This window comes from Urocitellus parryii, chromosome 7, assembly GCF_045843805.1.
Source record: "Urocitellus parryii isolate mUroPar1 chromosome 7, mUroPar1.hap1, whole genome shotgun sequence".
NCBI classification, from domain to species: Eukaryota; Metazoa; Chordata; class Mammalia; order Rodentia; family Sciuridae; genus Urocitellus; species Urocitellus parryii.
In genome coordinates, this window is record NC_135537.1 from 60,476,060 (window position 1) to 60,548,148 (window position 72,089).

At 38.0% G+C, this 72,089-nt stretch overlaps 1 protein-coding gene and 1 pseudogene across 1 annotated transcript; one reads left to right on the top strand and one right to left on the bottom strand.

The window, feature by feature from the left end:
- The first annotated feature begins 15,656 nt into the window (after window positions 1–15,656).
- Window positions 15,657–48,735, top strand: Tram1 (translocation associated membrane protein 1). The gene is made up of 11 exons (XM_026397274.2): window positions 15,657–15,960; window positions 25,157–25,220; window positions 26,490–26,611; window positions 26,734–26,850; window positions 28,390–28,448; window positions 30,061–30,145; window positions 37,593–37,663; window positions 37,764–37,868; window positions 38,628–38,771; window positions 39,329–39,489; window positions 47,156–48,735. The coding sequence occupies exons 1-11, from the start codon at window positions 15,838–15,840 to the stop codon at window positions 47,227–47,229; spliced, it is 1,125 nt and encodes a 374-aa protein (XP_026253059.1). The 5' UTR covers window positions 15,657–15,837; the 3' UTR covers window positions 47,230–48,735.
- LOC113178693 (small nucleolar RNA U3) lies at window positions 43,103–43,206 on the bottom strand (annotated as a pseudogene).
- Window positions 48,736–72,089: the final 23,354 nt, after the last annotated feature.

Here is a 72,089-nt window from a genome sequence, read left to right on the forward strand (position 1 = left end):
TTTCTAGTCTGAAGGACATAAGAAATTAGGAGAACGGAAGTCAAAGACCTTCAGTGACCTTTCAAGTTTCACTGCAGTCTGAAAACCAACTGAAGAGCACTAGATCCAAGGTTATCTGAATCTAGCAGAGTGCTATTTATAGCTCTGTAGTAGATCCCAACTTTGTTTTTCAATGTAATAGATATTAAAGATTTATAATAATTCAAATTTCTCTTATAGAGAGCTGAACTGAATTTATGATTCAATAACTAGCAAACGTAAAGAGAAAAGAACTCTGCCTCTCTCAAACGCACACCACTTTTTCTCCATGGTTGGTTAGGTTACCCACTACAAATTCTGCAGGAATGCTAACATTTATATGGCAGATTCCCTTACTTATTTTTACTAGTACTTTAAAAACATTTGGAACGACTAACAACCACAAGCAGTCCTCTGAAGAAAAAAAAATTTTTTTCCTTGTGTATTTTAAGAAGACCAATGTATAAAAACCTGTTTTGCTACAAATCAGATATTTCCAAATGTGTCAGCAATTCAGGACACATGTATAATGACCATATATTATGCAATTTGATTGAAGGAAAGTGTATTTCTACAAAACACCAATATGTTAGCTTTACATTACTATAACAAATTCCTAAGATAATCATTTAATGAGTGTTTTAGTCAGCTTTTTTTATTACCAAAAGACCTGACAAGAACAGTTTTAGAGGAGGAAAAGTTTATTTGTTGCTCACATCTCAGAGTTCTCAGTCCACAGACAGCCAACTCATTGCTCTGGACCCAAGATTATGCAGAACATCATCAAAGAACCATGTGGAGGAGGAAAACAGCTCAGAACATGATAATCAGAAAGCAGAGATTCACCAGGGACAAAATATATACCCCAAAGGCATGCCCCCCAATGACCTACCTCCTCCAGTCAATCCCTGTCTGCCTACAGTTACCACCCAATTAATTCCTGTCAGCAATTAATGCATTAAGTATGTTAAAGCTCCCATAATCTAATCATTTCACCTCTAAATTTTCTTAAATTGTCTCATAGATGAGCTTTTGGGGGACACTTCATATCTAAACCATAACAGAAATAAAGGTCTATTTTGGCTCACAGTGAGGGGTGGTTTCTGGTGATTTAACCCAGAAGCACTTTACCACATAGCTACACCCCCAATCCTCCCCACTTTTTTTAATTATTATTTGAGACAGAATCTCACTAAATTGCTTAGGCCTTCACTAAGTTGCCTAGGGCCTCACTAGGTTGCTGAAGCTGGCCTCAAACTTGCAATCCTCCTGCCTCAGCCTCAGGAGTCACTGGGATCACAGGCATGCACCATTGCAACCGGCTAGGCCCCACCTCTTAAACCTTCAATAGTACAAGGTGGAAACCAAGCCTTTAACACATGGGCCTTATGGAGGACATTTCACATCCAAACTACAGCAACTCATTAATTCATTTTCCCATGATTCTAAAAGGTTTCAATCCGTTGAGGATAGATTTCTTCCTTTTAGAGTAGGACTAGTATCTGTGCTAGTGGCAAATGACGCACCTTATGCTTTTAATGTTTCCCCAAGGGCTAAAGAAAAGTTTGCACTAGAAGAAACTGTGTATATCAGAAGTCTTCCCATGTAAAGGGGAAACATTTTGTGGAAGAAGACTCTTGTTGCTTTCTTCCCTTGATTCAGTTTTCAAAATGTTAAAAATATCTGTTGCAAACGGCACATCTCAAGATTTTGCATCCAAACCTGAAATGCTAAAGAATATTGTTAGCCATCCCTGCTTTCACTGCAAAACTATAAATGTGCTCTTGGACCACTTGCATCATTATCAACCAGGGGGTTAAAAATGCAAGATTCAGGAGCTTACCTAGATTTCTTTTTATGAGGACAAAGGAATATTATTTTTGTCAATTTGCCCAATGATTCTCTACCTACCTCAACAGAATTACAATTTAATAGAGCATTGATTTTTATTTTTTATCAAAGTTCAATATAAGACACATGTATAAATGTCATCTGTTTTTTATTTGTTAATACTATTGGGGACATTCTTTATTTTATTGTTTCATGAAATTTAATGTCAAAGAACACAATCAGATTTCAAAGCTGAAAAGAAGTAGATTTCTCATGTGATGTGCTGTTTCATGTATTAGACAACAGCTTATCAAATCAGACTAATTATCAGAATCACCTGGGGAACTTTAAAACATATACAGTGTCCTAAATGCAAGACCATTGATCAGGGTCTCCACATGAGGGTGTTCCATGTGATACTAATAACTAAGCATGTTTTTAAAACCCTCCATAAGAAAATGTCTACTTATTCACCATGTTTACTTTTTGCCTTGACTTCCTGGAAGCAAGACTTACAGGATTCATTCTTGGAATTCAGTCCTTTAATATAATTATTCTCTCTTTCTTCTCCCATTTTATTGCTTGTCTCATTTAATGTAATTTTAATAAATTTCAACTTCAGAGGAAATAACTTGTAATAGCAATGTCCTTTGGACAAGCACATTCCTTGCAATAGCATTTGAGCCCAAAATAAATCAGTTATTAGGATTATAGGGTGAAAGAATATTGTGGGCCATAAAAGTTTCACCATTCAGGCTGATGGAGACTTTGTAGGAAAGTATTGTCTGAAAGGCACTCTGAAAATAATTGCAATAAAAATGCCACATACATAATTAAGCTTGCAAGCCCCCTTCAGCCTCTTTGATATGGAAACCCCCGAGACTAAATTCACTGCTCTTCTTGCCTTTTATTCACCACCTCAAAGAGCTAATCCATGTTAGTGGTGTTGACCATTACCACCAGCCTGAGCCATTCCCAAATGTGTGCTTGGGCCTGAATCACTCAGCAAAATCCAAGCCTCAAGCATTGGCTGTCTGCAGGGGCCCTGTATTTGGCCATCTCCCAGAGACAAGCATCCATGTGAAGAAACCCCATCCATCTTAAACTGAGCTCTTCAGCTTTCTCCACCAAGTCATCTTCTTGATGACCTCCCTTCCCCAACTCACCATTTGAGTAAATGGCACCACCATTCTCACAACCATGTCCCAAGCTGAATTAGTCCTTTGTCACTCCTGTTGCTTGCAAGTCCCCTCCACTTGCCTGGGCCTTACTGATGCTATCATTTGAGGATGTAGTTAGAAGGCAGTTTGAGGACCCAAGAAAATACTGGTGTGTATGAGCAATGCTTACAGAAGTGATATATTGCTGAAGAAATGAAAGTGTCTGGCTTCACAGCCACAAAACCTATTATTTGTCTTAACCTTGAAGATTTCTTTCTGCCATTTTTCCCTAGCCTAGTGTTCATTACCTAATTAAAATAAACTACTACTACAGTAGTCCTCAACTGAATTACAGTTTTGCTTTTAATGGTTTTGGTTATCTGAGGTCAACCACAGTTTAAAATATTAAAGGTAAATTCCAGGAATAAACAACATGTAAATTTTAATTGGCATGCCATGCCATTCTGAGTAATGTGATGTAATCTTGCACTTTCCTTACCATCCTGCCCAAGGTGTGAATCATTCCTTTGAACAGTGTTTCCATACTATACATGCTACCCACCCATAGTCATGCAGCCATCTCTATTATCAGACAGACAATACTTGTGTTCAAATAACCCTTATTTTATTCTCTAATGTCCCCAGTATGCATGAGTAGTGCTGCTGGCAACTCAGATATGCCAAATAACAGCTATAAAGTGATTGTACCTGTGAAATTATCAAGAAATAAAAATCAATTTATGCCAGTTTTACAGTCCCCACCTCAAACTGCAAAACTAATGGCTACCACATGTGATAAGCCCTTAGTTAAGATGGAAAAAGAATTAAATTATAGTGTTTGGTACGCTCCATAGTTTCAGCCATGCACTGGGTGTCTCATGACATTCTTCAAGGATGAGGAGGACTACTACTGTAGTTGATTTCCCCATATACAACCTGTTGTTTCAATTCATCATCATGGTGATGGTGGTGACAGTTTATTAATAATATCTGTCCAATCATTTCCTTCTCTGTAGGAAAGAAACAACCAGACGTCTCTCAATGAGTTGTGGTCACTATTAAATGAGTAGTTCATAATGTTAACCATATGTTTGGCACACAGCAAATATTAGTGCCTTTCATTCTTCTTGTTAAAAGTACATTCACATATTCATATTCCCTTACAATTTTTTCAGTCTGACTTATACCCACTAAGTTCCACAAGATGCCATATTTACTCTTAAGTAAAATCTTACCATAATTTTATAAGATAAAATTCACATTATTTATCCTGAGAGGTAAAAAGTAGTTGTCAAACCTTAATGAAATGAATTCAAGCTGGGTGTGGTGGCGCAAGCCTGTAATGCCAGCTTCTCGGGAGGCTGAGGCAGGAAGATTTCTAGTTCAAAGCCAGTCTCAGCAAAATCGAGTTGCTAAGCAACTCAGTGAGACCCCCTTGTCTCTAAATAAAATACAAAATAAGGCTGGGTAGGCTCAGTGGTCGAGTGCCCCTGAGTTCAATCTCTAGTATCCCCCCGACTAAAAAAAAAAAAAAAAAGAATTCAAGGAACTGTTTTCTCATTTGAAATAGTTTTAACATTATGTGAGTGAGTCAATTATTGTGGCTTGTTCTAGTCATATGCTTTTCCCTGTCAGTAAGATGAGTGTATTAACAGAAAGTGTGGAGGAAGGGGTGTTGCGCAAATAAGAATATAAAAATATAAAACCACCGTAGGTAAAAAGTTCTGGAGATGGAGGGACAGGGGGAGATGGTTGCATCAGGGGAGGAAAAAGTCAATCTAATGTAATATGAATAAGAGAAGAATGAATGGAATGGCTTAGATTTGAGGCAATAGCCAGTGTTATTGAGATATGTCGTGGGGAGGATTTGTAAAATAATCTCAGCTCTCACAGATACGGGAAAGACTTAGTTTGAATTTGTTGTGCTTTCAAGAGAACCCTAGTTCTTATGAACAGACAGGAAAATAATGGTAGCTAATAGTTTCCTGGGAGGGTTGGCACATGCTGGAGAGAGCAGGAGCGCCTGGGGATGCTTCATAAGATAATTCAGCACTTACATCTGCCTGGAGGTCACACAGTAGATCACTTTCACCTGAGATCGAAACATGGAAAGCATCATTCTGAGAAAAATGCTTTCCTAAACTGCTTCTAAAATTAAGACTTATGCCTCTGGGAATTTGTGACTGTGGAACTAAGTAGATATCTTGTAACCATGAAAAAATGATATTTGGCCCAGTGCCTGGTTAGAACCAAGGTCTTGGGATGAGGGCCAAGATTCTTTGAAACTTTTTCCTTGTTTGCATCAGCCCATGTGCTCTAAACAAATTTTACTGCACAAATAAAAAAAATAAAATGTATACATTTATTTGCAATTCCCTAAGCAGTTTTGATATACACTATTAATTTTAATCTCATATCACTATAGAGCATGATGATATCCCTATTTCAAATGAGAAAACAGGGTCAGGAAAATAACTTGTTTAAAGTTTGACAACTACTATTTTAAATTTTAGCTTCCAAGATGAAGGATATGAATTTTATCTTAGAAAATTACGATAAAAATCTTACTAAAGAGTAAATAAGGCACTTTGTAGCACTTAATTGGCATAAATCCAAGTGAAATAATCATGAGGAAATATGTGAATTTTATAACAACAATAACAAAAATATAAGCAACTAATATTTTTGGTTGCCAACCCTTGCATTAAACACTAAAAACTATTTAATACTGACAACTCATAAAGTAAGGTGTTACCATTTTGTACAGATCAGGAATTGATTGGAGAAATACTATTACTATCACTACCATAATGAATAGAAACAGGAATAGGCTACATACAGGGAAATCAATTAGTACTAGTTTATTTTAGTTGGGAAATAAGAAATAGGCTAGGAAAAAAGAGAGAAAGAAATTATATAAGTCTGTTTTCTGTTGCCAATCAAACAGTTCCACAGCCTGGGAGAGTTATATAAAGAAAAGAGGCTGGGGAGGCTGAGGAAGGAGGATCACACGTTTAAAGTCAGCCTCAGCAATTTAGCAGGGCCCTAAGCAACTTAGTGAGCTCCTGTCTCAAAATTTAAAAATGGGGCCGTGGATATGGCTTGGTGGTTAAGTGGCCCTAGGTTCATTCTCTGGTACCTCCCTGGTAAAAAAAATTTCTAATTCAAAACCAGTCTTAGCAAAAGCAAGGCACTAAGCAACTTAGTGAGACCCTGTCTCTAAATAAAATACAAAATAGGGCTGGGGATGTGACTCAGTGGTCAAGTGCCCCTGGTGATTCTAGTTTATTTTGGTTCACAGTTCTGTAGGTACAAATTCTGGGGGCAGCATCCAGTGATGGCCTTCTTGTTGGCAAAGTTCTGATGCTGCTGGGAGCAAATGAGGCAAGAGGCAGGGAGCATATGTACATGCCTGACTCCTCTGATGTCTCTCTCACTTCCTATAAAGAGTCCAGGATTCAGTAATGGGGGCTCCACCCTGATGACATTATCTAATCCCAATCATCTCTCAAAGTCCCTATCCGTAAACACAACAGTCAAATCAGGTTTCCAACCTCTTACCATCTTACAATGGAAATTAAACTTCAATCTGTAAAAAACTGGTGAATACTGAAACCATATCCAGAACCTAGCAGGAATAATCTTCAAGGTTAAGACAAATAATAGGTTTTGTGGCTGTGAAGCCAGACACTTTCATTTCTTCAGCAATATATCACTTCTGTAAGCATTGCTCATACACACCAGTATTTTCTTGGGTCCTCAAACTGCCTTCTAACTACATCCTCAAATGATAGCATCAGTAAGGCCCAGGCAAGTGGAGGGGACTTGCAAGCAACAGGAGTGACAAAGGACTAATTCAGCTTGGGACATGGTTGTGAGAATGGTGGTGCCATTTACTCAAATGGTGAGTTGGGGAAGGGAGGTCATCAAGAAGATGACTTGGTGGAGAAAGCTGAAGAGCTCAGTTTAAGATGGATGGGGTTTCTTCACATGGATGCTTGTCTCTGGGAGATGGCCAAATACAGGGCCCCTGCAGACAGCCAATGCTTGAGGCTTGGATTTTGCTGAGTGATTCAGGCCCAAGCACACATTTGGGAATGGCTCAGGCTGGTGGTAATGGTCAACACCACTAACATGGATTAGCTCTTTGAGGTGGTGAATAAAAGGCAAGAAGAGCAGTGAATTTAGTCTCGGGGGTTTCCATATCAAAGAGGCTGAAGGGGGCTTGCAAGCTTAATTATGTATGTGGCATTTTTATTGCAATTATTTTCAGAGTGCCTTTCAGACAATACTTTCCTACAAAGTCTCCATCAGCCTGAATGGTGAAACTTTTATGGCCCACAATATTCTTTCACCCTATAATCCTAATAACTGATTTATTTTAGGCTCAAATGCTATTGCAAGGAATGTGCTTGTCCAAAGGACATTGCTATTACAAGTTATTTCCTCTGAAGTTGAAATTTATTAAAATTACATTAAATGAGACAAGCAATAAAATGGGAGAAGAAAAAGAGATTAATTGTATTAAAGGACTGGATTTCAAGAAAGAATGCTATAAGACTAGCTTCCAGGAAGTCAAGGCAAAAAGTCAAAATGGTGAATAAGTAGAGATTGTTCTGACTGATCACGCCACACAAACCAATCTAATCTAGGTCCCTCCTTGAAAGTGTTCTGAAAAAAACTTGCAAATACCCATTGTTTTCCATGTAAATAAATTCTGTTTACAATAAGAAAATGAAGCCAAGTTGAAACAAAAGATGGTGAGGAAAGAGAGACAACTCAATGAGTTCAAATGCATAAGTCTAGTTTCTAAGATCCAGAATACATTCTGGTTCCTAAAGCTCTTTTGAGGCTGGGGATATAGCTCAGTTTATAGAGTGTTTGCGTTGCATGCAGTAAGGCCCTGGTTTCTAATCCTCAGCACCCCACCACCCCCGCAAAAAAAAAAAAAAAAAAAAAAAAAAAAAGACAAAACCTGAAGCTCTTTTTGATTCTCTTAACTTTTGGTCCAATATATTCCATTTAGTCATTTGCAACTAACAGAGTTATGACTAATCTAATCTATTCCACTTTAAATAAACTCTCCTATATCCTCTATCAGTGCATTAAACATTCCCTCTGATTAGTTGCTTTAACTATATCTCTGAACACTGATTTCCTTGAGTCCCCTTAAGTGAAGCTTTTCCTCTCTCAAACTTGTATTTCTTAAGGTCAGATATGGGGCTGACCATCTCTTTCCTCTCCAATTCATAACAGAACCTCCCTATTTTAAAATCCCTGCTCTTTCAGCCATTTTCCCTCTGCCTTTATTACTATGCAGTAAGGCCCTGGTTTCTAATCCTCAGCACCCCCTCACCCCTGGCAAAAAAAAAAAAAAAAAAAAGAGGATTGAGCTCTCAATCCTCCTGCCTCAACCTCCTGAGCTGCTGGGATTATAACTCCACTCTAGTTCATTCCACTAAAGTAACAAGCTTAGATGGCTCCATGTCTTGGGTTCCTGTGTAAGCCAACGAAAACTCACTAAAGTTGTAAACAGTACAATGCAACTTAAGCTTAACCAATCAAAAACTGTCAACTAACCTCAAACTAGGGACTTTCCACTGGATGCTACCCAAATAAGACATATACCTAATTATGTCCCATCAAGTAATTACTTTGCTTTCTCATGTAACCATTAAAAGCCAGCTTCTTGTGCTGCAGAAGTGGATCTCCATTCTTAACTCTTTTAATGATCAAATACCTTTTAAATTTGTTCTATGTCTTTTTCTTCCCTCCCTTAGTGTTTAAAGGTACCCCTTCCTACAAAAAGTTACCTGAGCTCCATTATTCATCTTATTTATGCTCTCACTCTCTCTCTCCTCTTCAAAGCAAAACTTCTTGAAAACATTGTCTGTGCCTCCTGTTTCCATTTCTTTACTTTGCCATCATCACTTTCTGAGACTTATCAGAAACAGTAACCAGACCATGATGTACTTCATTTAAGAAAGGCAAAAAACTCCCCTTTGAGCTCCTTAAGCTTTCATAGGTCAGAGGATCACAGCCCTGCCTGCACCAGGAATGATCTGGGTGGGTCACAGACTTTTTGTGGGGGAGGGGGAGCTGGGGATTGAACTCAGGGGCACTTGACCACTGAGCCACATCCCCAGCCCTATTTTGTATTTTTATTTAAAGACAGGGTCTCACTGAGTTGCTTAGCACCTCGCTTTTGCTGAAGCTGGCTTTGAACTCGCAATCCTCCTGCCTCAACCTCTGGAGCTGCTGGGATTACAGGCATGCGCCACCATGCACAGCTGAGTCACAGACTTTTCATTGCCATAACCAGACAGTTCTCTTTCAATTGTGAAATCCACCTTCAAGTATAATGTGCCATCTCCCGGCAGTCTTATCTACTACAACAACACCGCATTATAAATATTTTATTATTTCCATAGCAGCACAATTTATACTCAAGGAAATTATGCAATTTCAAAATATTAATGGAGTGGTTTTACCTCCTTGAAGAAATAGAATTTCCCCCTCTCAAGATGAGTTCAAATTTTATTCTTTTTTTTTTTTTTAAGTACTGGGGACTGAACCCAGGCGGGTGGGGCAAGGGGGCCTACGACTGAGCTAAATCCTCATCCCGTTTTTGTTTTTTATTTTTATTATTTTTAAAATTTCCTTTGTAGTTGTAGATGGACAGCATGCCTTTATTTTTATGTGATGCTGAGGATTAAACTCAGTGCCTCACACATGCCAGGCAAGTGCTCTGCCAATGAGCTACAGCCCAGCCCTTATTTTTTTTTTTTTTTAATTTTGAGACAGGGTCTCATTATTGGCCTTGAACTTGGAATCCTCCCACCTCAGCCTCCTGAGCTGAGGCATGTGTCACCATGCCCAGCCAGTACTGTGTGTGTGTGTGTGTGTGTGTGTGTGTGTGCGTGCGTGTGTGTGCTGGGCATGGAATCAAGGGCCTTGGGCATGGAAGGTAGGTGCTTTGCCACTGAGGTATATCCCCAGCCCCCTTCAACCCCTTTCTAAATATTTTCTTCACATTCTTACTCAAAAATCTGGCTACAGCTCAATTGAAAACTAAAATCTGCTTTCCCTAGAGTCTTCTCAAGAGGTAAAGAGGTAGCAGTGTTTTCCTTCCCATGCTCCATATATCACAGAGTTGGGGGTAGAGTAGATGTCTTTCATGACCTTCATTGCTGCTGACAGACCATTCTCCCTTTCCACACCCTCAAACTATGCCACCCACCCTCTCCCCCATGGTAATCATCTGCCAGCCTCTTAAGCTCTTCATTCACAGCAAATATGAGTGCCCAGCTGGCTCATTGGCTCCCTTTCCATTTTACTCTTTCAGTCATTCTTGGTGATTTAATATCCATGTCAAGTGTGCGTCAGCACCTTAGCCTCTCATTGAGGCTTTCCATGGATGTCTCTTAGACTCCTCACTTCCAAGGCTCTTCTCCTCTATCCCCCTCAACCACCAGTTCCCACCATCCTACCTGGCCCATCTCTTTGCCAAAGATTGCATTTCCTCTGAAATCATTTCCAGCATCCCAATCTCTTACCACTCTTCTTCAACTAACTACACCCCTGCAACAATTCTCCCACTCCACTGATGCCTTTGCACTATGCCCCCCCCCCGTTTTTTAACTGGAATATTTTACTTGAAGAGAGTTTCAGGAAAGGACTGTTCCTCTCCTGAGGAGTGGGCAGGATGAGGTAATCAATAAGAGAGAAGAACACAGAGACTAGGAACATGGGAAGCCATTACCACCAACAACCTGAAAGTATAGGAGAGAGAATGAGATCATTGGATCTCAGAAAGAGCTGGAAAGGTGAGAAAAGGAATACCTGACAAGGACTCTGGCCACAGGAGAACAAAGCCACTAACGGAAAGGTGGTAAGGCAAGGAGGAATCGAGGGAGAATGTATCACAAAACACTCTGAATTTTTGGCATTGACTTCCAGCTCTATTCCAACTGGATATAGGGGTGCACCACCATGCCTGACCCCTTTGCTGGCCCTTTGAAAACACCCCTCTCTCATTGGTAATTACTTGTTTATTGTCTGTCTTCCATCCCAGGTATGAGCTTCAATAATAAAAACTAAAACTGTCTATTTACCGCTGTATCCCTAGTACTCAGAACTTGTTTGGTACATTACAAGTTCTCTTTTTAAGTATCTTTAAGATGTGTATTTTGCTGAGCATGGTGATGCACAACTGCAATCCCAGTGGCTCTGGAGGCTAAGTCAGGAGGATTGCAAATTCAAGGCCAGTCTCAGTAATTTAGCATAACCCTAAACAATTTAGTGAGACTCTGTCTCAAAATAAAAAATAAAAAGGGGATGGGGATGTGGCTCAGTGGTAAAGTGTCCCTGGGTTCAATCCTGAGTATAAATTTTTTTTAAAGATGCATATGTTTATAGAGCCATATTTCAACTCATTTTTATATTTGTTTCTTGGGCAAACTATTTTAACTTTTCAGTCTAGGCCATGTGAAGCCTTTTTTCCAATGAATACTGAAATTTCAATACATTCCAATAAAAACTGAAAAATATCATGCCAATTAATAGAAAATGCAAAGATGAAACGATTCTCAGTTCCTAAGGAGCACTAACTAGTCTAGTGGTAACACCCCAAAACAATTAGAATACAGTATGACAGTTGATAAAATGAAATGAAAATACAACTGAATCCTCATAGACCTGAATGTAAAAAGCTGAAACTATAAAACTCTTAAAATAAAACACAAAAGTAATTTTTTGTAATCTTGAATTGGGCAATGATTTCTTATAAAATAATACATCAAAAGCAAGTGGTAAAAGACAGATAAGTTGAACTGCATCAAAATTAAAACCTTTTGTGCATTAAGGATACCATCAAGAAGGTAAAAAGAACACACAGACTAGGAGGAAACATTTTAAAATATATCTCATAAGAGATTTATATCTAGAATACATATTTAAAAATTTTTTTAAATGACCCAACTCAGGCTGGGCAAGGTAGCTCTCGCCTGTAACCTCAACTACTCAGGAGAATGAGGCAGGAAGGAGTATTACAAGTCAAGGTCAGGCTTGGCAAGGTAGAGGCAAGCCTCAACAATTTAGGGAGATCCTTTTTCAAAATAAAAAAGGTCTGTGACTGTAGCTCAGTGGTAAAGCATCCCTTAGTTCAACCCCAGTACCACAGGGGAAACCCAATTCAGAAAATGGTAAAGGATTTGAGCAGACATTTGTCCAAAGAAGATATTCAAGTGACTAGTGACCACATGAAATGACCAGTAGTCAACATCATTAGTCTTGAGGGAAATGCAAATCAACATCAGAACGTGAGCCACTCCAAAGAAAAATGTAAGGGATGGTAAAGCAATTGCCTAGCATGGGCAAGGCCCTACCTCTGCTTCTAAGCACTGCAAAAAACAAATAAAAGACAAAATAGGTACAATTATTATGTGTTGATTAACATATTTTAAGTAAAAATTTTTTAGAAAAAAATAAATCTATAAAACAAATAACAAAAAAACATTATTTTTTAAAAAAGGAACCAAGTCATTTTAAGTCTTGTTCCCAAAAAAGAAATTATCCATTTCTGCTGAAAAAAGAAAGAAAAAATTAATGAAAAAGAAAAGATAAAGGAAAAAGAAAAGTGTTGCCAGGATATGAAGAAATGAACCCTTCTACATTATTGGTAGGGTTGTAAAATGTTGTAGCCACTTTGGAAATTAGTCTGAGTTCCTCAAAGATTAAAAATAAAAGTTTTTTTTTTTTTATGACCAGCAATTTCACTGTTGAGTATGCACCCAAAAGAATTGAACACAGATGTTCCAACAAAAACTTGTGCACAAATGTTCATAGCAGCATTATTCACAATAGGCAAAAGGCAGAAAAAGCCAACTATCCATCAACTGATGCCCGGATAAGATGTTTTATATCCAAACAATGAAATATTGTTTGGCCATAAAAAGGAATGAAGTACCAGTACATGCTACAATATGCGAAAACCCCCAAAATATTTTTAAGTGAAAGAAGTCAGTCACAAAAGACCATAATTCTATTTACATGAAATGTCCAAAATGGGCAAATAGAGAGAGGCAGAAAATAGAGGATTGCTAGAGACTGCCCATGGCATTGGGAAATGGAGAGTGACTGGTAACTTGTGCAGGTTTTCTTTGGGGGATGACAAACACATTCTAAGCTAGATGATGGTGACATTTGTGTGACTTTGTGGATTGTCTAAAATCCATCATACACCTTAAGTAAATGAACTCTACAAAATAAATTATATTGGTATAGCTGTTTAAAAAATACAATTGAGCTGGGCACAGTGGTGCACACCTTTGATCCCAGTGACTGGAGAGACGGAGGCAGGAGGATAGCAGTTTGAGGCCAGCCTCAGCAATTTAGCAACACCCTTTCTCAAAATAAAAAATGCTGGGGGTGTAGCTCGGTGCTAAAGTGACTCTGAGTTCAATCCCCAGTATATATGTGTGTGTATACACACACACACACACACACACACACACACACACACACACACAAGAGGTCAGTCATAGACTCAGTGAAGGAATCAGAGACTTGAAGAAGTTTGCTGGGTACATGAGAGGAAGAGAAAAAATTCCAGACAGATTCAGCAGCAGGCAAACACAGGGGAGAGCCTAACAGGGGAGTATGTCATATTCAACCATAGTGTCAGTAGTGAGTAATGCCCATACAAAGAGAGAGGCCCAGGGAGACAGGAACCCTGTGTGAGTACGTGGGGCAATCATAGTTACTTAGTCATGCTAATTTTCCGTAAAGCAAAAGGGAAAACACTGATCATTGTTGCGTCTTCATTCCTTTTATACCAGAAACATCATTCTGGTATAAAAATTAGGTGATTTGGAGGGAAATGAAACTCATGATTGCAGAAAGGAGGAAAATAATAGCTAACTAAATCTACAGAGCCCTAGCTCTGTTAAGGACTTTCCTTGAATCATCTCATTTAATTGCTAGAGTACCACAATTATTTCCATTTTATATATGGTGCCACGTGGTTTTTGGTCCCTTACCTTCTTCAGGTCTTTTTTTTTTAATATTTATTTTTCGATTGTAGTTGGACACAATACCTTTATTTTATTTATTTTTATGTGGTGCTGAGGATTGAACCTAGTGCTAGGTGAGAGCTCTATCACTGAGCCACAATCCCAGCCCATCTTCAGGTCTTTAAGCAAATGTAACTTTATCATGCTTCCTCTATTCCCCTTCCTTTATTTTTCTCCTGAGACCTCAACTCAATTTCACATGTTTCACTTTCAAAATCTTATTTAAAGTGTCTCTCCCGCTACTGGAATGAAACTTAACCTATTCGTAAGAACAGGTTAATTTGGAGCCAGGTGTGACAAGGCTGACCTGTAATCCCAGTTCCTAATGCATCAACACCCAATACATTAAAAAAAAAAATACACACATACATGAGGAAATTGAGTCTCATGTATTTAGTAACGTGAGATCATACAGTTGATCACTGATTCAGTGACTCACTTTGTTGTTGTTGTTGTTTGGTTGGCTGTTTTTGTGGGTTTTGTTTTGTTTTGTTTTTTTGGTACAGGTGCTTGAACCCAGAGGCGTTTAACCACTGAGCCACATCTCCATTTTTGTATTTTCTTTAGAGACAGCGTCTTGCCCTGAGCCTAGCTAAGTTTCTAAGGCTAGCTTTGAACCTGCAGTCCTTCTGTCTCAGCCTCACGAGCCGCTGGTATCACCGCAGTGTGCCACTGCACCCAGCGACCTGCGGTCTTAAACCACTACATAATTCTACCTAGATGTAGGCAAGAAATAAGTCCCCCTAGGGACGTCGTTGGCAGTGGGGAGGAGAAAGAGGATTAGAATTGCCTGGGTTTGATGCCCCAGTGGACGTGGAGGAATGCTGAAAGGGCTCAATCTAGGATGGTTTTGGTTTCTAGATTTGGCAAATGGGTGAACAGTGATGCAATTCTTCAGGAAAAATAATATAAAGGACTCCTGGCTTGGGCAGAATGATGAAAGAAGAGAACATGTCTAATCCACCCACCTTTTGCACACTCTCGCCAGAGTACTTAGAATTGTTAACGATAAAAGACACGTAAATGCAAATCGATCCCATCAGCAGTTTGAGGCTCAGTGGGGAATGGAGGGAAGTAGGGAAAAGTCCACGGAAGTGTTTAAACTAACTCTGAGGTTAATTTTTAATGCAGATGAAACTAGAAAATGTGTTATACCCTTTGTGTGTTCAGGTCATAGCCCTATTTTCAGATTTTTCTGGACAGTGGCAGTCGTCTGCACAACTGACCATCAGTGTTTCAAGACGGCACTAGTACCGAGACCAGGACGGCCAGAACTGGGAAGCACGCCTGCCACCCTACACACCATGGCGCGAGCGTCCCGGCCACAGCCTCAGTCTGTTGATCGGGCTCAGGAAGCTCGCGCTTCAAACGACTCCCAACCCTCGGCCAGGCGCCCAGCAGAAGCGCACCGCTTGGTTCGCTGCACACCAGCCCGCGGCGTTCCGCGGCCTCCGGTCCCCAGGTGGCGCAGTGGGCTGGTAGGGGCGGCCGCCGCTCGAGTTAGCACCGTCTCCCTGGTGCGCATGCTCGCGCCGGGTGCGGGCTCACTTTTTTTTTTTTTTTTTTTTTTTTTTTTTTTCCGGGCGGCCCCGGCGGCTGCGTACTGGCTGTGGGATGGGAAGTGAAGCCCCAGCGAGCGGCTGCGGCGGGGCTGTGAGGAGCAGCCAGGGGGAGGCGGCGGCGGCGGCTGGTCGGTGAGCAGCTGGAGAGAGCGGAGCCGGGGCGGAGCACCTGCAGGCACGGGCGGCGGCTCCACCATGGCGATTCGCAAGAAGAGCACCAAGAGTCCCCCGGTCCTGAGCCATGAATTCATCCTGCAGAATCACGCGGACATCGTCTCCTGTGTGGCGATGGTCTTCCTGCTGGGGCTCATGTTCGAGGTGAGCCCGCCTGCGTCCCAACCGCCCGCGCTGCCGCCCCCAGCCCGGGCCCCAGCTGCCAGCCCCCGGTCGTGCACCCCGGACTCTGGGGTCTTGGACCCGGGGAGGTGCGGGCCTGTCCCCCCCCTGCCCCACGACTCTGGCCCCACTCGCCCCTGGCCGGCGCGGCGAAGGGGAGCCCCCTTGGGCCTCGCCGCCGCCCTCAGGGCGTGGGGGCCGCCGCGCCGCCCCCTCCCGCCGGCCGCGCAGTTCCTGGTTCCCGCGAAGGGTTACGTGGCAGCCGCCGAGGGGCCGACGGCGGGCGGGGGCGGCCCCTGCGCTGCCGAGCTGGCTCCGCGAGGTGGGCGGACTTGGGGGCGGCCCGCGGCGGCCGCCCGAAAGTCCTGCGCAGGCCGGGCAGCGCGCCGGCCCCCGGGCCACAGGCCCCAAGTGACGGGGTCCCTAGTAGGACAGAGGTGGAGGCTAGCGAGAAACCGACGGGGTCGGACGTCTGCTGCCGGCTTGGAGGGCGGCGATCGCAGGGGACGGGCACACCGGTGGCTTCGAGTCTTATCACCAGTTAGCGAACTTTTTACCCTGGCGCTGGCTTTTGCCTTGCTAAAGAAACGAGGTCTGATACAGAAATCGAGGTTCTGAGCAGCTGTGCGGTGGAGTCGAGTGATACGGTTTCTTGAGGCAGAAGAGACTGAGAATGTCAGGAGTGTGTAAATTCTCTTCCCACGTATCTCGTATTTTGATGACTTACTTAACAGCTGTTGAATGTGGGTAATAAACTTTGCAAGGTGAACGTGTAACATCCTACGGGTTTTTTTCCTCACTTCCCAGCACACACGCCCATTCCCCGCCTCTCCACTCCCATGGCTCCTGGGTCTCATCATATACTCTGATTATTTTATTTATTGTGTTGTCTCCTCTTCCCCTGGCATATAACCTTAGTAAAAACAGATATTCTTTTTTTTACCGGTAGTACTGGGGATTGAACTCAGGACCTGAGATATGCTGCGTAAACGCTTTACCATTGCGCTGCATCCCCAACCCTTTTTAATTTGCGAAAGGATTACACCATACTGCCCAGGCTGGCCTCAAACTCGCCTTCCTCCTGTCTCAGCCTCCCCAGTAGCTGGGATTACAGGCATGTGCCACTACACTCAGCCTTGCTAATTTAAGTTTTTTTTTTTTTTTAACTAATCTATTTCCATCACCTAGAATAGTGCTCTAAAAGGATGAGTGAAATTAAGAATCCTTGAGAAAAGCTAATGGAGTGAAAGACTGCTAGCAACCAAAAGATGAATACATTTTTAAATGAAGCCCATTTGGGGTTTTTAAAAATGTTATTAAATAACTTAACATGTATTTTTGTTTTATCTTCTCCAGTGGGCTTTTCTGATAGAGTAGTGTATGGTTGAAGCCACTACTCAGGAGGTAGCAACTATAGATGCCATATGTCAAGCTTACTAAGTGATCCAAGTCTTAGACTTGGTTTTTCTGCTCTTTATAAGGAAATAAAAATTACCTGTACTAGCCTTCTCACAGCGATTAAATGATCAAGTAATATGATGTGAAGACATCAGACACTTTACAAAGGATCATAAATGTGTGGTATTTTAAAAACAGGATTAGGTATATAGCTCAGTGGTAGAGTATTGATCACCAGCAACACACAAAATACAATGCTAAACATTTGTACTCTATGAATTTGATATTTTTATATACTTTCTGTTTTGATATTAAAAGTATTGCTTTCATATTTGCATTATACTCACCAGTTTTGCATAACTTGCCATAACCCATTTCCACATGGTAAGAATTTCAGACTTAAAAATGACTTAGAAGTATTATGACCTGTAAGGCTTATTTCAAATGCTTTAATGAAAAGAACATAAATCAGAAATTTGGACACTTAGAAATACTGTGGCTTTGCTTTTATGTGACCTACTTCACATTTTTCATCCCATCTCCTAGGGAAGTTCACTACCCATACCTGGCCCTCATGTTAATGATTTTTTAACAGTGAGTGGATTTTTCACCTTTGGGTTAATCATCTAAATAAACACAACAAAAATACTAAGTAGGGCTGGGGATGTAGCTCAATGATAAGAGTGCTTGCCCAGCTTGCATAGGGCCTTGGGTTCAGTCACCAGCACTGTAAAAGCAAACCCACATCTAAATAGAAGTTTTTAAAGCCACTTCAAAAAGGACTGTTAAAATGGTATACAGAAGAGGGAAATTTGTACAAGTCGTCTATTTTACTACATGTTAAAGTTATAAGATTTGAAAGCACACTGTCTACATATGGGAAAGTATTAACTAGGTAAATTTTGCTAATTGACTTCTAAAATAATTGCCATTGAACTTCAAAGTTAACATAATTATAAAATTATAGCACTTGTGCTGAAATAATAGAAAAGTTGATATTTTTGCTGAATCATTAAGTCTTTCACATAAGTATATTGAGGAAGTATCAGGATTTACAGTGAAATCGGCAAAGAAATAACGTACTTTATTTATTACCAGCCCAAATGAAAAAGCAGTGTAGATATACTGTAAAAGCATGGATTCTGAAGCTAAGGGATCCATGTTCAAGTTATGCCATCTCAGAACTTGTTTCCTTATCTATAAAGTGGGGTTTGTTGGGTTACTCAGAATTAAAATTAGCTAATACATATATTGCCTACTGCAGTGTTTGACTTACAAGAGGGTAGCTATCAAAGTTGGCGAATAGATGATAGCATTTTTATAGGGGAGAAGAGATTCTATGTACTGAAAAGAAATCTGTTTGGGACAAACATAAATGTTTCATTTCTATAAACTTTGTTATCAAAAATTATGAATTTTGAGGGGATGGGGTTGTGGCTCAGTGGAAGAGCGCTTGCCTTAGAACTTAGGGTTCCTAAGTTGCTTAGGCTGGTATGAGTGGGGCACTGAGTTCTATCCTCAGCACCACCTAAATAAATAAAATAAAGAATTCTTTCTAAAAAACAAAAATTGTAAATTTTGAAATCATGGATTTTTTTTTTACAATCTATCTGTACACATAATACAGATTAATTAATGCTTCACATTTGAGTTAAAAAATTAAACATTCATTTAAGGATACTTGGGAAGCTTTCTGAAAGTAATGTGAAGGAGTGAAGAGTTAGGAGCTCACAAGAGAAATATTTCTTCCTAAGAAGGGGCAGACTTTCCACATAGATGTTCAAGAATTTATAGATTTTTTTGTGCCTTACAGGTTTGAGGGGGGCACTTAGAATTACAATGATCTTGGAACAGTTTTTGGAGATTTGTTTGATTTTTAAGCACGGTTTGTATTAATTCCAGCATTTTTTTTCCTTCCCTCCTTTCTTCCTTTTGCAGTACTGGGGATTGAACCCAGGGGTGCTCTACCACTGACCTACATCTCCAGCTTTTTTTATTTCATTTTGAGGCAGGGTTCCTAAGTTGCCTAGGCTGGCCTTGAACTTGTGATCCTCCTGCCTCAACATCCTCACTTTCTGGGTTTACCAGCATTGTGGCACCATGTCCACCTCTCTCTTTTTAAGAACGTAGTTTTATATAAGTTGGTAGAGAAACAGAATTTGATATTCAGAAATCAACTTCACCTTTCAGGAATCAAGACCATGTTGTAATCATACCTTTCTTTAACAATTGTAAAATACTTAACATCTCTGTATAAGAAAAAAACTGGCAACTACTTAATTAAAGCTTTTATGATATTCTTGACTTTGCATGTAGCATAGGATTAATTAAGATATAAGTAAATCTCATTTTTTCTCATAAATGGAAACAATGGTATAAATGTCCCAAACTGTCTTAAACTCTTGTTTTTATTTATTTATTTTTTTTGTGTGTGCAGTATTATTTCTATAGCATATTTACATTCTAAACGAATTTAGTTTGTTTTAATTCCAACACTGGTCAAGGTGTGAAGCTTAGGAGACCTGCAGATGATTAGGAGAATGATTTCTGGTTTAATTTTTCAAACTTCTTAGGGTATGTAGTTTGTGTTTGTCCTCCTCTTATTCTGTTTAATATCTCATGTTAAACCAGCTGGAGGCTAGGTTTTAATTTATTTGAAAGCCTAGCATAAAAGGATAATCTTAATTTTTGTTGCTTTTAGAATTTCATACTAACTTTATCTTTGAAAAGTTTTGTTTGTTTGTAAAGGACTCTTTAACACAGAGTTTTCTTAGCTGTGATAATGGTGACCTCGTATTAGACACAAGAAACAGGAATGGAGGCAGGAGGACTGTTTGTGTGAAGTCCAAAGATATAAAAACTGATTCCGTTATCAATCAACTTTATTTTTTAAAGCTGGGGTTGTGGCTCAGTGGTAGAGTACTTGCCTAGCATTCGTGAGGCACTGGGTTCGATCCCTGGCACCACATAAAAATAAACAACAACAAAAAAACTTCATTAAAAAAATAAAATAAAATAAAATTTGTGATTGTTTTTATAATCACATGAATTGGGTGTGGTGGCTCAACCTGTAATCCTAGCTACTCTGGAGCCTGAGACTGGAGGATCCCAAAATCAAGGTCAACCTGGGCAATTTAGTGAAACCTATCTCAAAAAAAAAAAAAAAAGAAAACAAAGAACGACTAGTATGTCGAGGCCCTGGGTTCACTCTCCAGGACTGGGGGGAAAAATCACATGAAAGTTGTGTTACCCTGAAAACCCATACTGTCATTCTCCTGTAATGATTCCTTGTAGATGGCCCAACTTTGAACACAGTAGCTTTACTAGCCTTTTCTGTTCAAGCACTCTTCCTATCTACCTTACTTCAGTAACTCACTCTGGTGGTAAAATCCTATCTGGACTTTTTAATCCCACAAATCTGATTCATTTCCAGATCCTGAATTCCAGGATACCAGAGTTCAGCCACAACCTACTTCTTGTTCACCTTTTCATTCTGCTACTCATAGGGCATTTCTTTACCTAGTCCAGACTATTGTGGTACCTTGGCCACTTTCATTTTCTCCAGTATATTTGCCCCCTTGCTGCTTTGCTTTTCTCTTGTATTGCCTTTATTCACCTATAGTAACCCCCATTCTTCAGCCACTGGGATATGTTCTAAAACCCTACTGGATATCCAGAACCACAGATAGTACCAAACCCTATAGATACTATTTTTTTCCTATACATATCTGTGATCAAGCTTAAAATATTAGGCACAGTAAAAGATTAATAACAACTAATAATAAAGTAGAACAATTATAACAGTATTCTGCAATAAAAGCTATATGAATGGAGAATGATGGCATATGCCTGTAATCCCAGCTACTTGGGAGGGGAGGCAGGAGGATTGCAAGTAGGAGGCCAGCCTCAACTACTTAGCAAAACCCTCTCTCATAGTAAAAACTGAAAAGGGGATGGGGATGTAGCTTAGTGGTAAAACATAACTGGGTTCAATCCCCAGTACTACCCAAAAAAGGAAAAAGAAAGCTATGTGAATATGGTCTCTTTCTCAAAATGTCCTATTATACTGTACTTATACTTCTTCAATTGATGATAGAGGATACATGATGAGGTGAAGTGAGGGGAATGATGCAGGCCTTAAGCTACAATGCAAGGGGTTACTGAACACAAGCATTCCCTCAGCAGTTGATCGGATAACCAAGACAGCTACAGATACCAAGATAGCCAGTTTCACATCTAGTGTGGATATGCTGGACCATGGTGAGTGATTAATGTCCTGGGCTGGATAGGTAGGAGACAGCATAAGATTTCATCCCCCTGTATGGAACATTTATACAATTTAAAACTTATATTCCTGAAGTTTTCCATTTAATAGCTTTAGGCTGCTCATTCATTACTATGGGTAGTTAAAACCACAGGAAGTGAAACCAGGATAAGGGAGACTGCTATTTCTGCTTCTTCTGTGCCTCAATTCAGATTGCTTAGGGTTACCAAGAAAAGCCATACATTGCATGCTGATAAATATATTATGAATCAGGCTTCTAACCTCATAACATAAATAACATCCTTTTATCTTTTTACTTTTTCCTAGCCATATAGGTACAATGTAAATATTCATCACACAGGTTCCCATTGTGTTTAACATGTGTGTGACATTGTTTTCCCCACACATGAGGGGGAAAAAAACAACGTGAGTTTATTAGGTATAGATTTCTTCAGTTTCCTGCCTTTTGAAATTACCTATCTTATCTCTCTTGTCCATTGCAGGTTAAGCATACCTAATACAAAATCTATATTGAGCTAAAATCCAGAACTTTGAGTCTATCCCCAAGATACCTCATTGTGTATTAACAGATATTCCAAAATTCTAAAAAGTTGAAATCTGAAATACTTCTGATTCTAAACATTTGGAATAAGGAAGACTCAGCCTGTACTATCTTGTTCCCAGGCTAAGAGGATTTTCAAGTGTACTCATCCTTACAGTGTCATTCCCTACCACATTTCTTTAGTCAGTTTCCCTTTTCTGTCTTCAGTGTTTAATTTCTCCCTTTTTTGTAGCACCTGCCCTGTTGCTCATTGCACAAGCTTTGTCTCTCCCATCCTATAAACAGTATTACAGGCTGGCTCATCAGCAGAGCGCTTGCCTAGCACATGTGAGGCACTGGATTTGATCCTCAGCACGACATTTTTAAAAATAAACAAAATAAAGATATTTAATCTGTTGCATTCTTTCTGCCACATCTCTTTTGAAACTTTTGACTTAAAACTACACGTTTTTAAAATGTTTCCCCCTTGGTTTTTGAAATGTCAGGCTCTCTTCATTCTCTTTGTTTCTCTACTAGGTAACCTTATAGTAACAAGTACCTGAAATCATCAATTTATAAAAGGCTTAATTTGGCTCACAGTTTTGGAGGTTTCAGTTTGTGGCTGGTTGGCCCCATTGCTTTTGGCCTATGGCAAAATAGCACATCGTATCAGGGAAAGCATGATAGAGCAAAAGCCATGCATCTCATGGCAGTGGTGGGAGGAAAGACCCCAGAATCCCACAGTCTCCTTTGAGACCATACCCCCAGTGACCAGTAGCCCTCCCACTAGGCTCCCCCTCTTGAAGGTTCAATCACTTCTTAATAGTGCCACATCCTGGGGTCCAAGCCTTTAGCACAGGGGCCTTTGGGGGTACACTTATGCAAACAACCATAGCAGAGAGATATATTTTGGCTTTTTGTTTGCTGTCTCTACAGGTCTGATGTTGTCCTACTTCTTTACAAATACTGTACACTTTCCATGTGTGACTTGTGTACTTTCACAGCCTTAACTTCTGTTTGTAAATGAAAACTCTCAAATCTTTACCTGCTAAGTTCTAGACGAGGCTTTAGGTGCCTGCTGCTTTTTCCACCCATGTATCACAAATCCCAGTTTGTCCAAACTCAATTTGTTCTCTTTTGCCCAAAACCTGCAGTTCCCGTATTCCACACATTTTTATAGTAGTAGTATTTTTCACGTAGTTTTCATCAATAAGTAATCATCAATAAATAATCCTTGACGCTTTTTCTCTTGCTGTCCAAGAATTATTCTGCTCATGAGTGCCTCCTGTGTCCACTACCATTGCCTTACCTTCATGTGCTCTCCTGTCTCCACTGCCAGGCCTTACCTTCATGTGGCCTCTTGCACATGTCCTTGTCTTTTATTTGGCTTCCATGCTTACTCTAATTGGTATTTTATTTGATATTTATTTAATAATATTGATCAGTTGCCTGATATGTGCCAGGCCCTCTGCTAGGTCTCTAAACATACAGTGGCAAGCAGAAAAAAATAAGCTCCTAAGAGCTTATTTTTGTAATGGATGAGACAAACTAATCATACCAGATTGTGTATTTCAAAGGAAAGACACACAGTTCTCTGAGATAATCTGACAGAGGAATACCCTGCTCTAAAAAGACAGGGAAGTCCTCTTAGAAAAGATATAATTGAACTGAGATCTAGGGGAAGGTTTGTTCAAGGACCCTGTAGAAGGAGGAACTACAGGGGGCCAGGGATTGGGAAGAAAGGGTTTGGGATGAGGCTGTGGAGAGGAGTCAAACAATGGGGAATTGTGTAGACCACGTTATCCTAAAAAGATAGGAATCCAGTGAAGGATTTTTACAGGTACGGTGGGAAACAGGGTAACATGATTAGAAGATCATTCTAGTGCTGTGGGGAGTGGATATGAGGGGGCTTGAGAGACCACTTAGCAGGCCAGAGCCAGCAGTCAATTTCTAACAGGCATAAATTAACATCCCCCTCTCTATTTACAGTCATGCTAAAAATAAAATCTAAAATACTTAGTTCAACAAGCAAGGTACTTTCTAGTACTCCATTTATGTTTCTAGACTTTTTTGCTACCTCTTTGTGACATATGTGCTATGCCTGGCCTTGTATTTACTCCTGCCCTTACCTTGTTTCTTCTACCTGTATTGGCCTCTTCACCCCGCCTTGTGAGCCTAGGGAACTTCTGTTTTCCAACAAGGCACAGTCCCAGTATTACATCCTCTGAGGAGTCTTTCCAGAATAGGCTTTGCTCCCTACCCCAGGGAAAAAACAAATTCATCATTTATCCAGAGTGCCCACAGTGAATGCTGTAGAGGTACTGATTATACAGCATTATAACCATTTGCTTATTTGTCCTCCGATACAGCTAAACACCTTGTTATCAGGGATTATTTTATATTTCATTCCTTCTGGATTTTATCCTTTCTTGTGCCTGGTGCCTATAAACGTTCCTTTCTGTTCTGACCACTTTACTTTTAGCAGCAGTCAAGTCAATTAAACATTTATTGACTACTTAACTGTGCCAGGTGTTTGGGAGATTAACACGTAGATCCTGTGTGTGATCCATTTTTCTCATGCTTTAACTGTACTTCCTTTTATTAATTTTCACTTAAAATTTTCTTAATAGGAACTTTGTGTTCATCATATAGGTCTACAGTAGAGAATCATTATTTGTGAAATCATTATTTACAGAAACTGCAGAGGTTATTGCTTTTAAAATCTTACAGAGATGAATTACACAAGTTCATCTAAATTACAGAATACTTTGGTGGATTACCATAACTCACAGGCTCAACTCTGGTGATCAGGAATTCCCATGTGTTTGCCTAGCATGGTGCCAGCAGAACTTGGGTGCCCTAGGTTCTTGGATTTGGGAAAACAGAATTGATAGTATTTTTCCCCTAATCTGCTTATTTGGAGGAGGATCACAAATTTATTTAATTGTTTTTTTTTCTTTTTTTTTTCTTTCTAGATAACAGCAAAAGCATCTATCATTTTTGTTACTCTTCAGTACAATGTTACCCTCCCCGCAACAGGTATGTAGTTTTTGTTATGAATTTCCTAGAAGTTCAGTTGAACATACTTGGAGTACTCATAAACACTAGATTCTCCACTTATTTTCATAATCTCTTCCATGATTAGACTGAACCCTATTTGATAATTTATGATACAAGAACTGATGTTTTAGGTTGACTCCATCCTATACGTTATATGAAAATTAGTTTTACATGTTTGATGTTTATTATATATATTTTTGTGAATGAGTTTGAAATTCCATCAACAAACTTTTTGTATTGCCATCTCTGCCCTCAGATATTTTCATAAGAAAATTCTAAGAATAGATATTTTAAATATAATTTTAAATAATTGTTTGGTCAAGACTTCTACAAGCACATGTTCAGGTTTAGGTTTTTTGACATATGAGTCATATTTTGGACCTGGAATAACAATTCCTTTAAACTTATTTCCATCTTTTATTGTGCTCTACCGCTAGCAACCATTTTGATTAGAGAAAATGTCAGAGTTACCAGGTAATTGCATCCAAACTATACTTAGTGTTTTTTTTTTCAAAAAGTTTTATTTCTAAACTGTGCTATGTGAAAGTCAAGTTGTTATGGGAAGTTGATTGCAGTTAAGTACAGTAATATAACTAGCATTAGGAAGGACTATTTGGTTAATAAAATATGAACATATTTAGGAAGTCTTGAGAACAAGTGTGAGCAGTTCACAAGTATGTGATTTAGATTTGTTTTGAAAAATTAAAGCAGTTGCAAGGATTAAAAACAATGTTAAGTAGTGGTTGCATCTGTGTCTACTGCTTACAGGTCAAAAGTAAATCAAATCCATTTTTCCTTCAGAATCATGGTGGTAGTGTCCAGTTTGAAAGTAGAAGTAGAAGTTTTGAAAATTTTTGAAAAAACAGAAGTTTTGAAAGTTGTTGAAAAAACACACAAATAGCCAAGCATAATTTTATCAACCATGATCTCTAGCCCTGGGATAATGTCAGTTATTGAATGTGGCCTTCCCTTCCCTGTTTTTTTGGTCTTTGATGGCTGTAACTAACATGTGTCAAGTCTCTGTAAGTAATTTCTGAAGTTTTGGGTTTCTAGATAGTTTCCTCCTCAGTTTTCATTGCCCCTTAAGACTCATGATGTCCAAGAGCAAATTATCTATGATATTTCTGTAGAACTTTTTTATCAATTAGGTTAATGTTCTTTTGTTTGTTTCCATAACTATGTTGTACTTGGTGCTGTTTTATAATCTCATGTATATTTTTGTGTATGTATGTCCTTTTTGGCCTTCAGAAGAACAAGCTACTGAATCAGCATCCCTTTATTACTATGGTATCAAAGATTTGGCTACAGTTTTCTTCTACATGCTAGTGGCGATAATTATTCATGCCATAATTCAAGAGTATGTGTTGGATGTAAGTATACAATCTTAGAAATCTATACTTTGTAAAGCACTAGCTCTCCATATTATGATAGTCATATATTAAGTATGTTTTACAATTTATTCTTAATTACTAATACCTGTTTTTATTTTTAGAAAATTAACAGGCGAATGCACTTCTCCAAAACGAAACACAGCAAGTTTAATGAATCTGGTCAGCTTAGTGCATTCTACTTTTTTGCTTGTGTTTGGGGCACATTCATTCTAGTCTCTGTAAGTATGATCTTCTCAGTGTGTTCTCCTTTCTCACCAAGATTAAGAACTCTGCTAATGAACTTGTGTAAATTATTACACACAAATAGCCAACCATAACTTTATCAACCATGATCTCTAGCCCTGGGATAATATCAGTTATTGAATGTGGCCTTCCCTTCCCTGTTTTTTTGGTCTTTGATGGCTGTAACTAAAGTTTCAGTGATAAATCTCCCTCAGCTAGTTTTTTATACAGCAAAAATTCTAAGCCGTTTACTATTTCAGAAAGCCCAACACATTTTAGTCACTGTGGATGTTATTTCTATATCTTATAGTCATTTGTAGATAGCTGTGTATTAGCAAAAAGCATGTCAGTGATAGTCTTTTTAGATTACATGAGCTGAAATATTTCCCGTCATTTCCACCTTTAAAAACAGTCCAGTTGTTTCCCAAACAATTTAAAACGTGTAGTTCTCAAATAAGACATTCAAAACCTTTAGTTGTATTACTCTAATGAGGAAAGAGAAGACAATATCAACTTTAGTAATCAGAAATGGCAATCCCTTTTATTCAACTACTACTCCATGGTTTATAATACTTCTGAGTTTGTTGAGCACATAATTTCTTTTTCATCACCGTGTTAGAGATGAGTAACAGGCAATGTGAATTTTCTAGGATATAACACTTAAATGTTAGAGATAAAACTCAACTTTTCAAGCCAGTGCTCACTGTCTTTTACTCTGCCGTTTTAAATAATACTTTATTAATATATGTAAATTTCAGTTTAAAATCTATCTTTTAAATTCTTTAAAAAACTAAGAGTTACAATTCTATGGGGAAATATTTTCATGAAAGGTAAGTCACTTAAGATTGGGGGAATTGTTTCGTTTTGACATATGTAATAATTCTCAGTACATCTAGTTATCTAACAAAAAGATTTGGGTAGTATCTTATGGATATAATATCATAAAATTTGGCAGCATTGTGGTCCTCTTGTCTCCTATCAGGAACTACATCTTTTCCTAAGCTCCTTCTTTGATTACCCAAAGTAAAATTCATTCCTTCCATGACTGTTATACCTATGCCTCACACCATTTTGTTATTTATTGCTTATGTTAGTGTGCATACATGAATTTTTTTTTTTACTGTACTGGATTGAAAGATTTTTGAAGGTGAGAAATTACACCTTATTTGTATAAGTCATACTGATTTTCACTTTGCAAAAGTAGGCAATTAAAATTGTACTGAAAATAACTAAGCTGAAAAGCATGCCAGGGCACACGTCTATAATCTCACTGTCTCGGGAGGCTGAGGCAGGAATATTGCAAGTTCAAAGTGAGCCTCAGTGACAGTGAGGCTCTCAGCAACTCACAGAGACCGTCTTTCTAAATAAAATACAAAATAGGGTTGGGGATGTGGCTCCGTGGTTGAGTGCCCCTGAGTTCAATTCCCTGTACCCAATAAATAAATAAAGCTTGACTGGAGTGAGCTTTTTGGATATAGAGAACTATAAATGTTTGCATAATACTCACAGGCTTATTTCCCTGTCTTCTTTCTTAGGAAAACTACATCTCAGATCCAACGATCTTGTGGAGGGCTTATCCCCACAACCTTATGACGTAAGTCGTTTTTAAAGGCTTTTTAAAATTAAAGAACATGATCATAACATGAATAAGCAGAACTCATTATTCTCTTTAAAACTTCAGGCAAAATCATAAAATATGTGAAAGCGTCTTGGCAGTCCCACTACCTTAAGAGAAAAGTTACTATGAACTTTTTTCATTTGTATAATCTTTTAAATATCTTCCTTAGCTTGAGACATCTGGTTTTAATGGTAATCTTAATTTGGTACACTCTTCTTTTTCCTTTCTTCCTGATTCTTTCTCTTCTTCATGGATCCATTCTCTCCATGCTTTTGCTCCCTGCTCTCCAGTCTCTTGTCATTCCTTCCTTCCTTCTCTTCTGCTATAAACTTCTTGAGTTTAGGGATTCTTTCTTTTTGATATTTCTAGTCCCCAGTTTTTTATAGTGCTTCCAGGAGCTCAGTGGTTACAAAGATGTTTAGCTAAATGCTCATTCTTTAATTCTTATTCTAGTACATCCATGTTAATGTTCCTGGCTACGTTAGCCTATTTTGGTATTTTGCATTCCTGAGTTTATCATTTTGGCTTATATTTTATGTATTTTAGTCTTGATCTATAATCATTCCATTTATGTAAATCTTGTATTGGGCCCATACCCACCAAGACTATGTACCAGATTATAGTAGAAATTATCTCCTGTTTTTATTTAATATCCTTATTTTGCTGGGTAAATTATAGATGCTTGTCACCTCGACAGTATTCCCTATTCTCTGTGATTTGAGAACTGGAGAAAAGAGAAAAACGAAATAGTATGACCATGCATATCTTTGTTTGAAGTCCAGCAATAATACCCTTTTACTAGGTCATGCTCTGATTTTTAACAATTATATTAATTCAGTGAACTTTTACAGAATGGGACTATATTTCCCCCTGAGAAACTACTTCAGATTGGCTCTATATTCTCTATTTTAGAATTCTGGAAGAGAGGGCAAAGGGAGAGAGAATAAAGAGGACTTAGAAGGGCTAGGGGGATATAATGTAAAGAGAAGAACTATTGATTCTAGACTAATTAGGATGTATCTCCTGGGGAACACTCCTGTGTCTTATTCTACTCTTTAACTCTGGCTCTGCCTTCATTTATTTGAGTGTGTCTCCATGTTTCCAACCAGGTAGAATTACCATATTTCCCCAAGGAGAAAAACTTGAGTTGAAATTGGGATTATCCCAGTTTCAGGTGATTGGTATCTGTGTGCCTTCACTTTTGTGTTGGTCTTTTTGCCCATCTTGTTCCCATTTTGATGAAATCTTATAGATCTAAGGGTTGATCGTGTTCCTTGTGTTTTCAGTAGATAACATGACCTACTAGTCAGTATTAATTAACTCATGGACAAAGAGCTGTGGCTCCTCTGGATTGGCTTGCATAGTTAGTCTTTGCCTGTTGCTTAATCCAGGGGGACTGACCGGTGGGAATATCCCAGGAAAATAGGGGAAAGCAGCTGCTGAAGAGTTGTTTAAAGATACACAGAACATTTTCTGAAATAACACAAAGATATCTGCTTAGTATATCCTGATTTCTAGTATTTGTTTACTTTATTTTTAAAAAATATTATGCTTTAAAAGATGCTTTTTGCTTTCTTGTGTTGTACAGATTTCAAATGAAGTTTTTCTACATATCACAGTTGGCTTACTGGTTTCATGCTTTCCCTGAACTCTACTTCCAGAAAACCAAAAAAGTAAGCTGGTATTTTGTAGTTTTAAAAATTGTCTTGTCATTTTTTTTCTTTTTTTGAAAAGTCTTTCTAAAATTAAATACTTTCTCTCTTCTTTGCCCCCCCTCAACTCTTCTCCTATCGTTCTCCCACCTTTCCCCTTTCCACACAGACTGAAATTCTTAAATATTTCTTGAAAAAGACTTTAATCATTGTTTTAACTCAGAGGGGAACCTTTTACCTTTGACATGCTAATTGCTCATTTTAAAAATTGTATCAGTGGTGATGTAAATTTAATTAGAATTTAAATTCTTAAAATATAATATTAGTTTCATCTTATTGATATTCTTAGCAATTATTTGAGACAAAAAGGATTAGTCTGATTATTCCACAACTAACAGTCCTGTGTTGTGCATATTTCAAATGGAGCTTTTCTACTATCACAGTTAGCTCCCTAGTTTTATGCTTTCTCCAAACTCTACTTCCAGAGTAGTCCCTGAGCAAGTCCCAAAGAAAAATTCAGCATTGAAAAACAGAGTAAACTATGGTTAAATATTCACCAGGGAAGCCTTTCCTGAAATGGGTGGAACATTCCTTTTTTAGCATGTGGGAAAGATATTTGTTTGAACCTGCTGAAACACTGTATTTTCCTCCCTTCTAGTTCTACCCTCAGTACTTCTAAAGTCAGGCTTTCATAATGTCACACACCCAAAAAAAACAGCTTTATTCCTTTCACTTAACTCTTTCTCCTCTGAAACCTATACTAGCTCCTTATTGCTTTAAACTAAAGTAAAGCCGCGTACCTTTGTTCTAAGGATTTCTCCCATCTATACCATTTCTTCCCTGGTCTTTCTTCCTTTTGCTCTCTATGCTTCATTCACACTGGTAACTCTAATTTTATAATCATGGCACATCAGTTCTTTTTCGTGGAATTCCTTTCCTCTGATAAGTTAATCAAACACCTTTGTTCTCTTTTTTCCCCGGGAAGTGATTAAAAAAACGCCATAATATGATAGGCTGTATGGAATTTATTTCAAAATAGTATCAGATGAGGGTAAGTGATATGATGTAATGAAACAAGTTTGGTCATTTGGAAATAACTATCGAAAATGAGTTGTGAATATATGGAGATTCATTTTATTCTCTGCCAGTTGTATATATATTTATAGTTTTCTACACTTAAAATGTTTTTTAAGTTAGAGAGGGGATCGTCTTACTTTCAGAAATACCTTTCTAAGTAGAAATGTGACAGCCTGTCCAGTGACCAGTTTGTCTTTGCCCTTCCAAAAGCTACACTTATTTTTATATGTACTGCAAATAGTTGATTCATGATATAGGCCTTTGTTTTGTCACTGAATTAGACAACACAATTAGAAAACAGCACATTAGAGCCCTGTGCTGTGGCACACCAGTTCTTTTGATGTTGGTTTCTTAAAAAGTAGAATGTTTTTCCAGTTAACTTAATTGTAAGGATTAGGAAGAAGATCCTTAATTATTTTAAATGTTTGACTTTTAACTGTCTTAAGATAAAATTATGGGGCTGGGGTTGTGGCTCAAGCGGTAGCGCGCTTGCCTGGCATGCGTGCGGCCAGGGTTCGATCCCAGCACCACATACAAACAAAGATGTTGTGTCCGCCAAATACTAACAAATAAATATTAAAATTCTCTCTCTCTCTCTCTCTCTCTCTAAAAAAAAAAAAAAAAAAAAAAAAGATAAAATTATCAGGCCCACAGCTTCTAGTAGCTCTTCCATATTTAGTAAGCTCCTAATGTTAATCATAGGTGTCGTAGAGCTGTACTGTCCAAAAAGGTAGCCACTAGCTACATTCAAATTAATTATAGTTAAATAAAAACAATTCACTTTCTTAGTCATTCTGGCCATATTTCTTCTATCCTTTAGCTATGTGTAGCCAGGATTTATCTTTTTGGATAAGGAAGATAAGTAACATTTCTATGATTATTGAAAGTCCTTTTGTACCATGGTTCAAATATTTTAAGCTTTCTTTAGGTACTTGTATACCCATGAACATAATACCTCTGGGTTTCGTTATTAATCCATGTCTATATCATGTTCACCGACCCTAGTAAGAGGGACATTTTAAAGTAATTGTTCATTTTAGTTCCTGAAGCTCTTATCAGTTCCTGCCAGATGGCATTTCTCCAGAAATGCAATCTAATTTTTATGGGATAATTTGCATAACTTAGAACTTAACTGAAACTATTTTTAACACCTACATGTGACAGTTGAAAGTAACTTGTTTCAAGTAATTAACATAATTTGAAAGTAACAGCTGCAAATGTGTTAAACAGTTTCTTAAAATTTAGTCTATGAAAATTATTTTTAGAAGAACTGTTTACTGGAAGAAACTAGTACAGTGATTGTTTTGACCAATCCTACAGATAAATGAAGAAAGGAACACTGTTTAGCAGTTTAAGAGGTGTTTTAGTCACAAATAACTTAATTTCTTGTAAGAGGAAATTTAAAGCACATATACTGTGTACCTTTCAATAAGAGAATGAACAATTTTCTATTTTGCCTATGAGAAGATTCAAAATGTCATTTCTTAGCTTGGCAAGGAGGCATGCACCTGTAGCCCCAGCTATTCAGGAAGCTGGGGCAGGAGGATCACATGAACCCATGAGTACAAGGTTAGTCTGGGCAATACAGTGATACCCTGTCTCCCAAAAAATAAATAAATAAATACTTCTTAGTTTCTTAGCCAATTTGAATCTGTGACCCTTTAGGGAGGTCATGAAATAGCCATAAGTTTTATTTCTAATATTCAGTTTTACATTGATTTTATTTATGCACACACACACACACATATATATATAGAAATAACTGTTTTTTTTCCTCACTCCTACTTCATAAAAGTTTTCTTCACACTTTTTCCCATGCAACTTCAGTGTTAATATCTCCCTTCCACTACTACAGCCACTTTTTTAATCATTTAACAAAGATTTTCTAGAGTCCATCAAGTTTATGTCTTTACGGGTTCCTATTAGACCTCAGTTAGCATTTTTAAATATTATTGGCCAAAGTTTTTCAAACTTGTGTGCCTTACTCAAATATTTATTTGTTGCTCGAGACAGTCAATATGGATTCCCGTAATATGAGAGCTTTTTACATTTTTAAGAATAATATTGCACCATCTGGGACTTGGGGGGGAAAATCTGCCTTAGTATATATGTGATAGTTTGTATTAAAGTTTGTTTTTTAAATGTAGCATTGTCACGAAATGTATTTTCTTCTAAAAAAAAAGTTTACTAAAATACAGATATCTGTTTTAGTAAAAAAAGTTGTAATAACAACTAAAATGAATCTGTTTATTCATCTTAAATAAACAAGCAAAGCTTCATTGTGGCTCCTGGTAGAACAAGTTAATTTATATAAAAAAAGTATAGTACAACGTATGAAAAGGTGTTGAGAACCAAATTGACTTTCTCAGCCACTTTTTATTCATCTAGACTGTAGTTTCTAGAGCAGTGATGAGCCATCCTTGAACAGCTTGCTTGACTCCCTGATTGAAATCTGTAATGTAACCAGTGAACGATTTTGAGAATTCCCTCAAGAGGGCCAAGATTTACCCAGCCTCCTCAGTTCACTCCCATTCCCCACCCCATATAAAACAAGTAAGACCCAGAGACCATGGTGCTATGCAAGGTCTTTGTCAGCCTCAGATGTGTGAGCACCACACCAATAGGGACATACCCCATGGAGATTGGGGGATGTCGGAGGAGTTTGAACTTGGACTGTGACACTAAAAGCAGCCATTTTCTAAGTAAAATTCATCAGCTTAAAAATTATGTTATACCTCCTCCACTGTGGTTTCTTAATCATTGGAGGTTGCCTGTAACCAGAGTGTGTGTTCCCTAGTTAACCACAGTCCCCACCACTACTTGTGGTATTATACTCATTTCTGTCACTCATGTTTATTTTTGTTTTTTTTTTTTTTTGGTATTATTATTGTTTTTATCTCTTATGCAGAGATTAACTTGCTCAAAATTACACAGTAATTGGCAGAACTAACCCATTTTCTTACCCATTTTTCCCCCCTATGGTAGGCTTTAGGTATACAAGCATTGCTTTAAAAACAAGGGACTGTTACTTAGAAAAGAGGTTCTTGATACATTTGACTTTTTGAAAGCTGTATCTTACTGTTTTAAGATAGGCATTTGATGGTGATGAGGGTGGAAACTGGGACAGCATTTTGCCCTGTGTCATTATTGACTGAGTTAGTTAACTGACTACCAGAAAGGCAGGGTTAAGATGCAAAGTTGAATCTGAATTTGGAAAAGAAGTTTTATGAAGCCAGGGGTGGTGATGCAAGCCTGTAATCCCAGCCACTGGGAGACTGAGGCAGGAGGATCACAAGTTCAAGGCTAGCCTGGGAAATTTAGCAAAACTCTGTCTCAAAATAAAGTTCAAAAAGGTCTTGGGAACCAGGCATGGTGGCTCATACCTATAATCCCAGCAGTTTGGGAGGCTGAGGCAGGAGGATCACAAGTTCAAAGCCAGCCTCAGCAATTGAACAAGGCCCAAAGCAACTTAGTAAGACCTTATCTAAATAAAATATTAAAAAGCACTGGGGGTGTGGCTTAGTGGTAGAGAACTCCTGGGTTTAATCCCTAGTACTACAACAGAAAAAAAAAAAAATAGAAACAGCAGCAGCAGCTCTATGGGGTTTTTTATTAGCTAATCCAGGCACAAGCTGACCCCCTAATGAGGTTGAGGTTTAAAAACAAAATAGCAGAGAAATGGAATGGCTTCTTGAAACATTGTTTGTGGTTTATAGTAGGGTTTTCAGATTTGTTTGAGAGGAAAAAATATAGCTTAGGTTCTTCTCTGCTACATGACTAGAATGTATTTTTGAAATTTACTTGGATTTCTTTAACATTAAATTTTTTAAAAATCCTCTTAACTTATTCTATAAAGCAGTATTTACAGCAAATTCGTTTTTTGCATTGACTTACACAAGCTTTTATGTAATGAAATGAGTTCAATCAGCAGTTTAAAAACTTCCCTTATAAGTATGGAGGGTTTCCTTGATCTGTTGTCAGAAATTTGAAACATTGATCTGAAGGAATATGGCAGTGAATCCCTTATTTAGTCATTTACATGCCACTGTCCTATTTTACCATATTCAAATACTACTAATTCATATTTGTGACTCTAATTCTGTGCAATAGTACTTGTGTCATTTTAATTATTTAGGTATATTAGAATTAATAACTTAAATACTTTATTTAAAATTATAAAGTTAAATAAAACTGCTTCATTGTATACTATTTAAAATAATTTTGTACCAACCATACCAAGGATAAACACTGCACATTGGGAAAAATCGATGTATATATGTAGTATAAGCTTTATATTCCTAATATGTCAAATTACCATTGATTATTCTACAAGTGAGTTATTCTGAAATTACAACAGGAGAAGAAGGAGGTTCCCCTGTGGTTGATCTTAGCATGTTATCTCCATTCCCTTTTCCCCTCTCTCTTTCCTTTTATAAGGAGAACTATTTCAAGGAAAGTATGAAAATTATGTGGAGAGGATCTTAAGATTGCATATTTTCAGAGATACTTTTCTCTCCAGTTGGAAGAACTGTAAACTTGATATCTTGTCTTAGGAATTTTCATCCTAAAATACAGTACTATATGCAATACTAGTCAGACTGTCTTATGTGTGTTTCTTTCTCTTTCTTTCTCTCTCTCTCTCTCTCTCTCTCTCTCTCTCTCTCTTTTAATTCTGGTGCTAGGAATGGAACCAGGACCTGAAACATGTTAGACAAATGCTCTGCCACTGAGCTACATCTCTAGCCCTATGATCTGCCATTTTAACAATTGATCTTTGTGCCATTCTTACCAAAGAATAGTGTTTGGTTTCAAGACTGGACTTGTAAAATTTCCACTGTTTCTCAGAATATTTGATGAAATACCTTCTACTGAAATATAAGGGGAGAAATAGAGGACCAGAAGATGGTTTAGTGAGATTCCAGAAAAACGCAGTTCAGTACCCAATATCAATTATATTAATAATTTTAATTAGTAGCTATTGTAGTAAGTAGTACTGGGCTGGGGATATAGCTCAGTTGGTTGAGTGCTTGCTTGCCTTCCATGGATGTGGTACTGGATTCAACTCCCAGCACCACACACACACATACACACAAAAAATAGTAAGTGGTACTAACCAGGCTAATGTATATAAACCTTATGTATATAAGGAAAACAGCTAAAACCAAGAATAAAAATGAGGTAGAGTTTTATTAATCAACAAGCACTTATTGAAGTCATTGCTGTTGAGCTCATTGCTCATTTTAACTAAACCTCAAGATGAAAAACAGTATTTTTTGTTATAATTCAGTGTATGTGTGTACAAAATCTTAAATTTTTCATAGTACAACATTCTATACATTCTGGCTTTTTAAATTTTGTTTTATTTTATATTTTAAAAGATGTTGATATGAGGCTGGGGCTAGGGCTGGGGCTCAGTGGTGGCGCACTTGCTTGGCATGTATGAGGCACTGGGTTCAATTCTCAGCACCACATATAAATAAATAAAGGTCTACCAACAACTGAAAAAGAAAGAATATTTAAAAAAAAAAAGATGTAACTTAACTCCTAAATTGATTTTGCAGTTCAGTAGTAGGAAATCTTGACCACCCTCCCCAGCCCACCCGCTACCCCTGTACTGAGGATTGAACCCAGGGCCTCCTTGCACATGCTAGATAAGTGCTTCGTTCCCAGGTTTTCACTAATTTTCTTATGCTGGCTTCCAACTTATGATATTCACACTTCAGTCTCCTGAGTAGCTGGGTGGACTTATGCTTTTTAAAAACACTATTTCTGAGATAACCAGTGATACAGAGTCAGCTAAGAACTATGGAAGAAAAAAAAAAGCAAATGTAAACTCTAGATGCTTGATCTTACAGAGTTGTTGAGGAGAAAAAAATACAACTAGGTGGTATCAAAAATGAGGAGGTAAATTTTAACCTTCAATTTTAACAACTATATGTGACAATGAAAAGATTAAAGCACAAATTTAAAAGTGTGATTATTTTAAGTATACAAAAGCACCTCACTGCTAATAAACATCACCCTTTTAATATTAGAAGGACATTTGATTGCCACCATATAATTTATTATTAATGTTATGTCATTTAATAAATTTTATTTAAAAAGGAAAATAAATCTTAACCCCAAAAGGGATTTTTTTAGTTCATCTGATTGAAGCAAATCCAAGCATTCACATTTTAGAGATGAGAGCTAAAGCTAACAAAGGTTAAATGACTTGGTAAAGCCATATAGCTAACTGGGAATGAGAGATGGGGTGAGGTAGGGGTCAGATTAGCCTTCAGGTCTCCTACTTCTATTATAGTACGTTTTTCACTCTACCACACTGCTTTTAAAGAATAGAAGTGTTTCAACATGCTTTGTTCTAACCTATATTGTATTTTTCTATTTTCAGGAAGATATTCCTCGTCAACTTGTCTACATTGGTCTTTACCTCTTTCACATTGCTGGAGCTTATCTTTTGAAGTGAGTTGGGATTTTGCTTGGGTGTTTGAGTAGACTGGCAGATAGTATGCTAATTGGTCTTAATTGATTATCTTTTCCATTTAAATATTTCTTCCAACAGCTTGAATCATCTGGGACTCGTTCTTCTGGTGCTACATTATTTTGTTGAATTTCTTTTCCACATTTCCCGATTGTTTTATTTTAGTGATGAAAAGTATCAGAAAGGGTAAGTTATTTAACCATTCTCTTTCTTGTATAGCAAGTATTTAAAGTCAGTGCCTCCATTGCCAATGTTCATGTCCTTGACAATTATATAATATTTACTTTTTAAGCTGTTAATAGCAACTTTAAATAAAATGAAACTATTTATCAATACTGAGACTCCTCCACATTTTAATTGCTAAAATGGAGTTTGATTCGATATTGTATTGAGACTTGGAATTTTCAAGGTTTGGGGTTAACTTTCCTGTTATAAATTCTGCTTTGTTTATTGTACGTTTTTCCTTTTGGGAAATGGAGTGGACAAAAAAAAGTAAACTTTCAGAAGAGAATGAAAGAGTAGATAATAGAGTGAGAAGTATAACTTCTAAGGAGTGTAAAGTCTTAAAGGGAAACTGGACTCTGAATGAGAATTGGCACCCTAATCTTTACAGCACAGCTTTTTGTTTGGTTTTGTTCAGCATTTTTCAAAATTGTTCTTTATATCAGCAGTTATGAGGAATATTAATAGTGTTTATACTTAAAAAAAAAGCCAAACAAAAAATTAAGCAGATTTCATTACTAGAATTCTTAGAACCTTAAAATTGGCTAGTATGTGTCCCCAGGAGTGTATGTTATGTTGCATTTTGTAGACCTTAACTAAGAAGTCGTTTTTGCAAAATAATAAGAAATGCTGTTTTAATATTCATTTACTTAGTAAGAATCTAATTTCTATAGAATCTTTTCTTTCTAATTTTATGAATTTGACTTGATATTTTTCTTACAGATTTTCTCTGTGGGCAGTTCTTTTTGTTTTGGGAAGACTTCTGACTTTAATTCTTTCAGTACTCACTGTTGGTTTTGGCCTTGCAAGAGCAGAGAATCAGAAACTGGATTTCAGTACAGGAAACTTCAACGTGTTGGCTGTTAGGTATAGTCAATTTAACATTTTTACTTTGTTCTATTATATAATATGTTTCTCTATATAGTTTCTCTATGAAGTGAATCACTCAAAAAATTAGAGGATTAATGCAGGGATTGGAGAAAATACGCATTTGATTTGATTTCATACCTGTTGCAGTTTTGTTTCTTTCTTTCTTTTTGAGTACCGGGGTTTGAATTCAGGGGCACTCAACCACTGGGCCACATCCCCAGCCCTATTCTCTATTTTATTAAGCGACAGGGTCTCACTGAATTGCTTAGCACTTTGCCATTGCTGAGGCTGGCTTTGAACTTTCGATCATCCTGAGCTTCTGGGATTACAGGCATGCGCCACCACGCCCGCCTGACTACAATTTTATTTTTAAATTGAAGTTCTAAAGCCTTATGTAATTTCTAGGATAAAAATTTTAATGGAATGACTTCTTTATAATAACATAATCCTGTCGATAGTGAAAATTTTAGTAGATCATTAGTGTAGAATACTCTTATTCAGTGTCATTATTTTCATACACTCTAATTTCTTGTTTATTTCTTAATATTTTTCAGAATCGCTGTTCTGGCATCCATTTGCATTACCCAAGCATTCATGATGTGGAAGTTCATTAATTTTCAGCTTCGGAGGTGGAGGGAACACTCTACTTTTCAGGCACCACCTGTAAGAAAGAAACCAACAGTGACTAAAGGCAGATCTTCTAGAAAAGGAACAGGTTTGTATTTAGTATGCAATGAAAAAACCATGGGAGTAAGAAACATGTAAAAAAAAATTGCTATGGGGTCTTGCTTATTTTCAAATCTTACTTAAGAACACACACACTCTCTCTCTCTCTCACACACACACACACACACACACACACACACACACACTTTATCCTGCTCTAACAAAACCAGAGACAAAGTAATGTTCTGCTGTTCCACAGTTGAGTAATTCCTTGGGTGAGTCAGTTATGTCTCTCAAAATACTTGGAATTGTAACAGAGTTCCAGTTTTTAAAATATATCAACTCAATTTGCTCATTGTAAGTCTTGATATCTGATGTTTTGTGTCCTCCAAGTTGTCCCAGCAATTCTTAGCCATTTGCACATGATCAGTTCACACACACACACATACACACACACAAACTTGCTGAGATATTGGATTGAAATTATATAGAATCTGTAAGTCAATTTAGGAATAATTGAGTATTTCTGGCCATGAACATAATATATACCTTCATTAATTTAGATTATTTTTAGTTTCTCTTAGTAATATTTTTTAATAATAGCCTTATTGGGGTTATAATTCCACATCATAAAGGTTATCCTTTTGTAAGCATATTCACAAAGTTGTTTGAAACCACTGTCTTAATTCCAGAACATTTTTATCACCCCAAAAAAGAAACCACATGCCCGTTAGCAGTCACTCTGCATTTCCTCATTCCTCTTGCCATGGTAACCAAGAACTAACTTTCTTTATGGATTGGCTTTTTCTAGACACTGCTTATAAATTAGTGGAGCCATACAATATGTAATCTTTGTGACTGGCTTTCTTTACTTTGCATAATAATTTTGAGATTCCTCTGTTTTGTAGCATGTATGCTAACTATTCTACTATACGAAAATACCATATTTTGTTTAGCTGTTAATCAGCTGATGGACATTTGGGTTGTTTCCACTTTTTAGCTATTAATAATATGAACATTAATGAACAAGTTTTTGTTTGTACACTTGTTTTCATTTTCTTGGGTTTATACTGGAATTGCTGGGTCATGGTAACTATGTTCAGCATTTAGTGGGAACTGCCACCAGACTGTCTCCAAAGTGACTGTGCCATTTTATGTAGTTTACTAGGTTGATAACCTGTTTTGTCTGTACCATTTATTGAAAAGACTAACCTTTCCCTATTGAATCTTCTCAATACTGTTGTCAAAAAATCATGTAGTAAGAGTTTACTTCTGGGGGGGAAAAAAAGAGTTTACTTCTGGACTCTGAATTCTGTTGCATTTATATGTATGTCTGTTCTCATGCCAGTACCACATTTGTCTTGGTTACTGTAGCTTTTGTAAGTTTTGAAATCAGTAAACATGAGTCCTCCAGTTTTGTTCTTTTTTATGTTTTGTTTACTCTGAGTCTCTTGAATATCCATATAAATTTTTAGGATCAACTCTTTTCTGCAAAAAGCCAGATGGAGTTTTGATGTGGATTACCTTTAAACTGTAGATTGCCTTGGGGAATATGAACATAAATTTTGTTTTTCATTTACTTAAGTCTTGAATTTCTTTCAGTTAAATTTTATAGTTATCAATCTATAAGTCCTATACCTTTTTCATTAAATTGATTCCTAATGTCCTTTTTAATGCCATTATAAAATAGAATCATCTTCTTAATTTCATTTTCAGATTTTTCATTGCCAGTACATACAAATGTAATTTTTTAATGTATTGATCTGGTATCCCTGCAACCTTGCTGAACTTATTATTCTCATAGTGTTTTGATATGTGTGGATTCCTTATTCTTAAAAAGCTATCTAGACTTTCACCATCAGGTACGGTATCAGCTATGGGTTTTATCAGGATGAGGAAGTTCTCTTCTATTCCTCATTTGTTTGTAGATTTGTTTATTCAGATTAGGGATCAAGCCTAGGGCCAAGTGTATGCTAGCTAGCATTCTGTTACTGAACTATACCTATAGCCCTGTTTATGTTTTCAATCATGAAAGAATATTCAATTTTATCTGTTGCTTTTTTTCTGTGTCTTTTGTGATGATTATATCGTTTTTGTCCCGTATTCTATTGATATTTTAGATTACAGTTATTGCTTTTCAAATGATAAAGCAAAAATGCATCCCCAGGATAAAATCCCATGTGATTATGGTGTATAGCCCTTTTTGGTTTTGTAGTTACCAGAGTTGGTTTGCTAGTATTTTGTTGAAGATTTTTATGTCTGTATTCCTTTTTTTTTTTAATATTTTATTTTAGTTGTAGTTGGACGCAATACCTTTATTTTATATTTATGTGGTGCTGAGGATCGAACCCAGGGCTTCGCACGTGCTAGATAAGCGCTCTACTGCTGAGCCACAACTCCAGCCCTATGTCTGCATTCTTAAAATATACTTGTGTGGTTTTAGTTCCCTTTCCCCCAACACACACACACACATACATACTCCCTGCAACATCTTCGTCTGGTTTTATTATAAGAATAATCCTGTTCTCATAAAATGATTTGGAAAGTATTCCTATTTTTTGGAAGAGTTCTTGAAGGAAGTAGTTTGTAGGTTTTTGCATAAAAATCTCATATTTTTATCAGATTTATCCTCATTGATTTTATTTTTTAAGCTAATAGATAATGCTATTTTTAAAGAGATGCTTTAATTGTTAGAAAGGTCATTGGTTATTTTTTAAATACTGTTCTTGTATTGAGATACTTCCTAGTTGATTTGCTCTAAAATTTATACTCAAATACACAGTGATCTCATATGTAAATATTATGCCTTTTCCTTCTTGTATTATACTAGCTAGGACCACCATAATATAGATATAATATTAGGGCAACCATAATGAGACTTTGACTTGTTCATCTTATAAGATAGAGAGCTTTCAATATCTCACAATTAAGAATGTATTGGAAGGCTGGGATTGTGGCTCAGTGGTAGCGTGCTTGCCTGGCATACATGAGGCACTAGGTTCGATTCTCAGCACCACATAAAAATAAATAAATGAAGGTCCATCAACAACTAAAAAAATTAAAAAAAAAAAAAAAGAATGTATTGGAGGGGCTGGAGATATAGCTCAGTGGTAGAGCATGCACAAGATCCTGGTTTTAATGCCCAACCCCTCCCCCCACACACACACACACAAATAGTTTGTGATGCCTTTATTCTATTATAAAAGTTCTCTTCTGTGCTTCATTTACTAAGAGTTTTTGTCATGGTCGGATGTGGAATTTTTTTTTAATTCTAATTTGTTATGTATGACAGCAGAATGCATTACAATTCATATTATACATACAGAGCACAGTTTTTTATATTTCTAGTTGTACACATGTCTTCATACATGTACTTAGAATAATGATGTCCATCTCATTTCAATTCCTTTCCTACCCTTATGCCCCTTCCTTTCCACTCCCTCACCCTTGCTCTATCTAGAGTTTATCTAATCCACCCATGCACTCCCCAACCCCATTACGAATCAGCCTCCTTATTTTTATTTATTTATTTATTTTTAAAATATTTATTTTTTTGTTTTAGGTGGACACAATATCTTTTTTTTTTTTTTTTTTATGTGGTGCTGAGGATTGAACCCAGTGCCTCGTGCATGCCAGGCCAGCGTGCTACCACTTGAACCACATCCCCAGCCCCCAGACTCCTTATATCAGAGAAAACATTTGCAAATACTTTTTCTGCAGCTATATAGTAACAAACTATAGAAATGACCCCTGAAAGTACAGTCTTTTCTATACTATTTAAATAACCACACATAAAAGTTTCTCTTCATTCTCTTAATGCAGTGAATTACATTGATTTTAAAGTGTAAAACTAATTTTGTATTCCAGGCTTACACCCAGGTTGATGATAATAATATATCACTTTTGCTGAGCTGGTTTTTAAATTTTTGTTAGGATTTTTGCATCTGTGTTAATGTAAAAGATTTGTGTGTAATCAGCATTTTTTTTTGTGATATCGTTGTTAGGTTTTGCTATCACTTATGCTGGCCTTTTAAAAAAGCATTTGGCAGATTTGTTCTTTATGCAGTATTGGCATTTTTAATAAAATATTTGGAAGAATTCATCAGTTAAGTTGTTTAAGGGAAGTTAACATTCAGATTCTTTAAAAGATAATAAGATCATTCGGGTTTTCTACTTGTTACTTTCTCTTTTGGCAAATTGGGTTTTTCAAGGAATTTGTCTGTTGTATAAGTTTGAAAATTTATTGGCATAAAATTACATATCATCTTCTTGTTATGAATGCCTGTATAGCAGCAGTGATTTCTTTTTTTCATTTTTTTATTTATACATTATAATATAGAGCATAATTTTTCATATTTCTGGTTGTATACAAAGTATATTTACACCAATTCGTGTCTTCATACATGTACTTTGGATAATGATTTTCATCACATACCACCATCATTTCTAACCCCATGCCCCTTCCCTTCCCCTCCCACCCCTTTGCCCTATCTAGAGTTCATCTATTCCTCCCATGCTCCCTCTCCCTACCCCACTATGAATCCACCTCCTTATATCAGAGAAAACATTCGGCATTTGGTTTTTAAGTCCTTTGGTTATAGACCAAGGAGACGGATAGCTGGGTCAAATGGTGGTTCCATTCCCATTTTCCAAGGAATCTCCATACAGCAGCAGTGATTTCTATTTTCATTTCCTATGTTAGTTAATTTCTGCCTTTTTTTTCTTCTTCTTCCATCAGTCAAAACTAACATTTGAGTGCAGGGTGTTTCTTAGTGGTAGGGCAACTGCCTGGCACCAGCAGTGCTCTAGGTTCAATCCCCAGTATCACCAAAAACAAACAAAAAAAAAAGTCAATTTTTGTCTTTTTTTTTTTTTTAGTTGTAGATGGACACAATACCTTTATTTTATTTATTTATTTATATGTGGTGCTGAGGATCGAACTCATTGCCTCACATATGCCAGGGAAGTGCTCCACCACTGAGCCATAACCCCAGCTATCTTTTTTATTATTGATTTTCTTAGTTATATCTTTTCTGTATCCCTGATTTCTGTTCTTATTCCACTTTCTTTGGATTTTTATATGCTTTTTTGTTGTTTGTGGTTTACCTTTTTGAGGTGAATCATTGATTTTCATTCCTTGTGAATTATATTTAATTAGCAGACTTTCCCTCTTGGCACTACATTGGACATATTTTACAAGTCTTGGTATATCTTCATTTTCATTCAGAATAAATATAATTCCATTTATGGTTTCTTCTTTGAAACATTAATTATATACAAGTGCACTGTTTGATTTACAAATATTTGGTCATTTTTTTTTACTTTTCTCTTTGCTATATTTCTAACTTAATTCCACTGTGATTAAATATCATCCAATTGATTTCAATCCTGTAAAACTTGTTGATACTTGCATTATAGTTGAGCCTGTATCCAATTTTGGTAAATGTTTCTTTTGGACTTCAAAAAATTGTACAGTCTTCATTTGTTTGGTGTCAGGTCGAATTTGTTCATTTTGTTCAATCATATTTTTTTTTAATCTTTACTGATGTAATTTGGGGAATTCTGCTTGTCCTGTCTGCTACTTACTATAAAACTTATGTTAAAAATCTCACACTATGGGACTGGGGTTGTGACTCAGTAGTTGAGTACTCGCCTAGCATGTGGGAGGCACTGGGTTCAATCCTCAGCACCACATAAAAATAAATAGATAAAATAAAGGTATTCTGCTCAGTTACAACTAAAAAAAATTTTTTTTTAAATCTCACAATATGAATTGTAACATTGACCATTTCTCTTTGTAAGGCAAAACCTCACTGAACTACATATTCAAAGCCATGTCATTAGGTAAATCAGAATTTAGTACTGTTTTATCTTCCTGTTGAACATGTTCTTTTTTTCCATTATCAAAGTTATAGTTTGTCCGAATTTACTGTAACTGTAAATTTTCTTTGGTAAAATATTATCGTGACCTATCTTGTATTTTTTCTTTCAAGCCTTTTTTTTTTTTTGTCTTTTTTTTTTTTTTTTTTTTTTTTAATTTATATGTGGTGCTAAGAATCAAACCCACGGCTGAGCCATAACCCCGGCCCAGCCTTTTGTCTTTTTGTAAAATTTGTGACTTTTGTATGCAGCATGTAATCAGATTTCATTTTTTCCATCCAGTTTGATCATTACTGTTTTTGCCTTTTAGCAGGTACACTAAGAGTGTACTAATGATACCATAGCACATAATTATAACACCTTGAGATACTTTCTTTGTCCTTTTCTGTGTTAGGTAGAGCTTTCTAAATCTTGGCATGGTTTCATTTCTTGGCCACTATTCAGATATTGCTCTACTATCTTTCTCTTCTGTTCTTCTGGGTTTTCATTATACGTGAGTTAAATCCTTTTCTCCTATCCCTTATATCTTCTCATACTTGTGCATTTTCCATTTTTTTCCCTATCCACTCTCTTGTCAATCTGAGCATTTTTTCCAGTTCATTGATCTCTCTGTTGTGCCCAGTCTACTAAATTTGTTCATTAAATTTATGCTTTTATTTACTGTTTTTTTTCCATTTCTAAGATTAAAAACTTTAGTTTTCTGATGACTCTTTAAAGACTTTAAATTTTTTTTTTTTTAAATAGGGATCTATGACTTTTTTCCTCTTGATTTTTAATTACTTGGTCTTGTTTTCTAGTGGGTCTGGTAGGACTCTATATGTTTTATGTAAAAATGTATAGAAGCTTGGGATTGCATTTGGGTGGATCACTCTATTTTACCAAAGCTGATGTATTACCATTTTGCCCTCATTCCTAGGACATTAGTATACTATGTATGTATATGGTTTTTCTTCCCCAATAGGCCCTGAAATTAACTTTTTGTCTTGCTATCAATATGAGATTTCTAATTCTGTTTAACTTTGTAAGTTTCTTAATAGTTACTTTCGCTGTGATTTCTGTGTCTTTGGTGGATACACAGTTTAATGTTGAAAGTGCCTTGAGGGAGAGATACATCTGGGATATTGGTTCTTAGTTTTCTTTCACCAGGATTTCTGCTGAATCTTGGCTCCTTGGTATCCCTGAACTCAGCTTCCAACCTGTTTCTGTACTGTGCTGTACAGGTGATCCAGGAGAAATAGCTGTTAATGCAGAGTCACCTCACTTCATTTTCTTTCTTTCCAGAATCTTGGTACATCAAATCCTATCTGCCTTAGGTTTTTGTTTGTTTTGTTTTTCCAGAACCTTTTTATATCAACTTTTTTGGGTATTTTTGAAAGGAAGTTTTGTCAAACATCAGTTAATCCATCATAGCTTCAGGAATAAAAAGCCCATGATATCCTTTTCAATATAACAGTTATCCTAAACCACTTTTTTGTATGTTTTATATATGTCCAAGGACTTTGCTCTCTAATACGAAAAGTTTCTTTATTTCTACCAAAACTACTGGTCTTGAGTACTGTTTTTAAATTCTTGTTAATCATTTTCTATCCCACCACTTTTTTTCTGCTTCCATAATAGTTACTTCTTTTTATTTACTGCTTTCATTTTATTTTGTTCAACATGTTACCAGGTTTTATCACTGGTTAAATTCTGGAAAGATTAAGCACTAGTTTGTTTCACCTAAGTATATATTGGATTTTAAATGTTCTTTCCTGAAGGTATCTTTATGTATAAAAAATATTATTTGTATCTACTTACAAAAGAGATTAACACTGATTCTTTTTTTTTCTTTTCAGAAAATGGTGTAAATGGAACAGTAACATCAAATGGAGCAGACTCTCCCCGTAATAGAAAAGAGAAATCTTCATAATGAATTATAAACTAATTGATCAATGTCCCCAAAGAAATCTGCTTTTTACTATATCTTTCAGCACTAGAAATTTTTCTGTTCTTGAAAATACAGTTTGTGCTTTGATTCTTGCTATTGTACTGTTTCATGCATTTTTTTAAAAAGGGCATTTGAGGGGAGGATGATTACTGAATGAAAATATTTTAAAAATATTTTAGCTTAGACTAAGCTACCTGCCTTCAAAATAGTTTAGGGACCACCATTTGTTTTATTTTGGTGTTTTTTTGTTTTTTGTTTTTTTTTAATCTTTGAACATTTTTCTAATAATTTGGGGAGAAAAATATTTACAAAAATCCTACATATCAGTGAAACAATTTCTTGCTGTCACCAATTTTTTATAATAATAGCAAGGTGACCTATTCCAACAAGGTCGTATTTTTTTAAGTTATCTTTCAGGGTAAATGAAATACTATAAAGTCAGATGTCAAACTTTTAATATGTTTTCAGTGTTCTCTAATTTTTAGGAATTTTTGTAGCCTTTACACCTGGAAAAAACAATTTGTAAAATCACCAAAATAATTGTGTGCTTTATTTTATAAGTAGTGGCTATTAGTGTTACATCCCCATTTAAAAAAAAAATACATACTAATGGTTACAACATGTGGAGATTTATTGCCATATAGGATCAAAATATTAACATAAAAGTACTTGTGAGGTAAAATTTTTCTTGTGCATTTTCAACACAAAAAATATTTACTATGAAGAAGAAAATCCAGCTTATATAGCCCTTTTGATATGTTTATTAATAATGATTCTTAATGGGGCTTGTCATAAGTTTCATATGCACAGCATCTTAGAAAAATACTGTTTAACCTGCAAACCCTTTTAAAAAATAATGCCTACTTGATTTATATCTATAAAAAGATGTCAGGTAATTATATTTGGAAAACTAATGCACTAACTATAAAGAAATTGAAAATTCAGGTGGATAAATAGTTTTACAAAAGACAGTGCTTTATGTTATAACTATAGCTTTGGTCCCATCTTTAATTGAGAAACATTTATCTGTATAAAACATATTTTTGGATAAATATATATATATATATATATTTGTATCTCTACAGAAAGGCTCTAAAAAGCATTTGAGTAAAATATTTGGTTCCCTTTTCTATAATTATCCTTTAAAATCCTTATAGATATATCTGATTGTTTGTTTGTCTTTACATATAGTGCCCTTTTTGGTGTCTTCATCTTGTCCCCACTTCTCACTTCTGTCACCAGCTAATAAATGTTTGTGCCATTTTGGTGTAAAAGTTGCAGACTTCTCAGGTCTGTGGTTTAAGTTGCCATGCTGCTAGAAAGTTGTGCTTTCTCTTTCCAGCTGTTTACCTAATTCCTGGAAAAAAGTAGTAGCTCTCTGTAGCATTATGGAGTTTCAGCAGAACCAAATTTTTGCCATTAAAGACTGGCATTATATTGAACTATCCATTGAGAAATCAATCAAAATAAAAATTTTTACTTTCACAAGCTGCTTCCTGGACAATTCCTTCATTTAGTATATATGCTACTTCAGTATACAACCTCATTAAAATTTACCATTAGAAAAAGATTATTATTTCATAGAATATTTATGAGGGCTACTCAGAGGGGGAAAGTGGTTTATAACCAAATAAATTTGGGGACCATTTCTTTACTATGGGATTGTTTAAGTCTTAATACATAAATATGCTTTCTGGTACCCCAGGAATGTTAGCTGTGGAAATAAGCAATGTTTCCTTCATTTGTGGAATTTTCTTTTTATTGAACTAATAACAGCACTTATTTTCTACAGCATAGAGTATGGCTTCAGAAAAAGATAAGCCCTGAGTATGCAGTTAGACTTTGTGAGACACACATGCACACAAGTATAGTTGTAAGCCCTGGCCCCCCGCTCTCCATATCCCCTGAGGAAAGTCTTTCCTTACTGGCTTCCAGATCCTGCACAGAGACCACCACTCACCTGGACTCAGGTTGAACTTCAAAGCCTTGATAGGAAACACAGTACCACAAGCCAGAACAGTTGCTGTCTTCTCTTAGACTCTGACTTTGAAATAGTTGCTTTCTGGAATTCTTTTCTTCTAAAATGCTTTTCTTGTCTCTATTTTAGAATATGATCATCAAAGATCTTAACCACATTTTTTAAAAATTAGACAATCTTGCAAACCCTTTAAGTTCAAAACTATTCCTAGAGCAAAGCTGGTGTCAGTGAAGAAAAGGTAGAGAAATGTTTTGTTGCAAAGATATGATTAACAATAGCCCAATTCCCAACCCTGTATCTCCATTATGTTTTCAGTGCAAACTATTTCTGCTAATGGTCTATGTATGAAAAAAAGATTCTTTTTTTTATGTTTTTTTTGTAGTTTTAGATGGACAGCATGACTTTATTTTGTTTGCTTATTTTTGTATGTGGTGCTGAGGATCAAACCCAGTGTCTCACATGTGCCAGGCAAGCATGCTGCCACTGAGCCATGGCCTCAACCCAAGATTTAAGTAAAATTAATTAAACTGATCACCTGTTTGCTTCTTTAAATGAGTGACTCTAACCTGGAAGTTTTGCATATTTGCTAACTTATATGCTTGTAGTGCACAAAAAAATTTGATTTTTGAGAGGTAGTATTGTAACTTCAAATATGTATGTATGATTAATTTACATATTTAAATTTTAGTTGGATCTCAGTCACATTTCTGAAAAATATCCAGCAATTAGAATACCAAAAGGAAATTCAATTTGGCAAATTAAGTTAGAAATGTCAAAAATAAATAAATAAATATAATGTAACCTGGGAGAAAATTCTAGGAGGTAATGCTTAACAATGTTTTTACAAAAAAAAAAAAAAGGCAGGTTTGGAAATTTCAAAGTAGACATTAGCAAGTTCGGGAAGAGGAATTTAAACTGGAAACTCGGGACCTGAGGAAAGTGAGTGGGTTTGCAGTCTGTGGGTGCTTGAGAAAAGTCTTGGATATACTGCTTATTCCACTAAAATAAAATAAGAAGCAAGAAGACAAGCTCATAATGTTAGTGCTATTAGTCTGGTGACAATATTTCTTTAAAAATTAGTGTTTATCCAGGATGGGGCTAGGGTTCAGCGGTAGCATACTTGCCTGGCACGTGTGAGGTACTGTTTTTGAGTGTTTAGCCACTCAGAGAAGCCAACACACCTGCTTGGTTCAGTTCCATTTCTTTCAGACAATAGAGTGTTACAATGACTAATCTGTTTTGTGTTTAACTGTGAATTGCTGTACAAAAAGTTGTACTCGGTATATGACACACATTGAAAACTTTTCTCAATAGCTGTTGGAAAAGGTTAAGCCAATTTGTCTACCTTAACTATTTAGGAAAAGATCATTAATGTATTTGTTCAGGATTGGGGGGAAAAAAACATTTTGGGTATCCTGAAAACAAGCAAAATACTTAAATAGTAAGAGCCTTAGATCCATGACCATCTCATTTATATCAGTATTTTGATTTTAAGTTGCCTGAAGAAAAAAAAATAATATTTTGAAGATTCCAAAATTTCAACCAAATGCTAAATAACATCATTGATTTAATCGATCGTTGATAATTAAACAGTGGTAATACTAGCTAACCAAAATTCAAATCCTGACTTCACTAGTCAGCTCTATGTAAGTATCTATGCCATAGTTTCCTGTGATAAAATAATCTATTCTCTAGGATTTTTAACTTCACAGTGGTTCCAAAGCCTACCCATACAACCATTCTGTGTACCACTCAGTGATAAACTTGTCTTGTGTTCTGGGCTTATTGAAGGAAAGCAAGGCTAAGCTATGATATTTGGTAGGTGTGTGAAATGTACCTTTTACATATGTATGTATTTTCAACTTAAAATGGGCTTACTATGAGTTAAAGAGCATCTGTAACAGCTCCCACCCCACAAGGTAATACTGGGAACTGTGACGATGTATATCAGGCATGCATAGCCCCCTGCCTGGTATCTATCAAATGTTAGCTGTCTGCTCATCCAGTGGTTTTGACAGGCACAACAGAAATTGTCAGTAGTTACTACTTCTCCTGTGTGGTTGAAGTTTCACAACTTTGTTGAGCATTCATTCATACTTTGCAGTGCAAGGTCAGGGTTCTGTGGCTGCCACCTTTGAACAGGTGAGCCGATCAAAACCCATGAAATGTTCAAGCCAACATTACAGCCAGCAAAGTTACACTGAATCATTGGAAGACAGCAGGCATGCTTAACCAGCACAAAAGTTCATAAACCTAACATCCAAATGTGTTCTGCATCTTTTATGTGACATGATAATCATAAAAGTAAATGCCACGTATACTTTCTAAAAAATCATTTTTAAATCAGGTATGATTAATGAAGCCACATTTCCATTTAGATGATGTTTATAACTTCTAGAGAATTTTTAGCTGCTTGGAGCTGTCATATTTTCTAGTGGGAAGAATCAAACTCCTAGTAAACATTACATGATAATATTTATCAAGAAATTTGAACTGATCTCAAAAAATGCCCTAGAAATTACACTTGTGCAAGTGGAACGCCTGCTTGTGATGTGTGGGATATACACATCAGTGTGTGAGTCACGTTCAAGAACAGAATCTGGAAACTAAGGTCCTTACTCTCTTATCTGCTTGCTGGATTAACCATTTTTTTCTTTATCAAATGTGAGAAACTACAATAAAGTTCTTTATGAGAACAATTAGAATTGAATTTTTCAAAAATGCAACTTAACCAAACTAATTTAGGTCCTAGTGAGCTCATGCACTAGTAGTCCTTTTCTATTTCTTGCTGTGGATTCACTACAAATAATAAGACACAGGTTATTCGTAACTTAAAAGGCAAAATATCTTTCTATACTAAGTATTATAAGAAAAATGAAAAATCAAGTGCAGTTTCTAAAGAGTGGATACAAATTCATAGGATTAAGGCCTGAAGGGCTCACAAGAATGTCAGAATGATTGGTGATTTACCTATATCCTATGCGGAAAGCTTCAGAAAACTCAAAATACACAGGGCTGGGTTCAACTTCATCTTCAAAGAAAACGTGTGCCTACATTCATCAGTCATTCGAAGTGAATAAAAAGCCCAGTTCAAACCTAAAAGTAATTTCTTTGTTAATATGGTGGGTATATGCAGAAACACTGGCTCAAAAAAATGAGAATGATGGGGGCGGGGATTACATTTCTGAAGTGAGAAACATTCTGTAGTGATTTTTCACTGATATTTATAGAACACATATCTAAATATTGGCTATTATATAGAAATTTCAGGCTCATTTCAGCTATTATATAGCATCTTAATTTCAAATGGCCTCTGGGATTTTTTCCCTTGGGTTTTTTTCTTCTTTAACGAGTATTTAAACAGAATAAAAAATTTAAAAAGCAAAGTCATCTTGTGGAATAGCTTCAGGTTTAAGTCATCACTGTTCTTGTTTTACTGTGTTTTGATGAGCGCCTACGTTCTAATTACAGTCCAGCATCTCTTGTTTAGCAGGCGATGCCAATCATACCCATTATAGATTGCTGTAGAATAAGTGCCTGTAAGGGGCGGCTGCAATCACTCCCCTCATTTTCCACTGATGCTCCATCCATGTCAGCGCTCTGGTCTCCAGAGGTAAGAGCAGCTGTACTCGCTGTATTCATTAACCCAGCTGCCTTTGACATTTGTTTCTTTTCCCTTGCCTAATGTCACAAATTCTCTACTTTGGGCCTGAGTTTTTTTAATTGATTACTACAGCTGTTTCTTTTTTTTTTTTTTTAAAGGTTTTTTTTTAAAATATTTATTTATTTTTTTTAGTTCTCGGCAGACACAACATCTTTGTTGGTATGTGGTGCTGAGGATCGAACACGGGCCGCACGCATGCCAGGCGAGCGTGCTACCGCTTGAGCCACATCCCCAGCCCTACAGCTGTTTCTTATACAAAATCTGCACTTCCATCTAAAATGATGCTCTTATATTTCATTTTGAGATTCAGAATTCCAAAGAGAAGACTTGTACGTTACAATGACTCAATGGGGTAAAATGGCCCATGTTGAAAGCCAAGTTGAAAGCAGGTTCAGAAATTCACTCACTGATCTGAAGGTTTGGCTTTAAAAGCACTAGAAACAACTTTCTTTTTGGTATTTCCACTCTGCTAAAAAAACTGAAGTTATCAATTGCATAAGATTTTAAACTTAGTTATTCTCATTTCATGATTTAGTTTTAATGGATTTCTACCCTGAAATGCTCTGACTTACCATTAGCTCTGCAAATGTCTGTTCCTGACAGGATGGTTTACATTAGTACACTTCATCTCCAGCCCTCCCTGCATACACCTTTCCATCTGAAAGAAAAGACTTGGTGAAAGAATATTTGCACTTTTATACCTTAGTTGTTACAGTTTGGATCTGGATTGTCCCCCAAGGGCTCATGTGTTGAAGACTTGGTCCCTAATACAGAAGTGTTCAGGGGTGGGGCTTTGGGGACGTGATTGGATCCTCTGATCTCATGATAAATTAATAATTTGTTAGTATTAGTGGGAGATGGTGGAAACTTGGGAATTGAGACCTAGGAAGAAGTAGCTCACAGTGGGCAGACAGGAGGAACACATCCTGGAAGGATAGTTCTTGTTCTCAGCCTCTGTCTCTGGCTCTCTCTACCTTCCTAACTGCTTGGACTCAGCAGCTTTCCTCTGCCATCCATTTCCACCATGATGTTCTTTTTTTATTTTTTTAATGGTGCATTATAGTTGAACATAATAATGGGATTTGTTATTACATATTCATACATGTACATATTCTAACAATATAATTGGGCCAATATCACTCCCCAGCTCTACCCACCCCACCCCAGTCCCACCTCCCACCCCGAGTCCCTTTCCTCTACTAATCTCCCTTTGATTTTCATGGAATCCCCCACCCTCCACCTTTCTTTTTCCTCTCTAGCTTCCACATATGAGAAAAAACATATGACCTTTGACTGTGTTTTACTTATTTCACTTAACATAATGGTCTCAAGTTCCATCCATTTTCCTGCAAATTACATAATTTCATTTTTTTCATTATGGCTAAATAAAACTCTATGTGTATAAAGACCACATTTTCTTTATCCATTCATCCATTGAATTGTGCTGCTATAAACATGGTATGGATTTATCACTATAGTTTGATGACTTTAATTCTTTAAGAGAAATACTCAGTGGTATAGCTGGGTCATGTGTCCACCATGATGTTCTGCCTCACCTCAGGCCCAAAGCAATGGAGTTGGCCAACCATGGACTGAAACCATGAGACAAAATAAATCTGTCCTCCTTTAAGTTGTTCCTGTCAAGATATTTTAATCACAGCAACAGTATATTTGATAGAATCAACCTCCTGTATTTCAGAGTGTCCAAAATATCCACCACATTTTTTTTCCCATAAGACATGATCTTAATCTAATTGTTTAGGTCTTGGTCACTATTTCAAAGTATTACAAACTGGGTGCCTTATAAACAACAGAAATTTTTTCTTATACTTCTGGAGAGTAGGAAGTCCAAAATCAAGGCAGATCCAGTATCTGTTGAGGACGTGGTTCCTTATAGATGTTGGCTTGCTGTGTCCCCACATGGCAGAAAGAGCAAGCTGCTCCCTTGGGTGTTTTTTTTTTTTTTTTTTTTTTTTTTTTAAGAACTGTGACTTGGGCTGGGGATGTGGCTCAAGCGGTAGCGCGCTCGCCTGGCATGTGTGTGGCCCGGGTTCGATCCTCAGCACCACATACCAACAAAGATGTTGTGTCCGCCGAGAACTAAAAAAAAATAAATATTAAAAAAAAAATTCTCTCCTCTCTCACTCTCTCTTTAAAAAAAAAAAAAAAAAGAAAAAGAACTGTGACTTCTTAAAAAATACCTTTATTTTGTGATGCTGAGAATCAAACCCGGTGCCTCACATGTGCTAGGCAAGCGCTCTACTGAGCTACAACCTCAAACTCCCTCGGGTGTCTTTAATGAGGGTACTGATCCCATCCCAAGAGCCCTCATGACCCAAGCTCTTCCCCACGGTCTCACTTCATAACTTCATCATCTTGAAGGATTTCATCACGAGAAACGGGAGGAGATAGATCCACACATTCAGATCAAACAAAAATAATACTGAATTTTAATGATTCTAAAATATATCCCCCCTGCCTTAGGCCCGGCACAGTGGCACATGCCTGTAATCCCAGTGGCTTAGGAGGCTGAGACAGGAGGATCACGAGTTCAAAGCCAGCCTCAGCCATGGCGAGGTGCTAAGCAACTCAGAGAGACCCTGTCTCTAAATAAAATACAAAATAGGGCTGGGGATGGGGCTCAGGGGTCAAGTGCCTCTGAGTTCAATCCCTGGTACCAAAAAATAAAATAAAATGTATTCCCCTTATGCTCAAGCAACTCTGAAATAAGGACGGCCTTCCAATCAATGTCTTATTTTTCTAAATGCTATGCAAAATAAGATTTTTTAAAAAATCTAATTGCTATGGTTTGAATGCTTTCCCCCTTCTGAAATTACATTGAACTGTAATTGCCATTGTAACAATACAAAGAACCGATATATTTTGTTGTTGTTTGGTTGGATTTTTGTTAGCTGGATTTCTTGTTTGTATGTTTGGTTGGTTGTTTTTTGTTTTGTTTTTTTTTTAATAGGTGGTACTAGGGATTGAACCCAAGACCTAGCACATGCCAGGCAAATACTCTACCACCTAAATGCATTCCTAACCCTTATTATTTTATTTTGAGACAAGGTTTCACTAAGTTATCCAGGCTGGCCTCAAATTTGCAATCCTCCTCCTCAACCTCTCAAGTTAACTGGTATTACAGGTGTACGCTGCAGCACCTGGCTAAGAGGTGAAATCTGTAAGAGGTAACTGAACTACTATGGAGGCCCTGCCCCATAAATGGACTAAAGCTGATATCACAGGAAAAAGATGAATTCCAGACCTCCCTCTCTTTCTCCCCCGTTTGCCCTTCTGTCATGGAATGAATGACACAGCAAGAAGGCCCTAACCAGACACCAGCCTAGAAATACCACAAGTCATAAGTGAGCCTGGTGCCACGCTGCAGACTTTGTTATTCAAAACCAGACTTCTTGCTCAGATTCTTTTTTTTTTAATTTGTTCTACTTAGTTGTACATGACAGCAGAATGCATTTCAATTCATTGTACATAAATAGAGCACAACATTTCAATTCTCTGGTTGTACATGATACAGAGTCACACCATTCATGCAATCATATATGTATCTAGGGTAATGATGTCAGTCTCATTCCACCATCTTTCCTGCCACATGCCCTTTCCCCTCCCCAGCCTTCCCTTTGCCCAGTCCAAAGTTTCTCCATTCTTCCTATGTCCTCCCCTCACCCCCCATTATGAATTAGCATCCACTAATCAGAGAAAACATTTGGCCTTTGGTTTTTTGGGATTGGTTTATTTCGCTTAGTGTGTTATTCTCCAACTCCATCCATTTACCTTCAAATGCCATAATTTTGTTCTCTTTTAATGCTGAGTGATATTCCATTGTGTATATATACCACAGTTTCTTTTTTCTTTTTCTTTTTTTCTTTTTTAGTGGTGCTCGGGATTGAACCCAGGACCTTGTGCATGTGAGACAAGACTCTACCAACTGAACTATATTCTCAGCCTTTACCACATTTTTTTTTATTCATTCATTTATTGATGGGCATCTAGGTTGCTTCTACAGTTTAGCTATTGTGAATTGAGTTACTACAAACATTGATGTGGCTGTGTCACTATAGTATACTGATCTTAAGTCCTTTGGGTAAAGACTGAGGAGTGGGATAGCTAGGTTAAATGGTGGTTCCAATCCAAGTTTTCTGAGTTTTCATCTTCATACTGCTTTCTTCTTGCCCAGATTCTTGACAGCTTTCCCAATTTCTACAAGCAGGAAGCACAGATTAGGAGGATTTGGAAAGTCAGTCCACTCCCCTTGAGAGTCAGGTGATAAACCAGATCATTTCCTTTTTACTTTTCAAATCAGAGGCTTGATTTTGCTTGAAATCCACCACATGGTAAACCTGGCATATGGAGGCACAGAGAACCAGCCCAGTGTTGCCTGAGATGTCTCCAGACCCAAGTGTCATATCTGCTTCTTCTAACTTTAGGAGTTTACATAGTCATGAATCCCCAAATGACCACCATGGTGTCTTCAATTAAATAAAATTATGTGTTTGGCATAGGCATCTAGCCTTACAAAGTCACTATGCTTATCTGCCTAATTCCTCGGGCCGTGATTAAGAGATGCAAGGTATGCAGTTGACCTGGTTTTTGCCAGGGACATTTCATAATCCCCAAGTGGGATTCTTCATTGAATTAGTTGCTTATAGAGGTCCAAGGAACACTCATGGAGCCACCCTTCTGCACCCATAGGTGATTTCAACTAATGTGTTCTTAGTGGACATTGCCATGTGTACAATAGAGAAAGATCACATGGCAAGACAAGAACCCAGAGACTCAAGGACCATACTTACACTTTTTTATAACCACCTACTCTTATAGGAATTAACCAGGATCCCATGAGAACTACATTCATTCTTTCTGAAGGTGTGTCCCCATGAGCTAGATTGTACCTCTTTCAAGTTCTACCAACTTCCTACATTGCCACACTGGGAACCACCCTCTATCACACAAGCCTTTAAAGGACAAACTCAAACTGCATCCAAAAAATAGCACTTTCTCATAGAGAAACGAGGGCAACTTTGGGGAAAGCGGGGCTTGGGGAGTGGCCCATGTTAAGGTTTTGAATTGAGGATTCTATTTTTACATTACCCATCACCTTTGTGACTATCCCTGCAAACCTACTACTTAATGTTCAACAATTCCTTTGCAAAAGTCTTAAATCTCTTCAAATACAGTGAGTTGTGATATCTACAGGTAAGACCACACTATACTAAATCCTCTGAGAATTACAATTGTGTTTTAGAATCTTGTTATAACCTGTTTTAGAAAGTACGACTTGCATGTTTGGTGATGCCATTGCAATGTCATTTCATAAAATTATTATTTATCTACTAAGTGAACACAAGCCCTAACAGAGAAGATAAAAGGGGGAAAGGAATGCCCCCCCCCCAAAAAAAAGAGGATCAAATAAGCAGAGACCCAACCTCTAGAATCTTGCCCCTTTTTTTAGGAAAATTGAGCATTGGGCAATAGGAAAAAGAAGAAAGAAAGAAAAGGGAAGAAAGGAAAGCAAAGATATGCTTTGCCTGCTCCTTCCTGTCTCCTTTGTTGGATTTTCTGAGAAATGCGACTTGTGGCATGATTATGGAATATTTGCTATTGGCAGAAGCTTGTCAAATAATTCCTCCATTAGTGTGCAGGGTTTGATTTAACAATTCATTTTGAAGTCAGAGCTTCATTACCTGGGGTGTAATCACAGCCTATATTGGGATATATATTCTAGCAGAAGAGAGACAGGATTATGGCTCAAAAAAGTAGGAAGCAGAAAGGGATGAAGGACAGTGAAAAGGGAAAAGATTAACGACCAACCCTAATTCTTGCTAAAAGGGGGGTAGTTGCTTGTACAATGACATATTTCTCATTAATAATAAAAAGGTATCTAGGAGAGATATATGATGGTCCCCCAAGTCTTTCATAAACTTCCTCTGTTAACCTCCTACAACAACCTGACCATTTGCAGCAAGAAGTGGAGAATGAAAGGGTGGGGTGCGGCAGGGCGAGGGTGAGGTGGGCAGAGGGGAATAGAAAAGACAACAGAATGAATGGGACAGAACTTTCCTATGTTCTTATGTGAGCACACCACCAGTGAAACTCCACATCATGTACAACCACAAGAATGGGATCCTAATTAGAATAAAGTTATGCTCCAGGTATGTACAATATGTCTAAATGCACTCTACTGTCATGTATATCTAAAAAGGAAGAAGAAGAGAAGGAGGAAGAATAGGAGGAGGAGGAGGAGGAGGAGGAGGAGGAAGAGGAGGAGGAGAAGGAGGAAGAGGAGGAGGAGGACGAGGAGGATGGGCAGGAGGAGGAGAGAAGCAACCAGGCACAAGAAACACCCTTCCTTCCAGGGCATGCCCCAAATGATGTACTTCCTCCAACTTGGTCCCCCCCAACCCCGCTTTCCTATCTCCATCATCTCCCAATGGTCCATTCAGATTATCAGTCCATCAGAAGTGCTGTCATGCTTTTTAAATAGACTCTCCTTTATTTTTATTTTAAACATATACCTATTTGTTTTTTAAATTATACAAAGAATGTACAACTTCATACTCAAATGATCCAAATAATACTAAGATGAGCAAAGAAAAAACATTATTTCCACCCTTCTCAACTCACTTCTGTCCCTAAAGACAATTGCCATGGATATGAGAGACACCTGTGCCTGGCCACATGGATTCATATTTTATTTCCTTCCCCAAAAGGTTCAAGACTAATTTCAAAGATAGAAACAACATAGATGAATTATATTCTAAATGTCCTAGAAGTCAAGATTATAAAAGTTGGAAAATAAACCACATCCTCATGGAGAGCATTTCTAATTCTGAGATCTGAGAGCAATGTCTTACTCAGAGGTCCCAGTAAAGCAATGATGGCAATCGCAATCTGTAGTTTCATTTAGCTTTTCTTAACGACAGCATATGCAAGGTCAATGGCATCATACCCTGTGATCAATTTAATTTGGGCCAATATCAAGCATTACAAGTTAGCCCTCTCTGATAAGGCTAAATTTGGGATGAGAGGATTTAAGACCCAATATTAATTTTAATGAAGACAAGAGGCAGTGAAAGGAACAAAAGTAAAAGCACCACAGTCTTTGCATTTCATAAGAAGTGAGTCAAGGGCTGAGGATATATCTCAGTTGGTAAAGTGCTTGCCTTGCCTGCACAAGGCCCTGGGTTCAATCCCTAAGCACCAAAAAAAAAAAAAAAAAAAAAAGTGAGTCAAAGTATTTTATTGTCATTTTTGATCATTAAATAGACTTATGAAAATGGTTGTGAATTGCTTTATAGTAACTATTAGTAAAATAAAAAACAGATTTTCTACTCTCCAATTTATTGCAAAATACAAGAGAAAACAAAGTTCTGTTTATACTGAAAACAGAATTGAACTTTAAAAACATCAAGGAAACCAAAAACCAGAACCACAAAATAATATGACAGTAGTCATAAGAATTATGGCAATTTAAAATTCTTATTAAAAGGCAAAGTTTGTGGGAGTGTCATGGGTACAGCCACTTTGTAAAATTGTTTAATAATGTCTTCTAAAACTAAAAATATGCAGATCCTGTAACCCAGCAATTCCACCTCAAGGTATATGCCCAACAAAAATGCATAAATCAGTTCATCAAAATGCATGCCCAAGAGTGTAGCTGCACTATTTGAGACCAGCTTAAACTAGGCAATCTCTAAAAGACCATCAATGATTAATGTTACTCATCAGTAAGAACGAGCAAAGTGCAGCTACACCGAGACAGGTGAATCCCATAAACATGTTGTTGCACAAAAGAAGGTAAACACCAAGGCGCACGCACTCTGCAAGTCCATTCATCCAGAATCGAGCATCATAGAGAGCTAACCCAGGCTGTTAGAAGTGGCTGCCCAAGGCAAGGACAGTAACTAGAAGGAGGAAAGAGGAGAGTTTCTGGAATGTTCTTGACCTGAATGCTGATTCCTCAGCTTTTCTTTACTTTGTGAAAATTCATGAAGCAATACACTTATGATTTGTGTACTTTTACTGAATGTATATTATTTTTGACAAAAACACACTTTTAAAAAACAAAATTTGGTGAGGTGACTTGCTGTGTACACAGAGCACAACTATCACAAAAGGAGAGAAAAAAGAGAATTACATACAGGCTATCATTTATTGAACTCTCATGTAACAGAGACCATTCCAACTGTCTTATTTTATTATTTTTTTCCAACAACTCACACTTCATACAATAGGACAAAGATTATGTATATTTTTTTGAGTCAACATCAGATTATTTATTTTGCTTACACAAAATAAGGACAAGGGAACTTCACTATTTCGCCAGTTGAGAATGGCTGTTCTCCCTCCAATCCAGATTTCTCTTGGAGGACCCAATGTGTCAGCTTGGTTTGATTGACTCCATGTTGGTATTTTTCCCCCTGGAATATTGTCTCTGTTGAAAAACTGGCTTCACAAAGAAGGTGGAAGCAGGGAAATTTCAGAATCCAAAATTTCAAAAACAAATCTTGGGCAGTGTGGAGTTATTTCTGTCTCTGGGAGGGATCATCCGGTGTCTGAGGCCTGGGGATAGAGGCAAAGTCCCAGCCGCCCATCTAGGAGATGTCACTCTCAGTAGCTTCTAGTGTCCTGACCTTTGCTCGCCCAGGATGATGGTGGGTAAGGAGCAGCAGGTCACAGGGGCCCCCTGATCCTCTGGGAGACAGAGCTCCCCCTGGGCAGACTCCGGGACTGAGGGTCAGCGGCCAGGGGAGAATCAACGACTGTCCCTGCCTGTGGTCCCTGAGGTCCTGGGGCAGGGATGCAGGAGGCAGCTAGTGTCATAAGACGTCCCCATCCCCAGCCAGGCCAGGCGCCTGGCTAAGCGAGGAGAAAGACGGTGGCCTGGCCCCTGCGCCTGGTCTCACTTCCTCCTCGGCACCACCTGGAAGGGGAGGAAGTGACACCCAGGGGAAGGCTGGGAAGTGAGGCCACCCATACATTCAAGTTCAGGGTGCGACAGCTCAGTCTGCCCCCCAACAGGCCCCATGCTCCGCTCCCCTTCATGGACCACGTCCCTTCTGAGAGTCATGCCCTGCCCTTTATAGGCACAAGGACCCAGAAGTTCCAGAGAAACGTCCATATTTAGGCCCTCGGATCCAGAAGTGCCTCAAGTGTCCATGTTTAGGCCCCCGAATCCGGAAGTGCCTCAGGCATCCATGTTTAGGCCCCCGGATCCGGAAGTTCCTGAGGCACACATCCAAGTTTAGGCCACCAGATCCGGAAGTTCCTCAGGTGCACGTCCATCTTTGGGCCCTCGGATCCAGAAGTTCCTCAGTCCTCCATGTTTAGGCCGTAGCATCCAGAAGTTCCTCAGGTGCATGTCCATGTTTAGGCCCCCGGATCCAGAAGTTCCTCAGGTGCACGTCCATCTTTATCCCTCGGATCCAGAAGTGCCTCAGGGGTCCATGTTTAGGCCCTCGGATCTGGAAGAGCCACAGGCACACGTCCATGTTTAAGCCCCCGGAACTGGAAGTTCATCAGTCCTCCATGTTTAGGCCGTAGCAACCGGAAGTTCCTCAGGCGCACATCCATGTTTAGGCCCCCGGATCCAGAAGTTCCTCAGGCGTCAATATTTTTATGTATATTTCTAATACATATAATCTACAGAGAATTTGTGATATCGAACAGTTATTCATCAAATAATGCAGTTTAGAAATACTTAAGCAAAAATCTTAGAGATAAAAATGAAGATGTAATTATATAATTGACCTGTAATGTGATAACAGTCCCTTCACAGAATCTATGCCAGATCAACTAGGCAAAAATAAGAAAGGAGCCAGGTATATTGGTGCATGCCTGTAATCCCAGCAGCTTGGGAAGCTGAGACAGGAGGACCACAAAATCAAAGCCAGCCTCAGCAAAAAAAGCTAAGCAACTCAGTGAGACCCTCTTTTAAAATAAAATACAAAATAGAGCTGGGGATGTGGCTCAGTGGTCAAATGTCCTTGAATTCAATCCCCCATACCCACCAACCCCCTGCAAATAAGAAAGGTCATAAAAATGTGAGCCCATATATTTTCTTTATAAATGTCCAAAGAACACTTTTTTTGAAAAATCACCAGATATTAGTGAGGAAAAAAATCCAAAAAAAGTGAGGCATGATGATGTACACCTATAATCCCAGCGACTCCGGAGGCAGAGGCAGGAGGATCACAAGTCCGAGGGCAGCCTCAGCAATTTAGCAAGGCCCTCAGCAACTTGGCAAGACTTCCATCTCCAGTTAAAAACATAAAGAGGGCTAAGGATGTAGCTTGGTGGCCAAATGCCCCTGTGTTCAATTCCCAATACCAAAAAGCAAATCAAAACTAAAAGAAAGAAATCAAAATAGTAGTAATTGAAAAGGTCACATTATCTGGTTAAAATTAATAAAATTAAAAATTTATGAAATATATTTAACTTGCAATCACATTAATAAAAATACACATTTTGGAAAAAATATTTTAAACCTCCACAATTCTAAAAGAAAAAATTAAAAGGTACCATAAGACTATACCCAGAGGTGTTCTCATGCCCTTTATGATCCAAAAATGCTTTTATCATAAAAAAAGAAACTGAATAATTAAAATGACTGCTTAGGAAATTAACTTAAAAATAATAGCTTTCCTTTAAAACATTATAAAACTGTTTAAAATGAAATGGAGTAAAGAACCCACTAACTATAGTAAAACCATAAAAGTAGAAACATTTACATATGAAATGTATAAGGACTATACAAAGAAAATTATAAAACTATACAGGAGAACATTTAAAATGTGAACCTTAAACGGAGGGTAGGGCTCAGTGAGAGCGGGTGCTTAGCATGCACAGGATCCTGGGTTCAATCTCTAGCTGTTTTAGTCAGTATTCTCGTTGCTGTGACTAAAAAACTTGACAAGAACAAATAGAGAAGAAAAAGTTGATTTGGGGCTCACAGCACAGTTTCAGAGGTCTCGGTCCATAGACACCTCCTGGCTTCACATCAAGAGGCAGAACATCACGGTGAAAGAGTGTGGTGGAGGGAAGTAGCTCACATGATGATCAAGAAGCAGAGACTCCACTCATCAGATTCCAAAGGCACATCCCAGCACCCCCCTCTTCCAGTCACATCCCACCTGCCTTTAGTTACCACTCAGTTAATCCCCATTAGGGGATTAATTCACTGATTGGGTGAAGACTGTCATCACCCAATCATTTCACCTCTAAACCTTCTTGAATTATCTCACATATGAGCTTTTGGGGGACACCTAATATTTAAATCATAACACCAATTGCTGAGGAAAAAATATGTGAACATATTCAAAGACCCATGATGTTTCTGAATATAAAACTAAAATTATCAATTCTCACCACATTAATTTATAAGTTTAATGCAAGTCTAATCACATTGCCAATTAAAATTATCAAATTAACAAAGTAATTTAAACATTTGTCCTGAACTGAGTCTATGTAAGAAAATTATAAAATTAAGAATAATGAGGAAAAAGATTATGAGCAATTAAACATGCCAGAGACTTCTATTTCTGGTAAGAGAAGTTAATGAGAACTAAATATCTCTGATCAACAATCTCCCTGAGGGCAACTAGAAGAACTGAACAAAATATAAGGTTCACCTACTCTGAGGCACAGAAGAGCTGACTAGAGAATGAAGAATTACTGGGCCAGGGCCAGTCAAGGTGGTGCATACCTGTAATTCGAGCCACTTGGGAGGCTGAGCCAGGAGGATCCCAAGTTCAAGGTCAGCCTGAGCAACAGCAAAACCTTGTCTTAAAACAAAAAAAAAAAAAAAAAAAGAGGAGTGACGATGCTCTTCAGTAGTGGTGGTGGTGGGGCACAATATTGGCCTATTATCTAGGGAAGTACAGAGATCCAGAATGTGAGCCCAAGATTGTATTTGCCCACTCCATAGGGATGCTGAGGGACTGGGAGGCTGACCTTCGCTCAGTGACTAAGCACCACTGGGTTCAAGCTCTGGTATTAAAAAAAAAAAAAAAAAGTAAGAAGAAATATTCTAAGGCCCTTAGCTTTGGCTAGAAAGAATAAAAATACCAATTCACATTAGACTTTGAAAATCCAAAAAGGTACATTATTCTTATTAGGGTAATTATCTAGGCATCTAGAATACCACCCCCGACACACACACACACACACACACAGGATAATTGAAAGTATACAATTCCCAAGCTAATGGTGGGGGATGGAATAATGAAAAATTTTGTCCATCTAAAAAAGAATAAGAAAACAAAGGAACACAGAACAGGCTGGAGAAAGAATGCACTTAATAAGAAGGTATATTTCAACCCCAAAGTACCACTAATTAATTAAACATAAATGGACAGAAATGGTATAATTAAAGACAAAGATTGTCAGACTGTACGTATGAGTATTTTCTTCTGTACACAACCTGATGCCATGTCATTAGGTTTGGCTAGATGGACTCATTCACAGACACACACATCTTCAGCTTTCTGTGTTTACAACAGAAGGAGACAGAAACATGTAAAGTAAAAGGATGAAAAAAAGCCCAAAATTGGTTCTGTGAAAATACATAAGATAATTGGTAAATCCCTAGTAACGATGATTTTTTAAGAGATAAGGCATGGATTTTCAACGACACAAGTGAGAAAGGGAACCGGGAGCATCTGACACCCAGGAGGTCTTGCTGAGAGCATGGGGTGCCTGTTCTGGACGGTGTGGAGGGGTTACAGCGATCAGCAGTGATAAGGTCTAGAGAATGACCCCTGAGGACCAGGGCTGAGGTCCAGGAGATGTATAGCAAGGGGAGTTCAAGGCTCTGTGAGGCTTGGGTATCGAAGTGATCTTCACTGTTTGCATCTACATCACCAGGAATGAAGCCCAGAGTGGTGTTAAAGAGACTGACAGTGAGACGGGAGGTAAAACAGTGGAGACCAGAGGGGAGTGACCCTGGCGCCATCAATGGTGGCACCTACAAGTCATCGTAGATGGTGGATGTGAGATGAAAGCTGGTGAGTTTAGGGAGGATGGAGGGGGAATGATCTGGAAACATCAACGAGGAGGAAAGAGGATGCTTTCAGGTTCTGTGGCACCAGGATGGAGAGGTGGGAAAGGGAGCAGGCTGCACCATGTTTCTTTGGAGCCAGGAGCCCTGGAGAACCAAGGAAAGAGGTAGAGGACGTAGGGAATTTTCCTAGTGTCCCAGGGCTGAATGTGAAGGTTTCAGGGGTGGAGGAGAATGGGGGGAGTGTGGTGAGATCTGGGACAAGGAGGATGGACAGAAGAGGCGATGGGCATCTGGGGATTCTGCAGAGTAGTGAATGTGATGAGTCCCCATAGACGTGGGTGCGGAGGCTGCCAGTGGTTGAGTTGGTGATTTATTAGCAGCTCAATCATCTCGCCCCTTTGGTTTTCCTCATGTGCTTTGCAGCCTGTGCTTTGTTTTGTTTGTGTTTCTTTTCATCTTGTTGTAAGGATTGTGTGTGTTGCCTTGTTATTTCTTCCTGAGCTCACTCCCCTGTATGAAGTTGTGCTGTAACCTGCATCAGCACTCCCAAGACCTTCTGGCTCAACACCAGGTCTGCTGGTGGCTCCTAGTCTCCATTCAACACAGAGAGGACAAACAGGTCACACCAGAGCATTCCCCTGGGTTCTATCCTTGCTATCTGCTGCATCCGATCAGTGCGATGGGCCTTTTGCTGTTAGCTGGAGCCCAGGCAGTGGCCTCAGCAATTTCAGACTCCCTTCACTGTTTGAGAAACCCCATCTCTGCCTGGGTTCCAGCAAACTTGTCTCCCTGTTCTCCTAGCCATGAGGAGCAAATGCTGCAGACAGGCTGAGAAATGCCTCCTTAGGATGCGGTAGCCTGAAATACATGTTGGGTGGAGCAAGGATTTAAAGGCAAATTAGAACCTCATTTTTTCTTAATAATCATAGAACTTGGGAAAGTCTTTTTACTATTTTTTTTTAGTTGTAGTTGGACACAATACCTTTATTTAATTAATTAATTAATTTATTTATTATGTGGTGCTGAAGATTGAACCCAGCACCTTGTACGAGTTAGGCAAACACTCTACCACTGAGCCACAACCCTAGCCTCTGGAGAAAATCTTTAGAAGATGTTTTTTAAAAAATCAAAAGATATAAGCTAGGGATGTAGGTCACAGGTAGAGTTCAGTGTTTAGCAAGCATAAGGTGCTGGGTTCAATCCCCACCAGTGCAAAAAAAGAAAAAAGTGGATATATACTTTAAATATATTAAGAATATAAAAAAGTTACTATCAAGGAAAGGCATATTAAAGCTATACTGAAATATAATTTTCACTTGCCCATCTCACAAGGTCAGCTTGGCATCTCTGTTTTGCATGAGGTTGACTTATCACCAAAGCAGAGGAGCTAAAGAAATGCTTGACATTTTTTATTTTTTTGGTGTTTCATGTTCCCATGCATTTAAATATTACTGTTCCTTCTGCACAGGATGCTCTTTGACCTGTTGTCATTGTAGCTTTACATCTAACCCTAACTCATCCTTCAAAACTCAGTTCAGGCTGAGCACAGTGGTACATGCCTGTAATCCCAGTGACTTGGGAGGTTGAGGCAGGAGGATCATAAGTTTGAGGCCATCTTGGGCAGCTTACCAAGATTCCATCTCAAAATAAAGGGGCAGGGATATAGCTCAATTGTAGAGCACCCCTGGGTTTGATCCCCAATACCACCAAAAAAAAAAAAAAATCAGCTTAGCTCACCTCCCCCAGGAAACGTCCTTGTTCACTTCTACCACCCTAGTCTCACAAATCTGTATCTTCTTGGTTTCTGTGTAATCTCTTTTTTGTATCATTTTCTTGTCTTGTTGATTTCAATCGTTGACTTACTTGTTCTATTTCCCAGCCACTCTGGGAGAACACCGAGTCTAATTTGATTCTGTGTTCCCCAGGCCTAACTCACTGGAAGCACTCAAAGATTCTTTGTTGGACAGATGAATGAAGAACTTGTTACTTTCCTCTGAGAATATACTTGGTTGGTTTAGTGATGCTACGGTATGTGTAAAGCACATTCCACTGGGGGGCGGTGTTGCGCAGTAAAAAAAAAAAAAAAAAAGATTTGGCTTTGCAAGCCTGAAAGCCTAGACTACCACACCAGTCCTCCACCTTCTACCTGCCTGCTCCTGCGCCACGCACAGTCTCCTTAAAAACGGGAGGACTGGGAAGAAGATATTTCTAAAAGGAGTTTTGAGAGGAGTTTTGAGACAATTTATGTAGTTTTAGGTGAAGTACCCATAATAATAGTGGGTGTGTTTATCTTAAGATAGTTCTTAATTACTTGCTTATATAATAACAAGCAGAACTGCAGATCAAGCGCATTTCAAACAAGTGCCCTTCATAATCCTGCTGCAAATGTTTCTCACTCTAAAACTGACAGTCTAGTTCTCACTTCCCTCCCGGGGCCCAGGATTGGCTGCCTGAGGGGCCCAGGGCTGGCTGCCTGAGGTTTGAAGATTCTAGGAGTTCCGAGGGATTGGGTATTCCACTGGGGCCTGGGCAAGTCAAGGGCTTGAGGAACTATCATTGCCAGGCCCTGATTCAGCTGCATGTGCATTAAATAGATTTTTGTGCACTGGCCTGGGAAACAAGCCACCATCTATAATTCTGTTTCTATGGGGAAAGGCTTTCTGTGTTCCAAACAACCAACTTACTAATGAACTCCTGGAACACAACCTATTTGTCGATGGGGACCGGCTGACTGGGTTTACATGGCTGAGCCAGCCGCCCAAGTGACTGCACAGTGTTGATCTAATTATAATGAGTTCTCTACGGTGACTAATCTAGCTGTGGTCGCCACAATTGAAGTGGAATTTTGAAAAATTGGAGAGAGTTTTGCAAAGAACCACAAAGATGATTAAAGGACCGTAAGAAAATCTAGTCTGGTCTCTATAGTTTTAAGAGGATTGTAGAAACTACCATTTAATAATCACTCTAAAATGAAAAAAATATGTATTTGATTCTTTATCATGTCAATTGCATTTACCATTTGCTGATTTACTAGGAATTTGTAGAGAAGGTACGGATGTTTGTTGAGCACCTATTCCTGGCTATCAGACACTTTGCAGACACTTTCCATACAATGTGTAAATCTATCCTCATAGCAACCTTTCCATAGACATAATTGTCTCTCTCTTACAGATAAAGAAAGTAAGATTAATTAATTTGTCAGATCTTAAAACTAGCTGGGCATTTTGGCACATACCTGTAATCTCAGCGGCTCAGGAAAGTGAGGCAGGAGGATTGCCAGTTCAAAGCCAGCTTCAGCAATTTAGTGAGACCATAAGCAATTCAGCAAGACCCTGCTTCTAAATAAAATATGTAAAAGGGCTGGGGATGTGGCTCAATGGTTAAGCACCCTTGGGTTTAGTCCCCAGTACCAAAAAAAAAAAAAAAAAAAATTTTAAAACTAACAACATGGACCATAGATTCAAATTCAGACTAGATTAATGCCAAAGTCCCTCAATGCCAAGTTCCCTCTTTCTGAAACATAAACCTGATAACATCCTTTCACTCCAGAAAATAGTTCCATGGTCCCAGTATACTCTGGGATGAAATCCAAGAGCTTATTAACATGACTGATGTGACCCCAAGAGTTCTGGACTCCTGCATGCCAGCGTTCTTTCCTACTGTCACCCACTCCCATTCTGCCCCAGTACTACATTCAGGTATCTTTCCATTTCTCAATTCCTCTGTGTACTTCTAGCCCGAGCCTTCACGTGCACGCACGCAGCTCCCCTGCCTTGTTCTCCCACCTCTTCTATTGGCTGATTCTCTTGTATTCACCCTATGCATCTCAGCTTGGGCATGCTTTCCAAGTACTAGCTAATCAGCCCTTCTCCACGGCCTCATAGCATGTCACATTTCCCATATAATAGCATTTATCACGGGAATTATAACTGCACATTGATCTAGCTGTAGATACACACATCAACACACACACACACACACACACACATACACACGCCTCACTTAATAAATGTTTGTTAAACATTGAATGATCATATCACATTATTTTTACAAAGTATAGTTGAAAGACTGACATTTTCGAAACTATTTCCTTTCTTTCCTTTTTTTTTTTTTTTTTAAGAGGAGTTGAGATTTTCCTGATTATCATCACATGGTTTTAGGATGTACTTCCTTGGGAAGAAGGAAAGGACGTAGCTTCCGGTAGCCTGCTAGAAGGTGTGCAGGGCACATTAGTTTAGCAGGCCCACAGAGAGGGTCCCAAACTGGGCATCATCCATCTACCCAGGTCATAGCAGAAGGACCTTCCATCCCTTAGCATCAGAAGGGACCAGGGAAATCCATGACATTCAAAAGAACACTTTTTTTTTTTTTTTTGTAAAACTTCAGAGAGAAATATCCTATCCTATCTGGTGTCGAACAACCCTAGGGAGCAGGAAATTCTTCCATCTGTTTAATTTTAATAAGCCCATTCTTTTTGTGTCCCTGGCAACAGAGAAAAAACAGCCATCATTCTCCACACAGTGGCTCTTCTGAAGTTTAAGTCCAATGCTGACGTTTCTTAAGTCATCCCTGACTTAAGTGTCTGCTCTCTAAGCTTTAGCGTATTTATAATCCCAGCTCCTTTAGCCCTTGTTTGCTGATCACTGAATGATGATTTCGCTTTCCGCTCTGAACTTGCTCCACATTCTCTCAATTCTCATTGAACTATGGAGCCTGGAGCAACCCCAGCTCCCTGCTGCAGAGCTGCTCTGGTCAGTGCAGAGAGCAATGTGACAATTACCTCATGATACAGACATGCTTTTCATTTGCCACAGTTCTCTGCTTGCATTTTTTTCAATCAACGGAACTGCAGGGTTGTGACAATTCCTCCCGGTCAACTGGCTATCAACTAAAGCTATACTTTCAATTTTCCAGCCAACTGCCTTTGAGTGCTTGGCACCATGCCTTTGAACATGTTCGCTTTTCAACTCCAAGTGCATGACCATGAATTTTCCTACTAAAACTTTCTACTGAACTCTCCCGAGTCCATGTCCTGTTATTCCAGTGGACCAGCATTGCCTTCTATGACTCGAGGCCTCCAAGACCACCCCCTTTCGCAACACCTCACGGGTTATGTTCTTGGCTGGCAGCTTCCTGTGCATTTTTCTTATTGACCTGTGTATTATTCAGATGAAGCTAAATTATGATGCAGTAAATGAATCATCCTCAAGTCTCAGTGGCTTAAAGCAACAGTTTAGGGGTTTGATGCTGAGGCGTGTTCACACTACACTGTCCACCTGGGCAGCAGAAGGGCTCTGCTGGTCATGCTTGCTCCATGACCCAGGCTGGCAGAAGTTCTACTATGAGCATCATCATCTCAAGACAGGGCTTTGGGTTTTCTGGGGCAGAGAAAGAAAGCATGAAGATTGGAGAGGTTTCACATATTTATTCCACATTGCTATGCTAACATTTCATTGGTTAAAGCAAGTCACTAATGTCATTAAAGTGATTAATTCCAAGAGGTCTGTGTGCTTGAAAGAGAGAGAATCTTGGTATTCACTGGTAGGATCTCTCACAACCAGTGAGGTCCAAATTTTCCTAAACACAATGATCTTATCTTTCATTTCTGCATCACCCCCAATTTCTTGAAGTCGACTTGAAGATGCCTGCATCTGTTTTTCTCCCACACAGCATCTCTTATAAAAAAATATGGGCACTTTTCTATTCCATGGTCCAGATTCTATATGAAGACATTAGGCCAAAGACTAGATTCTGCAAAAAAGCTGCTAGGCAGGATGATAAAGGCCGAGCCAGGGAAAATACATTTTCGCTCTACTGATGAGACAGAACTGTTGGGAAACCAGGGTCAACAACTTGCGAGACACGTCTCTCTCAATCCATCACGTCCACCACTCAGCCAGAATTACTAGAATAACTGATGGCCTGCTGCAAACACAAGGGGGAAGTGAAGACCTTCCTTGGTGGCTTTAAAATCTAGGCAAATGGAATTAGGGGAGGGGCTCAGGGGTGGAGTGTGTGTGCTTAGCATGTATGAGGCCCTGGATTCCATCCCAAGCACATAAATAAATAAACAAACAAATAAATATAGCTAAGACAAATCTGGTGGAGAAGTAAGTGTTCAAGAGAAGAAAGAAATGTCTTGGGAGCCTGAGCTTCACTCACCTCCTCAGTAAACTTGGAAA

Bases quoted from the DNA above. Each gene is read 5' to 3' on its own strand.
- Tram1 (XM_026397274.2), top strand. From the start codon at position 15,838: ATGGCGATTCGCAAGAAGAGCACCAAGAGTCCCCCGGTCCTGAGCCAT. The intron at 15,961-25,156 runs GTGAGCCCGCCT...TTTTCTTTCTAG, and splicing joins TGCTGGGGCTCATGTTCGAG to ATAACAGCAAAAGCATCTAT. The intron at 26,612-26,733 runs GTAAGTATACAA...TTTTATTTTTAG, and splicing joins TTCAAGAGTATGTGTTGGAT to AAAATTAACAGGCGAATGCA.